This window comes from Watersipora subatra, chromosome 5 (genome assembly GCF_963576615.1).
Source record: "Watersipora subatra chromosome 5, tzWatSuba1.1, whole genome shotgun sequence".
Classification (NCBI taxonomy): Eukaryota; Metazoa; Bryozoa; class Gymnolaemata; order Cheilostomatida; family Watersiporidae; genus Watersipora; species Watersipora subatra.
In genome coordinates, this window is record NC_088712.1 from 5,191,287 (window position 1) to 5,263,375 (window position 72,089).

The following is a 72,089-nucleotide window of genomic DNA, read 5'->3' on the forward strand; positions in this document are numbered from 1 at the left end:
AAGTCTTAGAGAATATGGGTTATGTTGTCAATGAACAATAAAAGTGAGTTACTACGTAATTGCTGGTACCTTCACAAAAAATGAGACTATGATTATTGATCATAGAAAACGCATAAATGTGTCTACGGCAGTGAAAGAGTTAAATCTGAAAAACAGGCATAGACCTTAATACTAGCAATAGTCATACAATGAAAGCTGTACAAACGAAGTGGAAAGAGCCACGCACCATCATAACTGAGTTTGCCCTACACATTTATGCCAACAATTATTTACAATTTAGATAATTGTTAGCAAGTTGCTTAGATATTCATTTTAATTACCAGAATTTAAGGAAATCGTTATAGGTTTGCTTTAATATGAGTGCTTTGGATTCTTTATATGCACTCTACGGGTATACTTTGGGAAAAAACTGAAAGAAAATAATTATTTTAGAACTATTGAAGAATTGGTTGTGTGATAAACATTTCTAAATTTGATACTCATATTTAAACGTTGAGTTATTTGCTACACGCCGTTTTAAGCTATATGTGATATACAAAGTTATTGCTTTGTAAAATAACCATTTATGTAGTCAATAAATAATTTCAGCAAATACAAACCGATTAGACACAGAGACACCACAAAAACATTGCATCTTTCCTAAAAATTTGAGCCATGACTTTTAACCAGGCTTTCAACAGTTCAATTTTATACGATAAAGTATACATTATCATTTAAACTTTTAAAGATTATGCAATTGGAACCCGAATGCCTCAGATGTACTGAATAGTCTACCCTATGCAAGTGTATTATAAAACCCCATAGAGTTAGTGACAGCAAACATTCCTGTAAGTATTCAGATACATACCTGCAATTCATCGGGTGCAAACATCAAGCATTTCCTGCAAACATGAACATTAGATCATTCAATCCTAGCACCAGCTGCTGCATTCGCTTCGGTAGACTTTTCAAAAATGTGCTCAATTTTTTCGATGTTTTTAGGTTATCTTGCAAGCAATATAATAGTCTGTGAATGATAAAATGGATACGGTTTACCCTGTACCCTGCCTAATCGACAAGCTTTCTTATATGCAATGAAAAACTGTGAAAAATGCTTAAAATATACCGGGTGTAATTGGGAATATTTAACTTTCAAAGTTTTAAAATGTTTAAGATTTTTTTGACACAAAATTTGAGACTAAAAGACACTAAAAATATTACATAAAAGTTAGATGTAAAGTAAGTTAGTTTAAAGATGCCGTATTATAATGCAGAGAAATGTTCAAAAACAATACACATGTCGTAGCAGGTTGTAACCTGGTTGAAACAGGTTGTGAAGTTGTGCTCGCTATTCATTTCTACTCAGTTGAAACAATTGTACTTGGCTTCTCAGAAAGATTTATTCTTTTTAGTAAATCTATATTTCTACTCAAAACAAGAATAGCTTCGGGACTGTCAAGCCTTACATTATGTGAACGTAATATGACTTCTTGGTAGTGCCTCTCAAGCAACAGCAATTTATATAATGAGGGGAACTTTGTAGTTTCTCTAGATTTGCACCCAGATTGAATTAAGTGGCTAATAATTTGATGACTTTCTTTAAAACTTCCTTAATTTCAACAAACACTCAAATAGGCATCAGATACCGAATCAATAAATATTGTCTGCTGCATTGGTACTTTTTTAAATAGTTGCAGGCTGATTATGTTTCCATTAGATTATCTTTAACCAAAATCGAGGTATTTAAAAAGCTGTCGACAGTTAAAAAAGAAAAGGTAAACGACTAAATTTATAACTATTTCAAAAAATTATTCTGAAAAGAATGACAACTTCTAATAATAATATATTCTGGGTCTTAGATGCTAGTTATTAGACACATGAATTATGATTCAAATATTTTTTGGACAATGAATGAACTACATACCCTGTAGGTCAGCCCCGCAGCATATCATGATATGTTTAGCATGCAATATACAATTCGCATAATATACAATTTGAAAGTTTGTTGTTGGTTAAAATAAATATTAATTCAAGCCGTAGACCTAAACTACTGTACGTAATTTAACTAACAACAACAATAATGGAATATGTTTATTATATTTCTGAAATGCAATATTAAAAGTTAAACGGCAAGCTGATGTGTAGTATATACATTAGTTTGAAAGTTGGTTGTGTTGTGAATGTAGAATGGTTTTGACAGCAATATGTAACAGAAAGCAAGCGTCGTCATTTACGCGTCTGGAAGTTTTATGCAACCTGGAGTGAAATAAAGAAATATTCTTGTCATAAAAGGGTGTTGTAGTAACGCCCTACCTTGTAGATAAGATGTAAAGAAATGTGGCTGATTTTCTAGATAATTTCAAAAACCTTCAGCAATTGGACAAAAACGTAGGCTGATAAACTGTTTACCACATTTTCGTACCTGTAAAATGGTCTACGCCTCAAACAGCCTCAAACAGTACACAAAACTTCTTGGCAATTAAACAATGCCATAGACTGGTGAAATGAGCACGTTTTTCTTATGCTGAATTGCGCACTGCTAAATAGTTTTACTATCTGTCGCAAGGCTTTATTGTCGTATCGTAGGTCGGTCATTACTATTAATAAACCAAGCTTTTCAAGCATTTTGTGGCGATTTTTGGCAGAATTACTCTGTTTATTTACATGTATGTATAATCCGATCATATGGGTTAGTTTTAGGAGTTTGCGGTAACCTTTCAAAGATTTGGTAACGTATTTAAATAGGTTTATATGCGTTTTGTATAATTATTATACTTAAACGACTTTACAAAAAATTAGTTAAATTTGTTGATAAGATTTCGTAACAAGGGTTTGGTGACGGCCGTTAACAGACAATTTTCGGGAGTTGTGTGCACATGTGCATTTATTATAAACCTCCCCATCAATCGCTTTGCTCTTGTTTGGTCGTGGGATGAGAAAGCACTTAAAGATCATTCAACTAGCTTAGTCTTTGGTAACAATTAACAATGATAAGTGGTGTGAACATCTTCAGTGCTGGTACTTTACTGAAGTAACATAAGTAAATGAGTGCATGACTTTGGGAGTGTTTGAGTTGGCTAGTAGTACATATAGTTAGATTCACCATCAATATTGCTAAAATGTAGAGTGTTTAGGAACACTTGTATAAATGTCATATATAAAAACCATTATGAGTGATGTACACTCCTACTAGCTCAAGAATCCACCTTCGAGCTTGTATATTTGAATATTTACATCATACTTTATAACTTGTGTATGTTTGAACTAATGATATCATAATAGCATATTCTTTGGATTGAAATGTTAGCGTTGAAGACAAAGAGTAGGGCCTACTAAGAAAAATAGTTTGCTTAACACACTAGAAAGTTGTGATGCACAAATTGTATGTGAAATTTTCTCTCTAAAATAAAAGTACAGTGTATATAAAATGAAGTAGATTTTGTTACATTTGCATGAAAACAGAATAAAAGCTACAGCAGGCATAAATTATGTCTAAAGTTGATAAACAAAAAAACTGTATAATTAAACTGCATATGGTATGTTAACCTTTCTAAATATGTGCCTAGCTGTGTGCAAATGAGTGTTTTTTGTGTGTCTGTGCATGCATGTGTGCAACTATACGCATGTGTGCAAAAGTGTGCGTGCACAGAAAATCACACACATGCCCATGTGCATTAGTGTGTGTGTGCGCGCGTGTGTGTGCGTGTGTGCGTGCGTGCGTGTGTGTGCGTTAGCGTGAGCGTGTGTGTTTGTGTGTTCAAGTGTGTGTGTGTGTGTGTGTGCGCACACATGCACATCATAATTACATGTGCGCATGGGAGCAAAAGTGTATGTGAGTGTGCACATGCGTGCGGGTGTGCATTAACAAACAAGGACTAATGTGTGTGCGCGCATAGGGACATGTGCATAGGAATGTGTGTGTGCATGCGCATGCATGCAAATGTGTATGTGTGCATGATTGCATGATCACATGTGTGCTGTATGCGCTAGTGCGTTTGTGCATTTGTGCGTTTGTGCAATGGTGTGTTTGTGTGTGTGCGTGTGTGCGTGTGTGCGCGTGTGCGTGTGTGCGTATGTGTGTGTTTGATTTAACTATTTAGTAGAATTAGAACAAACAACATAAACAATATAGAGCTGCAATATTGAAAAAATGAGAAAAATGATTGAAAGCTTGATTCATTAGTTCTTCTGTGATTAAATCTCTCTCATGACACCATTCATGGTCAATTGTGACATAAGTCAGTGTTTGCCTGATCCTACATATGTCAATATACTAGTCATAAAACCACAGCCTGTGCCCTGAGTAGGAAAAGACATCTGAGAAAAGTTACATTAATTGAAGATACTGCTAGATGAGGGAATATTCTAAATTAAAACCATTTGATTTTTTCAGCAAAGCCAGCCAGTCGTTATCAAAGTGTATTGCGCCCTTTGTTGGTAAAACATGTTATCTTTAATAATTTCACGTTTTATGCCTGCCGCTGCAATATTTTCATTTTATGGATTGGAAATTTTTTGTGTTTATTTTCAAACCGGTAAAATAACCGGTGTAACAATCCCTGATAATCCCAATTTCTTAATCTCTAGTTATCATTTATTCATCTGTTATACCAACACACTGAATGCTAACAATAGTGGTGTAATATGCTGGTAAAGCATGTTATCAGCTGCTAAAAGGTTTTGTCTGCAACTTGACTCAACAATTTTGATGGTCCATTGCGCATAATGCATATTTCTACTACTCTATGTTAGATTACCAATTTTAAAGTAAAACCCAATAATAGCGTAGCAGCAAACCTGTTTATATAGTTTATTACAGAAACGGAACAAAGCGATAAGTTGAAAGAACATCAAACGTTCTAAAATAAGAAACACCAAAGTGTGACAGGTAGGCAACTGAAACTATATTTGTTAATTTTGTTCTGATGCTGGTTACAAATTTTTCATTTTCTCTCATACAGCCCTTATTTCCATATTTTTTAACTTAAGGTCATGGTACATTTTTTGATTAAAAGTTCATTGAGTAGGTAGACTCTTTTAGAAGTTTGCTATCTATGGTAATAAGATATCGTCAGGTTAAAATACATTATATGCTCATCTACATGTATGTTTTGATTAAAGCGCTTTGTGTCATCTTTCTGGTTTCCACACTTGTCTGGCCTATCCATAACACCAATCGTTGTTTTTGCAACTGCTACAACGCTTGAAGTTTCAGCATATCCAAAGGTTATCAAGAAGAACTTTTTGCAGACAACTCTTTTACGTTTTTCGTCGTCCGTCAAGCAATAAATGTAGTGAATCTAAAATAGCCATAACAAATTTTACTCTTGTTATAGCTAAAAAGTAAAAGAGACATAAATTAAAACCGAGGTCCGCCCAAAGATAAATCCCTAATTACTTTTCACCTATTTCAGATAATGTGACTATAACACTAACTTTTGCAGCAAACATAAAATATACCTTTGGATTTAAATAGAACGGCTACAAACTGTCTCAAGAACAACATTTCAAGGTTTCTTAAAGTATTATATGATCACAGCATTAATTTTTGAATACTCACTGTGTTATCATCTCAACGTTGAACCAGACGGTGTACAAATTTTTTCCTCTGCAGAGAACTATCACTTCAGTATTGCAAACAATTTTTGATGCACTGTATTTGATTTATAAATGTAATGCAGTTCTTAGAGAAGCTACAAGGTTCAAACATTGGATGTTCTGTGCGCTCATGAGGAAGCTTTTTGTCTAGTGTGCTTAGTTTTTTGTTGGTTCGCATCTGTGTTGAAGTCTCCTAAGAAATCTGCACATCTATGCCAACTCACTTTGCCATAGTTACCTTCGAATGTAACTTGGTAAGTGTACTACTGAAAGTTTCATATATTTGAGTGCAGCTCATAGGTCCATGGACTTTATGCGAGACGTTAAGTACTAGAGTTATACAGTACACACAATGGACCATTCGTATTGTTGAGCCAAGTTGTTGACAAAACGTATTATCAGCTGATATCCGGTTTTACTAGCAAATTACACTGCTATTGTTAACATTCAACGTGATGGTATAACAGGTTAACAAAGAATTACTAAAGATTGAAAAAATTGGATTCTCAGAGTTTTTCATACCAGTTAGGTTACAGGTTTAAAAATACACATACAAAATTCCAAAGCCATAAAATAAAAATCTTGCATTGGCAAGTATAAAATGTGAAATTATGAGAGATTACACGTTATACCAACAACGGGCATTATAAGTATTTTGATCTATTTTTCTGAAAGTCTTCTATTTAAACTTTCTCTTTGAGTCGATTACATCAAAAGACAAAATTAATACACTGTAAAAACTTGAAACTCACATGCTTCACATCCTAAAAAATTCGGAACTCCAATGGTAATTTTGAGAAAAATGTTGTACCATAATCTTTGTAGTATTCAGAGTTACAGCATTCAAGCATGCATCGGTTTAACCGCATCAATGAATGCACAGAACAAAAATAGACTTATGCTTAGGGTTCAGTTTGTACCTTGTGCAAAAACTAGCAAGACAATGAAACCTGTGACTCAATTTACTTTATCCAGGGTTCAAAAAGAGTCAGAAGGGATTAGAGGTCATAAAAGAGCACAGTGCAGACTATGATTTGTTTCACACAAAAATATATAATGGTGATTTTTGATGTATTTGTACAATTATCGTAAATCATTTGTTTCTAAAATACGTACATCCTATTATGTCTATTAGTTAACAATCATTACACATTTGTTCTCGTCGTATTTTAGTTTATGATGTGATAAATCTTGCCAAAATCGGTTATAAAGCAGTTAAATGCTAAAGTAAAGTTACACGATATTCACAACAAAACTTAAAACAATATTTTACAATAAAGAGGTTTGTTAACATGGAATTACACAGTTTGGGTGTTTAAAACCTGTTAGGACATGTGTAAACTTACTTTTGTGAAATAAATTATAAAGTCATACTTTAGGTCTGATATGACCAACATGGAAGCCATTGCACCACTTGTCATATAATGTGGTTTCTGTTTGAGACAAAGAGTAGCTCTACCCAAGCCTTTTCAACTTACCTGCAACCATGTACATTGCCTTGAATGTCTGACTAGCTCCTATAATAAGAATAACATTCTGATTTGTCCATGGAAAGATTGCAGGTATTTTGTCAGCAAAAAGTGTTTAAACTTTTTAAAGGTAATTTTTTAAGTTAGGATAAATTGAGTTTATGCCGTGAAGATCCACTCAATGCATAATTATTCCTTTTAAAGTCATTTAAAATTCCATCTTTGGCATACATTTGACTTGTTATCTCAATCTACCAAGTTCCTGAAACGTTTTCTAGACATTGGCTGATCACTTGCCTGAATATGTAAAAATTGAATATATCTATATTCAGAGTTTGTTGTCTGTCATCTGTCTTTTGGTATGTATTGCTATAGCTATTAAAATTTTTGAATTCAAATAAAACATTTTGTTAGACTTAAACTCGCAATTATTGCAAACAAAGTTTGATAAACCAGAGAGAACATAGAACTAATTACAAGTGCTAGCTATTAAAACATAACATATACATTATTTTCCATTTTCATACCAAAATGACATATTATTTTAAATTCGATCAACATTTTTAGCTTTATGAAACCCGATAACTTTTCATCCTAACTTTTTAGAGCTAATGGTTTTCAGCGCAACGATATCACTCTTTAATTTTTTCAAAGTTAACATATGGCATTTAAATTTTATTACCACTATGAAATATGATGCGTTTTTGCATTTTAGCAACTTCTAGTTTCGGCTTCTCATTTGGTTCAATTGCTAAATGACGATGAAGGTCAAGACTTTTCATGCAAACATTTTTATTCTCTTCACTAGGAATGGCCTCTACTTTCTCACATCGTTCGGTCAGACAGTGAAATATCCATAGATATATATACCTAGATTGGCCAATAGGGAAAAAGCCTGTCAGACCAAAATAGCACGACGCAACGTCACTGTATTGTACCTCACGCTTGACTGCACTGCTGTTTACAATGAATCTAATGGGAAGAAGGTAACAAAATTACATTTATTTTCACATAAAAACCTTCTTGTATACATAATCCAGTAAACTAAAGGAATTCTGTGATAATATCTGATAACCACCATACATTAAAACTATAAAAGCTATGAATTGTTGCACACAAATCATGAGCCATCATGGCTTTATTTGCAGCCCTCTCTTATCCCCATTCTCTCTTTTCCCCTTCTCCAAAGAATAAGTTAGAAGGGGAAAAGAGAGAAGGGGAATGGAGAGGGGAGGGGAAAAAGCCCACCCACTCAAAAAGCCAGACCTTGGCTAGGTAAATAGACTAATATGCTGAACTAAACATGACTAAATATGATGAGTATGCAAGTATGTCTGAAGTCAAAAATGAGACAGAATGATTATTTTACAGCTGGCTAGGTCACCAAAGCTGAAGTGTAATGATTGTATCACTAGCATCGTGGATGTTACCAACGTTGATGTAAACCAAGCAACGAATTCCCTAATTACAGCTAAGAATCAGGGTGGCTTGACTTTGTCTTCGCCTGTGGTGATTGAGGTTTGCAACCACAGCGAGAAAGCGACAAGAGTGTTGCTTAGTAGTGCTGGATTGGTGAAAAACTTTGCCAGGCTAGCACTAATTGCCACCACTAAGAAGCCAGTCACGAAAGGGCAATACCAAGTTGTTTGTACAGTATGCAAAAGCAGTTATTTGGTATCATAAGATTCACCATGCCTTACTCTGTTGTGTTGTAGGTGTGAAATATATGAGAAGGTGATTACAAGCTCTTAAAAGCTAAAAACTTATACAGTCATACTTCAACTTACGAGCTTAATGCGTTTCGAGACTGAGCTATGTTAATATACTCGCATGTTGGTGCAATTTATTTACATATCAAACAATTAAATATATATTGCTTGGTTTCCATACTCTAAAAATGCAAATAAAACACTCAAAACAAGGTATTGTAACAAAAAGAAGATGTTGGTTATTGTCATAATTTACCACATGCTTTCAAAAAGCAACAATCAAAAAATAATACAAGGAAATGTGATTATTTAAAATGTAAAATAAAATACATACAATAGCAGCTAATGCTAGCATTTGCGAGAGAGGGAGATATAAGTTATCCTTCATTACAACAGTTGTCTTTGATAAATTTGAATTTTATCAATGTCTTAAAAGACAAACTCTAATGTTGGTATGGTATTGGCCTTCAATCTAGCTTTTTTCCCAATACCAGGTGATACTTGGTAGCTTTCACTAGTGAAGTGGTCTGAACAAAGTACAGAAGATTTACTTGGGGTCCACTGTTCTCGTCTCACTGCTTTAATCCAGGCATCCTTGCGATCAGCAGCAGTAGCAAAACTTAACAAGTAATAAAAGATACATACAATTAGTGGTGTTTTTTGCTCATTGAATTATTGACCTTTTGCCTTTGAGAAGTGTAGCATTAACCTTGTCAAATAATGGAAACTTTTAAGCCTGATTATAGCCAAAGATAACCATGCTCCAAGCCATGCTCATGTAGTATGTTCATGAATTCTCCCAACGATTAGCAGGGTGAATGTTTGTTATATTGTCCTACCTGTGGAAGCTTTTCTCTGGGCATTTTCTTGGATAATTGGAACATCCAAAAGCAACGCAGCAATTCTTACTAGTCCTCTCAGATGACTGTGAGCTTGATGAATAATGGTGAGATCGCTGCCAAAATAGCAATGAATATGAATTCCATTCTGACTTAGTGATTTATAGCAAGATGGTATCCAAATTAATGACTCAAGCATCACAAAGTAGCAGTATTACACAAGCAGCTCCTTGGGCAAAGTTAAGGAAACCTTCCAAGAGAGAGTCAATCAGTTAATGAATCAAACAAGTTGAAGTTGATAGTAACTTGACAAACAATGATGTCTGCTGATTTGATTGTCTTCAATAATTTTTTCAAAGTGTCAAATATGGAGAAAATATGTCCACTATTGGTATGAAAACTGTTCTAGTTTTTACTATAAAGCCTTACAGCTGATATTTAGGAGTTCCAAGCCTATCTTTGATATTAAAAGTAGTAAAAAACTCACCTTAGTAGCAGCTGACACACCCTTCTCAGCTTCAGCCATTGTAACATTTACTAATGATGAATCTTGCGGTCAGTCAAGCGTAAGGTACAATATGATTACGTTGCGTCATGGCATTTAAGTCTGACAAGGCCACCAATGGGGCTAGCTATTATTGGCCAATCTAGGTATATATATCTATGGAAATATCTCACTTATTCATTTGTATCAATATCGATAGGTACCAATATTGTCGTATTCAGAATTCAGATAGATGGCTTTCTTGTAGAACAGTAACTTTGCTCTACACAAACTTCAATGCATTAATGGTTTTTATTAATTCATCATGTTCACAAACTTTATTTGGTTTTGTCGTTTTGTATTATATGTATCATTAACGAATAATATTTTATTGCAATCATAGCAAAACAGAGTTAAGTTAGCTAAAAATTGGTTACTTTTGTCAGATATACATTTGAACTTTTTTCTAGTGATTTATTGTTTTTGATATATTTGACCTGTACAAAACATTATGTAATAAAATGAAGTTTAAAAGTTGTCCGACAAAGTTTTTAAATTTTCTCAGCTTTTTTTATTTTCTTACTAAACTTATTTTAATTACTAAAAAAACATTTTTATTATGAGTTGTGGTTTGAAAGTTAGAATGGGAAATGTTGTTATACTTTGTATGTTAAATACAAACGAGTCTTTTATCCAAATACATTTTTATCACCCGGCAAAACTTGGATGTACAGCTAGTACTAAATAATACCCCATACTGGCTGAAATGTTTCCATACTGACTGAAATGTTTAAGCTGTAAAACAAACATGATGCTGGAGTTTGGCAAATACTGTTATGCAGTAATATGACGCTAAATCAGTGGACATTTGTGTTCAAATTATCACCATGCTATATGTTTATACATAAGCAAACCGAGTCGTAGTGTTCTCATTGTACAATGCAGCCGCTGCATTAATAAAATACCAGATTTACAAAGACTTAGGTGCATGTATCATGAAGGAGAATCACATTTAAGTAATTCATGGCATTCCATCACCAATATTACAGACCTGACAGACTGGGACACAATGTTAACTAGCTTTAGAAACCCTAATGCAATCATATTTGTTCATTGATTATGACTCCTGGTTAAATAATAACTTATTGTGCTAGCAATTTTCCTGTCAAAAATATTTTAAAAGTAGAAACATAATCACAAACTTTACTGGTGTAAAGGGAACCAATGATTTTTTGTATGGCTCACAAACATTGAGGAGGTCACAGTGTGTAATATCAATAAAATGTCAAAGTGAAATTAATAAGCAAGAGTCATGAATGATTGTTGACATGTTTAAACTGCACGCACACAGATCAATATGACAAAACTTATAATAACACAATAACAAAATCTAAAAATTCTTTCTGAGCATTAACTAAATATGTAGTCCTTCACTGCTACTCCTCATGTCATGAAGCAACACATTATGAGCAATTGGTTTTGTATTTACATGTACAATAAGCAATAACCTACTGTACATGCACATTGTACATCAATATGTTTGTTTCTGGTTCCAAAGAGTATGCACGAGTCTTAACAATGTAGTTAATAGAGCTGATTCAGTTGTAAGATCAAAAAAATATAATTTCAAAGCTAGCAGTCAAACATGTCACGAATCAATGAAAGGAAATCGAATTTTATGAACTTTAATCAGTACAAACAGCCTACTATTTTGTCCAGAGATTATATATCAGAGGTCGTAATTGAGATTTCTGCAAGCTTGTACCTAATTACCGACCCAATACTGCATTTTACAACAAGGTTGCCATTCATGGTGTAACAATTGGGCTATGATGCGCTCGTCTCGACTTATTACAACACCCAAAACGCTGACAGGAAACAGCAAACTATAAAGCAATTGCAATTCTAAAAAGCTTTTAAAAATGATATCAGTTTAATGACAGAGAGTTCAGGCTAGATGGAAATGCTTTACACCTACCAGTGTAATTAACGAATATGTTTGCACATGACCAACATGCTGATAATATGGACAAAGTTTCACGCTCTATCGGAGCGGAGCAAACTATGTCCAATATTTTAAGTAGTACAAGCTTTAAGTATTAAAAACTGTAATTTCAAGTATATTTCAGTTTTTATTTATACACAAGTGACTGCTGACTATTATAACTTATTTGCACTTCAATTGACAACTCAAAAAAGTTCTTGGCTGATGATTTACTGAGATTCCTGTCTGTCTATGACAGACCACTTTTTAATTCCCAAACCATTAAATATAATGTTCATAATCTCTGCTACTTAGAAGTATGATGATATTTGGAGATGAGGAAGTTTACTACTTAAATGTAATATGTGACAGACAATACTGATAGTTGTATGTTGGGTTCTAATCACGGGCATTTCATTAGAGACGGACAATGACAGTAGTGCACGACAGAGCTTTAGTTTGTTTTATTTTATTGACAGGCACATCTACTAGCTAGTAGTTATCTAGCTAATGATCTTTCAGATCGTATGATTCATAAAAAACTTTAAAGATAAATATTTGAAGTTAAACTAGAAAGCAAAGCACTGAGCAGTTGTTTTGCTTTGCATACCGCTCTCAAGTGTGCAAGACATGCTTAAATATCATTTCAAAATTCAAATGAATGAAACCTTGGAATATCTGCAATAGAACTTGATCAAGCAAAAGTTTAAATGTATTTTGACTATTTTAAGTTAAGTTGCTAGGAAATTCTTACCTGAGATGCAAATGGTTGATGAACTGTTAGCAGATGCAGAATCTAACCCTTTCACTGTCGTATGCGCATTTATGCGAAATCCATGGTCGACTGCTGTATGAGCATTTTTGTGAATTTTCCAGTAATTGCGTCCAAGCCTAGTTTTATTATTCATTGACAACATAACTAATGATCTGTATGATAATTATGGCACTGGAAGTGTTGTCCGAAGATTTCTCTATAAAATTAACCTGAAATAATAAAAAAATTTCTAATCTTTGTTAAAATTTTTCCAACTTGAAAACAAAAATATTTTGTGTAAGTTTTTGTTAGTACCTTCTGAGTTAGAAAAAAAATATTTACTAATGTTCAATACATTATAGGAAATTCAGAATTAGAGTTTCATGATTATACCGATAATTTAAGAAGCAGCACTGATTCTGATGGTAAAGAAATAATAGTATTGTGAGAATAAGATACATTAGAGGATCATTTAGGCTTTGTAGCAATGATAGCTTTGTGTTGTTTTATGAATACGCAAAGTATGGATACGGTGAACTTTTTGAATAGCAGTGTTTTTTAACAATTTGTAAAAATAAAATATTTAACAAAAATATTCTAGATAGAGTTTTTAATTGACAAATAGTGTATACATTTCATTAATCAATATCAGCAATTTTCCATAAAATATATGGTCGTAGGCTGATGGCTAAATTTGTACATGGATGACAGCAAAAAGGTTAAATCGTCATGTTTTATGAAAATGTTCTTAGAAGCTTTTTTGAGTGACAAACTTTAAAACATGATACCAGGTGTTTCAGTTGGGAATCTTTCATAGATGTTGCAGCTACCAGTATTGAGGCTAGAGTGATTTTAGACAGATAAAAAACTAATTTTACCTCATATTATTTTGCCGTTAAATTGAATTCATTATAGTATATACTTTTTAATAGGGTAGCTCAAAGCCTTACTGTTTTAAGTCATATTGTTTGTTTAATGAGCCACTTAATTTTTGGCAAACTTTGGTAGGCTTCTCTTCTGATTTTTTGTAACTCACCCATAGAAAGTCAGCCAGTGAGTTATCGTAGAGCAGTAAGACTAAACACAGAAGTTCTATTTTTACACTTCTTATCATACATTTTTACCACAAGAAATGGGTGCTTTTATTACTTTATAAAATGTCATGTCACTTGGTATCTAACAAATAAAATATATATTTTTGGTTAACGTTGTGCATCACATACATGTATATACTCTACCAAGTTATGTTTGGCAATGTTTAGGTTTTGACATCATTCATTCCATAATAGTTTTTGTAAGAAAACGAGTACTCTTAGCCATAGAGAGTCAGTTCTTTAACTGTGATTGTTATATGCGCAGTGTTTCTGACTCAAACACAATATCTTGCTTAACGCTTAGAGTGGAACCCTTGTTTTAGGCGGGACTCATAAGTGTAAGGTTAGCATACTCTTCCCGCATTACTCTGTTTGCAAAATTTCAGCATAATCTTGGATTAAATCATGGGTTGCCAACATATTAGATATATTTTATTGTGTAGATCATCTTTATTAGTCAATTCCTAAATACTTATTTCAACGTCCACACGGACAGGACCGGCAGGGGTACCAAGCAGTAACAAGTGTATTATAAAAACAGAAAGAAAGCCGTACAATATGAGCAAAAACACAGGTTACATGACTAAATTAACAATAGCTAAATTACCAAGATTTTAAATATTTAAACATATATAGGCCTACTCCATTCACCATTGTTAAACCATAGTTGGATAGTTTTAATTATTAATTGAAACTGGAAGTTTTCATCTTGCTTTGGATAGTTCATAGAGCAATGCGCAGCCGCCAGGTTATTTTACGTCGGTCGCGCTGTGTTACGATACTGGTACCTAATCATCCCAACTCGCGGTTGACGTTTGAATTGACTCAACTGTGGATGGTTGGTCCTTAGCGATAAGAGCGTGCAAGCAGGCTTGGGTCTGGTATAATAGCCAAATTCTTTTTGATAGGGCGGTCTACTGATACTCCCATTTCTTGATAGTACACAGTAAGTGGGCCTATGTAGTAAAATTACTTACTTCAAGTCGAAAGTTTATTAATCACATTTATTAAGTTATTGATCATGTTTTGTTTTATAAGCATAGCATTTATTCAGGACAATACAGTAGTTAGGAAACTGTAATACCTTATAAGAAATGTGCTAATAAAAAATAGGTGGAGCCTAGTGTATATAAGTTGTTGTATTCCATTTTATGAATCAGTATTGCTTACATACTCCCTACAAAAAGAACAGAATAAAAGTTGGAAAAAATTCTCAAACTTGTTAATTATCATACCATTGTACATCAAATAAAGATACAAGGAATATACAAGTGTACATAATACGCTGGCAGTCTTGATTGATACAAACCTGTGTATAGTGCTGAATCTTTTAGTACATCTTAGTGGCAACGGTGAGATATTGTCAGCCAAGATCACAGAGTACAGTACAGATTACAGAGTACAGTACAGATTACTGATTACAGTACAGATTACAGAATTATCATCAACTACAAATACAGAGTGAATTCATTGGCACCGTTAATTATGTACAGACGGCGTACAAGAAGAAATAACCAGGAGAGAATGAGAAAACCTCCATGAAACAATTTTAGCAGCTGGTTCGCCAACAAGACAATATGGTACAGTTAATATAAATAATTTTGTAGATGTGCTACACAGAACACAGCGCACATATCGTAAAGAAATAAAAGCACCTACATTTAATGGTGACGGAAATGTAGAGCTTTTCATTGAACAATTCACATATGTAGATAACTTGAATCAATGGTCAGACCAAAAATCACTACTTCATCTACAGCTCAATCTAACTAGCAAAGCCAGAGATGAAAGTTTATACTGCACCATGGCACATATTTGTAATAATCTAAAATCCAGGTTTGGGTTGACTACAAAGCAAGCTAGAGATAAACTAGAGAATCTCAGGAAATCTGCAAACATGAACACTCATGAACTAGGTTCTGAATTAGCTATTCTGAATTGTAGTTCTGAATTATAGTTTTACCAGAAAGCCTGATGTATCCAGACGTGGTTGCTTTTAGTGCAATGGACAGCACATGAAGAAAAACTGTCCTAAGTTCAAGAATCAAGAACCACAGAACCAGGGAAACGTGAGCGGTTCAGCTGAGTAACTGGCTCATCTCAGCATGAACCATTATTAAAACACAAAGAGCCTAAGTGCAAGAACGCTTGTCCTAAGTCTGAACCAGAGAATACTGCAGTACGAGACGTAGAATGACAATCTCTTGGTTGCCTATACATACCAGGATGGAAGCACACTTCTTATTTAAGGCACTATAACATTGCCTTGTCATGTCAGAACGATGCAAATTCGTGTCACATTGAAAGTAGCTAACATCACAGATGATGAAATACTTGGTATTCAATTCTTTAAAGAACACAGATGCTTGATAAACCTGAATGAGAAAGGGTTAAATATACAAGATCAATGGCTTCTATGCACCAGTAGAAATGGGCCACTGTACTCTAACTAAGTGTAGGTTACAGAGACCACAACAGTCACCTATGGGTGTGAATCACAGTTAATCAGTAGGCTAACATTAAATCCAGCTCATCCAGTAGAAATAGTAGAGCACTGCTTTGCACTAGATTCAAAGGTGGTTATAGCAGCAACATTCACACAACCTAATACTTCCCTCTGCTGCTAAAACCCCTTATCTCCCTTAACCCTTTCATGGGCGGTGCGACGTTTTTGTCGCTTTGCGATACGGCTGCTAATGGGCAGTGCGACGTTTTTGTCGTTTCGGTAACGTATTTTATTATTGCCGTTTCTGGTTAGCTAAATGCCGTTTTTTGTTTACTTTTTTACCAATAGCAAGCTATGATATAGTAGTTTCAGTTAGTCGCAAAAATTGACTTCAAGGTTAAAAAAAACGATCGTTTTTAGCAGTGATGAATAAATAAACTTTCGAAAAAAATTAGAAAATTGTTCTAAATAATTTATCAACTTTTATTTTTCTTGCTTCGGTTTTAGCTTTTATTTATCGAATTTTTTGAGAGTTTGACTTTAGTTTACCGTCATGGCGACTTCTAAAAAAACCTCCCAAGATTATTCTCATAAAGCAAGTACTAGTACCGAAATTACTAAGAGATTCAGAGATGACAGTGACTTTTTAGATTTAGTAGCAAGAGATGACAGTGAATCAGGTTTGAATTGTGATTGTAATGACTTTACATCTGGAAGTGACAGTGATGAAAAGGCTGGTAGCAGTAATGATGAGGATGTGAGTAGGGGTGATGCCAGTGCCTGGAAAAATATAACCAACATAAACAGAGATAAATCTCCTACAATTCAGCAGTTTATAGCAGTGACAGGCCCAGTATTTACTCCAGTAGATGCTCAACCATTAGAGTATTTTGAAAAGTTTTTTGAGCCTGTCCACCCAGGAAGTACATTTTTGTGGGAGCTTTTTGTTACACGAATAAGTACATGTTGCCAAGACTGTGATGTGGGCCTTTGTAAAAGAGAATGCTTTCGAAAATATCATTCGTAAATAGACCATTATTATGAAAAGCATATATTTTATGTTATACATTTTTATTTGTTTATAATATATATATGCCTATGGACATATACATGTATACATATGCACCTTTAAACATAGAGATATGCACATAATAACACACAGAAAAGTGTATGAACCTTTTGGAAAAAATTGATTTTTTGGAAAATTAATTCGCCCATGGGAGTCTGATTTAGTTTTGAAAATTCGCCCACGAAAGGGTTAAAAATGGGTTTTCGCTGGTAAGTTTTGCTCTGATTAATTAGTTTGAGCCAAATTCTATTACATAAGTCTTTCATCTATTATGTAATTTAAGTTCATCAACAAAGGATTAGTAATTCCTATGTTAATCTGTTATGAGTAGTTTTATCCGCAGTTCCCTTAAACAGATTTTGAGAATTCTGCAGATAAAACAACTTATCAGCTGTTAAGTAGTTTTATGCGCAGTTGAAGGAATATGATTCATGCAATGTCTGCTGCTGAAACTATTTATAAAATTTAATAAAGGCAACAGACAAAATTTCAAAGCTCACTAAACAAATGTTATCTCTTTTACCTGTTTTTAAATTTGGACAGCTCACAAAAAAACAGTGTTTACTTACATATTGACATCTTAAGAACCTGACAACTCCCTAAAAAGCAGCGACACGTTTTAGAAAACAAGGTACAGTATGAAAGATCTAAACATTTGTTGAGACCATGTTTTGATTGCTCAAAGTTATACAGTCAAAAAATAAACAAGTTCAGAAGAGCTTGAGTATATGTAGAGTTTTGGAAAATCAGTTACAATAGTAAAAAAACATTTATCCATCAGAGTGTTGATCAGCAAACAGCGAATAAAATTGCTCTCGCGACAAGAAATAGAAAATTAACTTTGTATAAAGATTTATATACTTTACTTATATTATACTTTACATACCGTCCAAAGCAATCTCAATATGGCAGTTTTCATTTAATATGTAATATAAATCTGCATGAGACATTCTCCATATACCATTTTACACAATAATTCATATGCTACTTTATATAGTACTCTAAATATAAAATTGTGCAGAATAATTCTTTTATTAACATAAATATTCAGCAAAAATGTTTTATTAAGAAAAGAATTATTCTGCACATTTTTATATTTAGAGTACTATATAAAGCAACATGTGAAATATTGTGAAAAATGGTATATGGAGAATAATTAAATAGTATATGAAGAATGTCCCATGCAGATTTATATTACATATTAAATGAAAAATGCCATTTTGAGATTGCTTTGGACAGTAGGTAAAGTATAATACAAGTAGAGTATATAAATCTTTATACAAACTTACTTTTCTATTTCTTGTCGCGAGAGCAATTTTACATGTATTTGCTGCTTGCTGATCAATACTCTGATGGATAAATGTTTTTTCACCATTGTAACTGACTTTCAAAAACTCTAAATATACTCAAACTCTTCTGAACTGGTTTATTTTTTGACTGTATAATTTTGAACAATCAAAATATGGTCTCAACAAATGTTTAAATCTTTCATAGTGTATCTTGTCTTCTAAAACATGTCGCTGCTTTTTAGGGAGTTGTCAGGTTGTTAAGATGTCAATATGTAAGTAAACACAGCTTTTTGTGAGCTGTCCAAATTTAAAAACAGGTAAAAAGAGATGATATTTGTTTAGTGAGCTTTGAAACTTTGCCTGTTGCCTTTATTAAAGTTAATGAATAGTTTCAGCAGCAGACATTGCGGGAATCATATTTCCTCAACTGTGCATAAAACTACTTAACAGCTGATAAGTAGTTTTATCTGCAGAATTCTCCAAATCCATTTAAGGGACCTGCGGAAAGAACTACTCATAGCAGATTAACATAGGAATTAATAATCCTTTGTTGATGAACTTAAATTACATAATAGATAAAAGACTTATGTAATAGAATTTTGCTCAAACTAATTAATCAGAGCAAAATTGACCAGTGACATAGCGAAAAGCCATTTTTAAGGGAGATAAGTGGTTTTAGCAGCAGAGGGTAGAATAGTAGAGGGATAGTCATGGTGAGATGTTTCACTTCAAACTCACTTTCAGTAGAACTACAAGCTGGCACTAATGTCGGACTATACACACCAGTAGGTCATGATCAAGTTTTCACAGATATAAATCAGGACAACTCTGTACAAAACTCACAGCCCAAAAACTTAAACTCACAAGTACTTGAACACATAAGTCCTTTATATGAGCAGGCAGTTCAATACTGGGAATTTTCTGCTCAAGTACAGACACTGGCTAGATTTTTAGTAAATTACACAGATGTGTGCAGTAGAGATGACACAGATATAGGTCTAACCAATCTAGTATCACACAGTATACTAGTAGAACCAGGTTCAAACCTAATCAGGCAGCCAATTGGGCTATTGGGTGCTGATACACACCTGGAAGTCGAAAGACAGGTAGCTGATATGATAAAGAAAGGAATGGTAGAGTTTACCGATATTTCTTAGAGCTCACCTGTAGTGCTAGTCACTAAGAAAGACCACTGTTAGAGGCTCTGTGTGGATTACAGAATATTAAATGCTGTGACACGCAATTATGCGTATCCACTGCCCAGGATCAATGATAGTCTCGATAACTTGGCAGGTATTGTATTGTTTAGTACACTAGATCTCTTTAGTGGTTATTGGCAGGTGCCATTGGATCAGGATGCTCAAGAGAAGGCAGCATTTGTTACCAGAGAGGGGCTCTGTATGTCAAAGGTGCTTCAGTTTGGATTAACGTTGGCACCAGCAAGCTTTGAAAGACTCATTGAAACAGTACTCAAAGGGTTACATTCTAAAGTCTACTTTCATATCTGGATAATATAATTGTGTTCTCTACAGATTTCAACATTTACTTAGAAATACTTGAGGCAGTAAAACACAGATTCAGCACAGCTAACTTGAAACTGAAACCATCGAGGTGTGAACTTCTACAAAAAAGAAGTCAAGTTCCTGGGATATATAGTCAGTTCACCGGAAGCGTCTACATATCAAGAAAATGTTGGAACTGTGAAGGAGTGGGGACACCAAAATGCCAGACATAAGTCAAAACCCTTTTGGGTTTTGTTGGTTATTACAGGAAGTTCTGTCCGGGTTTTGCAACTACAGCTAAATCTCTGGTAAGGTAAAAAAGTTTATCATAGAGGCACCTGTATTCGCTTGCCCTGACTGCACCAAAAAGTACATACTGGATGCAGATGCTAGCCTAGAAGGTGCTGGGGCTGTGTTATCAAATGTACAAAATAGAGAGAAAAGACTTATAGCATATTACAGTAAAACCTTCAAACCAGCGAAGAGGAATAATTACCAGAAGCTGCTTGTTACACGATAATATTGGCAACAAAACAATTTCAACCATGCATATATGGGAGGAAATTCCATCCGCTCACAGATCATGCATCATAAATCTAGCTTTACAGAAGAAGATACCCTTTTCATCAAGTGGTCAGATGGCTGGAGTTACTAGCAGAGTTTCAATTCACACTTAGCCATCATACTTGAGCAAAGCATGGAAGTGCTGATGGGATAAGAAGAGTTTGCTGTGAATGTAGACAATGTAGTAACATAGAACGCAGAGATGGCGGACCAAGCCGGAAATATATCAATATAACAAATCATGTACAAGTAGCAGGTGGTAAAATCTTGGAAGGAAGCGAGGCAGGACCAGACAGCTATGTACTGGAAGGGAGAGAAGGCACAACAATGTATGGCATATCTAAAGAACTTTAGCTAAAAGAGGACATAATCCCTTTGCAGAAGCGTACCGGAAGTGTAACAGAGATTATGATACAACTCATACAAAATGGAAAGGAACCGTCACAAGAAATAATTGATCATGGAAGTGCAGAGATCAAGAAACTATGTGATCTATTCAAAGTCCAGAAGATAGATGATCTGTTTAAAGTTGCATTAAGTGTGAACAATCGGTACAGCTCGGTGATTGTGTGACCCACAGAGCTCAGCCCATCTGTAATAAGACAAGACCACAGTCAACATCATGCTAGGGTCAACAACACAACAAGAAGATCAGGCTCAATTGATATTGGCCAGGCATGCTATCACAGATAAGATGCAGTATCACAGTCAGTATCACAGATGCAGTATCACAGATGATATCACAGTCAAGATGTGTGAAGTTTGTCAAGCAGCCAAATATAGTAATACAAACAAAAGATCAAGTGAACAAAGATTGTTCTGTGGTTGCCCATGGAAAGTGCTCTATGTAGATTTAGTAGGCCCATTCACAAAGACACCAAAAACAGCACCATGATTTTTGTATTAGCTGATCATTTCATGTGGTGGCGTGACACTGTAGCCATACGTGATCGTACCACTAAAAGCATAGCAGAGGCTTTAGAGACCCAAGTCCTTGGTTATTTTGGAATTCCAGAGAGGATTCGTTTGGACAAGAGCGCTGCATTTGAGTCCAAATTAAAGCAAGAGATATGTAAAATCTGGGGCGCAGATAAAAATAGAACCACACCTTACCATCCACATGGAAATGGTGTTGTCGAAAGAAGTAATGAAGACTTGGGAAATACACCACGGTCCTTTCTATTAGGCCGTGACAAGACAGATTGGGACTTGTAATTACTCCAGTTTACCAGATCTATGAGAGGCACACCACACAGTTTCAATGGTGAAACTTCTAACTTCATGATGTTTGGACGGGAAATTACTATGTCAGATAGCCTCATTTCAGAACCACGCCTAGAGAAGCAATCCAGAGAAAACTGTGCAGCCGAGCTGGAGCACAGATTGACATTAGCATATGAATTTACAAGAAATGAGCAAGCAGAAATCAGAGCAAATCGCCAAAGACAATCTTTGTTGTTTCAAAATGGTTACTATGTGTGGCTGAAAGCCAAGAGATACAGAAAGTGATACACACCAAAACTTCTAACAAAAAGTCAAGAGGCCATAGAAAGTCAAAGAATCGTTCAAAAATCATACTTACTTAATTGATTTACACGGTAAAACATCGATGGAGCACGCATCGATGTTGAAACTATACACTCAAGCTGATAGCAAGTGGGAGAGAGCCCGAGTTATACAAGACCCAAATTGCCAAGCTGCACGATTTAATAAGCTACAATTTAATAATTCGCGGAATTGACTGCTGGCGAAATCGCGAATTTTTATATCCATCGAATATTTTCATCCTGTAAGGTATATATAAGCTGTTGTATCCCATTTTATGTATCAGTATTGCTTACATACTCAATAGAGAAAGGAACAGAATGAAAGTGGGGAAAAATTCTCAAAATTGTTAATTACCATAACATTGTACAAAAAATAAAGATACAAGTAGTATACAAAGTGAACAGAATACGCTGGCAGTCTTGATTGATACAAACTCATATAAAGTACAGAAACATTTGGTACAATTGACACTGTCTACGCCCTCCGATGCTCAGAGAGGTCAGACTTCCTATGAATGATTTTTGTCCTTTGTCTCTCTTTGGTGCCTGGTGACTGGATGTGAGAGCCTGCTGCTGACTGTATCTGAACAAAACATCCACGCTTATCATGGCAGTTGCTAACATCAAAAGAGTGACAAACTCTTGATGTGCTAACAACAACCGGTATTCTGGTTTCCTGTATATTTTCATTTTCCTTGAATTTGATAATAAATTTAATCACGTAAAACTCGCTTTTTTGAATATTTATTCAATTAAAAGCAATAATATCAACTGCCTTAGGAGTTGAGAATTAGTGTATAAATGATTAGACCCTTGCTCAAGCAAGTTATTATATTAGAAGTCTGTGTTATAGTAAAGTGGGGGTCAATTCATTAATAATCCTCACCCCTCTATTATTTCAAGTAATTGACAACCAACATTCCTATAAAACACTATAGCGATTCAATTCAAGGGAAATTTGTTTGCGACAATCACGGTCCTGTGCACACAGGCTCCAAACCAGAGATGTCGCAATTCTAATTTCACCAGCCAATTCAGATACCGATTCGATACACCGATTCTTATGGAAAAATACTCCGATTCAGATATTTTGTGTTGCATAGATAATTGTCAATTTTATTATGTAAATATAATGCAAAAAAAATATAGCTATTGATGTATTTATTTGTTTGTATTTAAGGAAAAAATATATACATATATATTCACATACTGCCATACCGTGCATCTAGTTACAAAACATTTCATGTTTCTTAAAATTGGTCACCTATTTATAATTGTAATTATTGTTAGTGGTAAAACTTTCTCTGTGGTAATGAAGTCTCTCTTTTACTGCTGAACGAACTGCTGCGCCTGTACAAGTGTGGTTCAAATAAATGTTTCTTTCAGTCACTGTTAGTGATTCAATTACCTCAGTGAGATGCTTTTATCTTCTATCACTATCGGTGTAGCCAGGTGCACCGAAGAAGGTCTCACTAACCACAGATGATGGAAGACAGGCTAAATACCGATAAGCGACTGAGATTATTTTATCTGATACAATTGATACATCATATCTTCAGGATCAAGAGAGAGATGAACAACTTTATGTATTGACTACTCAAATTACTTTCGTAACACTAGTAAATAGAAACATTACACCGCATTCTTGTTGCTCATCGTTGTTCTCTTGTTTGTGTTTGGCTGCAATAAATCATATAGCTGTAATTGGGAAAGACCGCACTTTGTGATTACGTCCTGACTAGAGCCAAAATATTCCTCAGCTGTGTGGATGTTTAGTAGGCTATAGACGTAAAATAGATTGTGTGACAGGCCCGGAATTCATTGTGAGAAAGTAAGGAACTTGCAGCTGATAACTTTTTTATTGGTGTAGCGGGCTAAAATACGGTTTTCTGCTAAATAGTAGATCTGTAAAAAGTATCTGAACTATTCGATTTTTTAAGAAAAGATCGGCCGATACCGATTTGGATACTTAACACCCACATCGGCACCGATACCGATTCCGATATTAAAATCCGAGCAACTCTACTCTAAGCCACTTCTGCTTTCTGCTAATTAACTTGGAGCGCTGAGAAGCCCAAATAGACGTTGCTAGGTTAAAAATTAGTCTCAAGTGTCAGTGCTGAGCCAAGGAAGGGAAAATCTTCTACTCAGCATCTCCAAATGAGGTTTACTGACAAAAACCTATGATTTACAGGCTTTTTCCAGCTACTTTTTAGAAAAATGCCTTGGATATGTTTTAATTAAACATTGTATTACTCCTGGAAAGAAATTAGAGTTTGAGCTGAACTTCAAATTTCTTTTAGTAAACTTGGCACGCTGCCAAAATCAAACCTGAACATGACAACGTCAGGAGCTATGCTTTGTAAAGTAGTCCATTTGTTTGAATCCTACTCGCTTTGTCAGGACCTCAGGTTTTGTCAATTTTAATCTTGAAATATTTTAGCCGTCAACCTACCTCTAATATAAAAAAATGACTTCAAGTGGAAGAAAAATGCTGATACTTTCTAGATATTGTTTAAATCTGTTTATTGAGTTTATCCATGAAAAAGTGAAACTATTTCTATACCAAACCCTCAGTGCTAACATTGTTAGGAAACCAGCACTACATCTGAATAAATAAATAAATACGGTTGACTTCAAAATCATAAATACAAATGATTGCCAAATGGCTGATACATCAAATATGTAAAAATAAATTATTGACCGCTTTAACCTTTTGAATCCCGTTCCCGTAATCTGACGGGCTGAGAGCGCAGTCTCAGCGTACCAAACCCGTAATTGCCCGTCAGATCTGAGTCTTCGATACGTATTTTTTAAATTCATTTATCTATTTTAAAAACGGCACTAAAATTTTAAATTAATATTTTTAAGAGTTTTAAAAGATATCACACTACTATTTTGAGGCAATAATTAGTCCCTTCTACGCATGTGCAAAAAGAACACGTTGTTAGAAGTTGAACGTTCTTTATGGAAAGCTGATCATCATGAACGGACTCGATATTTGAGGTGCTGCTAAAAAGATTCGTTTACAGGAAGATACCGACTGGTTTGAAAGTGAAGAAGAGGATTTTATACCAGAAAAATGTGAGGAAGACGATGAAAGTAAAAAAGAAAATCAACAGAATGAATTAGATTGCGAAAGTGAGACTGAAACGGCCGGCATTGAAACGGCGAATAATGGCGGATATCAAAGAGGAGCTGATTTAAAACCAAAAGAATTACATTTTGCTGACAGCCTGGGAGGAGTATAAGTTTGAATTCTTAAACAGGTAAGTGTTTTTATTATTCAAAGCTTTTTAAACATCGGCCATGATAAATGTTTTATTTAACGAAACGAATAAATATGGCCTTCAAAAACATTGCGATGCTTCGAAGCCTGTTGATGATAAATATTTGGCGAGTTGCTTGTTTAGTTTTGCATATAGGTATTTTCAAAAAGCCTACTCTATTGCCTTACTGGTCCACATTCCTTTATTATCTATGCTAATTTTTAATCAGTTTATAAATTGAAAGAAAATTAGAAGCAAGTTTACACTTTATTGACAATTTTGAAGACCCTGCTGGCAATAAATTGTTCAAATTAAAAAATGTTTTTGCCATGACATGCGACTGGTTCTATCCTGTTTTTCAACCTGATAAATTTATATTTGTAGATAAAAGCTTGCTGGCATGGAAAGGCTGGCTCAACTTCAGACAGCATATTCCATCTAAAATATCTAATTTTGGAATTATGTTATTTGCTTTCCGTTGCTGTCTCTGGCTATGTGCACCAATTGTCTGTATACATTGTCGATAAGCAAGCTGAATGCACTGGCAGCGGAGTCAATTTTGGAATATCTTTGTGCGAGTCATGTTTTGATCCTTACCATGCTAGCTAAATTTATTTACAAATGGTATTTTATTTAGTTTCTGCAAATGCTTCACTGCTTTGTATTGCTAGCTTTTGTACATACATTTGCTAATCTATTGTATTAGTTGTGCATCGATGTGCTGTATTTGTTGCACACTGCCATCTTCAGAGCAGCAGTCTAATCAAATAGTTCAGTTCTCATATTGTTCTGCAATCTAGCAGTCCATGATTTGCTGTTTCTGCTCATAAATGTTGCTTCCTGTCTTTTGCTGCTTCACCAAATGTGTGATTATAGGCTCACGACTCAATTCTTCTTGCACACATCCAGTTAATCTTTGCTGCAGCACACATGAATCTGTGCAATGACTTTATATGCAAATTTTTTACATAAATCTAGTCTCAAGAAATGCATAAAAATTCAGAGCAAAAAATTGTAACTGCGCATATATAGATGTCTAGCTGCAAAGTTTTTGCAAGCTGTGTGGAGGAAAAAATCTCATTCTGCAGGAAAATGTCTCAGCTTCTAGATGCATATTCATTTGCAGTTTTGTGCCAATTTGCACGAGAGTTGGAGCAACCTTGTCGGATGACTCTTGCGCGGCTTATGGACATGGCGTTTCGAGCTTTTCCAATGGCGCTCCCGCTATACATCGGAGCTCATAACTCCGCTTTCAATGCTCTTGGACGACTAATTTTTTTTGCAAATTGTTGTGAACATATGAATCCATGCAAGAATTACTTATACAACATTGCCAATTGCTTTTAGTGAATGTAAAATACAATTGAAAATGACGTATTAACATAAAAAAACTCGTAGCTTCAACGAATTGAGACTCTTGCAGGTAAGCAAATGCAAGCTAACTACATCAAAAAAGTATCAGCTTGTAGAGAAATTTCTCAGGATTGTGATGCATGTTAATTTATGTAACTACCTCAATTTTGAAGAAAACTGTTGCAGATTTTACGCAGTGGTGTCGAAGGCTCAAATCGCCATAGTAAATGCACTGGTACGCTGGGGAATTTCCAGCCGTAAGCCCGCGGTCGCTAAAGGGTTAATTTTTTCCATTGGCTGTAATAACATATTCAACTATTGAACCGGTAATATGAAAATGAATTTATTATATGCAACAATAATATATTTGTGTTTTGAACGCGTTAGATGATAAATTGCAGGAAGTTCTAAAACCAAAAAAGCCTATAAGCGTATAATAAGAAGTTATTGTTGATGAAGCTAGTACAATGTCAACTTGACATATAATATAATTTAATGTACTCGTGTACTAATATAAAAAAGTATATTAGCTTAGATCAAGGTAGCCAAACTATATTCACATATTTAGTTCTTCAAGAGGAAGTATTGCCCTGTGAAGTTACTACTGTTAATATTATATGATTGTTCTGGGCTATGAACAATGTGGAGCAATGTTCATAGCAATGTGGAGCAATGTGGAGCAATGTGGAGCATGAAGAACTTCGTGATGAGGATTAACAAACTGTCAAAAAAAAATTGTTATAAAGTGGTTTGCCGGGAAATTAGATAATGAGCCGAAAAATCTTATAAAATGAAAATTTTCTTTTTGAACTAACCAATCAGAATGAGCAAATTGAAGGCAAAGGAAGACAACTCTTGATGAAAAACATTAAACTTTGTTGTGTAAAGCAAATCAGTGATTCTCCTGAGCAACAGATAGCTATATATAAACTATTCTCACAGCGTGGGTACATCTCTATTTATAGAGTAGCTTATAGTTTATAATAAGAAAGAGAAGGCAGCAACTCAGACTGATGAAGCAGCAGTTATGGTTGTAGCTGGAAGACTGCTATGTTCTTGCTACTGTGGTTAGCTACAATTAGTATGTCTCCAGAGATGTCCATGTCAAGTACCCGATCACTCTCAATAGCGCTGTCTGTGAGCTCTGAGACTACCTCACCTACAATATAATAAGTATAATCAATAGTCTCAGCATACTTCTGATTTCAATACTCGTTAATATAATTTAATATAGTTTATTTGAAGGTTTATTCTGCATTCTTCAGTCACTTACAAGCAAAGCTAGTAGATGAGTTATCCTTCCTCAACAAAAAATATCAGTCACTGCGCTGCCATAGAACTGCACCAATGCTCCTCACAGCTAATTGGTTGGGGTGTTTTGAAAGACCCATTGTTTAAATTAAATTTTTTAACAAATTCTAAGACCAAAATGTACAACCGCACTTTTTGTTGCAGAATAAAACCTCCAAAAAGTTTTAATCGTTATTTCATTACTTTTTGTTAGAAGAAATAGTTAATTTTATTCATGATGAGCTTCATACTTCAACATAATCATTTCCTCAGCCATGCCCTACCTTATTGAGTTATGTTTACAATAAGCTGAGAGTACAGCCCTAGTCTATTTATTGGAGAGCATGCCTCAGCTGTAGTGGTTGCCCTTTTAAAGGCCCATCTTACACAATAAAAATAGACTGAGTACCACCTGACTAGATTACGAACTTGGTGTCAATAACTAGTTCATCATACTAAGCTATTTCTTACAGTCATAGGAAGATTGGCATCATGCCAAATACAGATATGAGGCGAGCCCATGGCAGAGTGTAAAAAGCTTGATAGAAACTACATATATTTGTTACCTGCAGTTCAAGACCAGCTCAAGTTATGGGTAATATGGGTACTAGCTGGTTACTAGGTACTAGTTACTGGCTGATATGGGTAAGCAAGCAAATATTCAAGCTTCAATGACAAAATAAAGTGAACTAGTATAAACAAATATTTGTATTTTAAATATAAGATTATACTTAATATACATTACTTAAAAAAGCTGCCAGACAAAGTGTGCTTGTCTAAAATTGAGTTCAAACTTGACAGCGCATTTAAAGTTTACCGAGCGACCAAACAGAACTTATTATAGTTTTATTTAAACTGTCTATAGTAGCATTAATATAACCACTGCCCCTTTTTACCATAGCATCATAAGCAATAATAGAGTAAAAACCAGTTTTTTTCATTAAAAACTTAAATTCATAAATATCTTTGTTTTGCCTGATTGAAAGTATGTCCCTCCACAACTTTGTAACGCAGTGTATATGCCTTAGTCTCCCATCTAGTAGCAGGACTGTCCATAGTTTTATGTACAACTTTGAGACCTGATGATATCACCGGATATCATACCAATAAGTCATATAATATTCAGTTGATAAGCGATAGTATACCAAGTGTGTAGACAAATCTAAAATAAATGGCTAACTAATGAGAAATGTTGAAAATTAAACAGCTACTCTGAATCCTGAGCTGGTGCTAAGTCTATAGCAAGTAGACTATCAGAGCTCTCTATTAATATACATAGTGTTTAATTTCACTATGATAAGTAGTCAGAGTAGGATTACATGTGTTTACATCAACACTATGTATCTACTAGTATATCTATCAATTACTAGATTGTACAGCATATTTGCCAGCACAACTGCTCACATATATTCTGTATATTATTTATAAGTAAACTAACCAGTTGAGCTATCCAGGATTCTCACAGTGCTGCTGCTGTCTGCTGCCACCAGGACGTATCTCTCACCATAGCAGGCTACACCTAGTGGATGAGGAACATCTTTACAAGTCCAAAGCAGCTGACCTTGAGATATGTCTATCAAGCAGACTTGAGATGAAGGATATTGAGACATAACAACCTTGTCTGATCCTGAAACACAGAGTGAGACACGATGTTGGCTAAGCTGAGGACAAGAAATATCTTTGAGTTTATTCCCTGTCAGTGAGTAGATGATGAGAAGCTTGTTCTTCCTGTCTGGAGCAACTACTTTATCACAAGTGATGGCTAGTCCTGTGGTGTAGTACAGGCCAGTATAGTCATTGTGAGTCCAGGAAGTGACTTGATTTCCCTGCTGATCATGTACATAAATGGTCCAAGGATTGCCATACACTGCTGTATATAGTCTGTCCTTGTAGACCTCCATTGCTCCAGGGTAGTTGTTGAATGTGATGAATGAGCCTTTTACTTGGTAGGTGTGGTCAATAGTAGCTACTGCTTTATTATACATTCCAGTTGATATTTGAGAGTTCCAGACTTTTGTTGAATAAGGATATGATGGTAAAGAAACTGTGTGAAGAAGTTTGAGAATTTTTGGAAGAGGTTTAGAAGGTCGAAGCTTGAGTTGCTCATCAATTAGAAAGCCGTCAGTGGATACAACTTCTAGCATTATCTCACAGCTTTCACCTGGGAATAAATATGGAAATGGAAAAATAAGATATTTATTATGTTATTGTATAATACTTGCATAAGAATACTACTTGATTATTAAGATTAATATCTGATATAAAGATGTTGGTCTAGTTGATACTCATGCTGTCTGACACAAAATATTTCATAAAAAGTTATTATGTGATATTTTCAAACTTTAACTTTATACATACGTACAACACGTATATCGGTCTCAATAGGTTTGTTTGAAAATGCTGTTTTTGAGTAACAATGTAAACTAATCAAATTATTTTGTGTACATTTATTAATTGCATCCATTTTAACCATTGTCAAATAATATTATCTACTTCCTTCAAGATAACAAGTATTTCAATGGAACAATGTCACACAAAACTTGATATGACTCGCTTGTTGGTAGGTAAAAGACAATTGTGACACAAATGAGGAATTATATTATTATATTATTTGGCAGATTAGTTTGAGTAATTAAACAATGATGAACCAATGGTCCATCATCAGGGTATATGAAGCTTCTGCAAAGATTTTTTAATTTTACAATTTTACCATTTCGTATGGTTTTGGACCCAAAAAACTGCCATCTTATTATTTTTGTATTTAGTGACATTTTCTGAGTGATGCTAGACTTATAAATCAGGCTTCTAATAAAAATCATTGTATTGTGAGCTTATTTAGACATATTTAACATGTTCCACCATTTTGTATCATTGAACAAATGGCCCAGGGATACTGACACATATTGAAAAGAATGACAACTGCTCAAAGGGTTACATGCCCTCAGTGCAATTGTGAGTAATGCAAGAATGATAATTATTTAGCATCTGCTTGCAAAATTCAATAATCCAAAAGCCTCTTTTGCTTTTTACTGTCCAAAAGAAGCTTAAGGGAGTTATCTTTTCATTGAGCTACATAAGTAACTCAGGATGATTGATAATAAAAACTGTCTAGGCTAAGTTTTTTGCCTCTCTGAGCTGCTCTGATACGTGAATAACTTTAACATTAGGTACAAAGCTGAATAGAATCCATGCATAGCCATCTTTAACCTGCTGCTTTGAAACCTATGCACTAGGATCGTTCATCTGTCGCGTTCAGTTATTACTTGCGGACTTATATATAAGTCTGTAATTGTATGATATGGCAATAGTATTTTTTTATGTATCATGGAAACTTCTTTATCAAGCTTTTTTATAATTTCTGCAAGTGTTTAAAATAGTTGATATGTTAAATATGTTAAACACTTCTATTAAACTATTAACATTAATTTTATATATCACACACTATTAACAATAATATTTCTTTTATTATATAATACTAGCTGCATTACCTGTGTTCGGGAAAAGATTTACGTAAAGCAATAGTTTTATTGAGAGTTGTCTTTCATACCGTAAAACAACTCCAAATATGCAATCTACTGAAATTTTTGTGCTGATCTGACTGCATACACATATGCAGTTACGCATATGCAGTTGTACATGTCAATAATGTTGGAGAGCCCATTGGAGATATGCAATGTGTTTTACAGCAAGTCTACAATGCATCAGTCTCGAACTACTCAAATCGGCATTGTCCTAATTTTGTACACAGAACTGATAATGAAATTGACATTGCTAGGCAAACTGACGCTCTTCAAACTGGCAGTATGAAATTTTTTTACATATTTTAAGAAATTCTAGAAAATATTTTGCTGTTGCACTGCTTAGCTATCGCCAACTTTTATTGAATTGAGACTTCTGCATGCTTGAAACACTAATCATGACTCACCAATTCTTCGTCTATAGCCTGTGTTTTGACATGGTATATACAAACTGTGCAGCAGTAATGCGGTTGTTGATAAAATTTATTATCACTAAAATCTACTATATCAACTACATATATGGCCTCTCGCCTTTTCAACGTAAGGCGTTACATCTGGAGCATTTTTGGACATTCGTCCCATAAAAAAAATTCAACCCTATACTGTGTTGCATGACTGTAGTCCAGCGCGAAGTTTTCTGTCCATACACGGCGCCTGGTAGCAGCTGCTGTAATTCGTGCATCTCGCTGTTGTCGCCGTTTCATCCGCTCCGAAAATTCAGCTCGGTGAGCAGCTGTTGTAGCTAGTGCATCATGTTCTTGTCGCCGCTGCATCTGCTTGGAGGTTTCTGCAAGTCTGGCCGATGTAGCGGCTGCTCTGAGCCATTTAAATTACTGCTGGGGTCGGTTTAGTAGTCTCTGCACTTCTAGTGGCTGCAGCATTTATTCTGGCATGCTCTCGATGTACCCGTGTTTGTTCGACGGTTTCTGCTCTTCTAGAAGCTGCAGCAGCAGTTCCGTTTCGTTGTGGGCATAGCAGCGTTTGCACTGCAGTTTCTGCTCGTCTTGCTGCTGCTTCGCAAATTCGATCTCTCTCTAAGGGAATCAATCTGTTTTTGTGTTTGGGCAGTAGGCTTTTTGGAAGGCATTGTACTGCTTCAAGCATTTCTAACATTGAATGAGATGCTTTTTGTAATATACACTGCTCGCTTTCTTCTCACCGCTGCCTATCACCAGGCTCGGAGTGCCCGTGCAAGTTCTGTAGTTTCTGTAGTTCTAGTAGCTGGAAAAAGAAGTAAAAGTAACTCAGCTGCGGAAGGAAATGAACATGTTTATTATCACAAACAGTGGCAAATCCAACGTTTTCAACCCTTTTACTGAAGTAGACTCCCTCATGCGTTTTCTATGGTCGACTGCCATAGACACATTTTTGCGACTTTCCCAGCAATTGCTAGTAACTGAATTTTATTATTCGTTGATAACATAACCAACGGTCTTTAAGACTTTTATAGTAGTGACAGTGTTGTCCAAAGATTTCTCTATAAAATTAGCCTAAAATTTAATTTTAAATCTTCGTTTGAGAATATCTAACTTGAAAACGAAGATTTTTTGTGCGAGTTCATTAAGTGTGTCCGAGTTAAAAAAAAAAAAAAACTACTTATGTTGATGACACATGACAGATAATAAAAATGCACAAAATATAGATACAACGATTTTTTGTATACCAGTGCTTGTTAACATGTTGGCAAAATGAAATATATAACCAAAACAAACAGTATAGATGGAGTTTGAAATTGAAAAAATATCGTATACGTATTAAGCAATATCGGCAAAATGGCTGGCAGTATGCCGATAGCTAAAATTGTACACAGACACAAGTGAAAGGTTTATGTAGTGAAAGTGTGGCACTTCATAGACAATACAACATTGATTAAGAAATACCTACCTTTTTTATGTAGAAATGTGGTAGGTGAGAACTGCGTTTTCCCGTGACCGCAAGAAATCAACCTTCGTGTGACCTTCTCGGTACACGTTGGCAGTAAATACTAATCGGATGTAAATTACTATTCATTAATTTATTTTATTTAATGATTAGTACATTTGTATAGCTGTATATGCTGCCGAACTCAGAACGGTGCTTTTTCACACGGCCGCAATTTTACTGTTCTGAACGCACCAATGTCGTTGGGCGCCGTAAAGAGGCTCGCTAACCAGATATGACGTGCTCTGTGTAAAACTATGAGTAGGTTATGTATAGAGGCGTGTAGTAACCGAAGACTCCCAGTAATGCGCCCTAGATACCTAGTAGCGGGTAATAGTCCGAAAAGTACGGTACTCTATAAAGCGGACAGACAGATAGACAGATAGATAGATAGACAGACAAGGATTGCCGTTTATATAGTAGATAGTTTGTAACCTTGAAGTTCGGTTCACTTCTCTCAATTGAGTCTTTGGAACTTGAGTCATTTTAGGTGAATACACTATATTTTACACATTGCATACAGACTATTGTATGTTAGAAAGCATTGCTAGCTATAAAATAAATTGGTCTAACATTCTACTAAAATAAGAGCTGGTTCCTGTTATTCATTCACATGACCTTGCTTCTATAGTTATTTACTAAAGCAATTGATGACTACAGCCTTTTGTACCACAGCATCTTGAGCATTACAGCAGCCAACTGTGATTAATTTCCTCATACTTTTTTTAACCCTTTCAGCCCTAATTATTTTCCAGTTGAGCGCCCATCTGGCCTAATTAATTTTTCACACTCGTTGTTTAATAAAGTGAGATGTGTTAGATTGAGCATAAATAAAGCTGCATTCAAGATAATTGAAAATAGTTCTTTGTAACTTGTTGGTAACATTCTTAGCTACATTTTGATACTAATATATACACATTAGGTTAATCTATATAGGATGTTATTGATCAGATTCAAATCGATACTTTTTTGGAAATCGAAAAGCCTAAGTTTGGTTGCTACTACCAGTCAGTGTTTTGGTTGATAACATTTCAGTAACATATTAGGATGACAGAAAAATGTGTTATCATCAAGTTGCAAAAAGATTTTTGGAGTTTTAATCAATAGAACTGAAGTTATGAGCCTATACGCAATATTATAGCATAATATAGCTTCCGTTCCATAGTTCAATCAATTGGTATATAAGGTCTATATATCATATTTACATTCTATAAGGACAACAATTATTGCAGTTATGATAATAAACACGAGATGCAAACAACTGGAGTATAAAACTGATACAATTTATCGTTTTTATCTACTAAACTGGTAAAAAGATTTGTCAACTAAATTTTTTTTTTCGAATTAATTAAAAATTATAACAATTTAGTAATTCTGACGTAGTGCAATTGAAACTTATCTTATGCTGCTAATAAATGGTCATGTTGATGTTGTAGATCGCTGTCACTGCTAAATTCTTCACCTGAACTAATTATTACGTTGGATTGACTCAAACATTTAGCCATCGTTTTTCGGCAAACGCATTCAATATGGCGACCTCCAGAGTTGAAAAAGTTGAAATCTATCACGGGATTTGCCAAGTAAAATGTTTTTATCCAACCACATTTCTGGTATCAAAACAATCATCAGACTGTTATCTTTCAAAATAAAGCTATAAAAAAACGATAGAAATAAAAGGAGTATCAATAAAGTCACTCAGAAAGTGTCCCGAAACTGTTGGCTTCAGGCCCAAGTGAGAACAACTTCTCCCGAAATAGTTGGCATCAGGGGTGAAAGGGTTAATTTGTGCAAAAAATTGTTGTCTCATATTTAAACTGGTATCAAATAGTAACAATATTTGCTGCAATTGTCAAGCAACTCTACCAACCATCATTGTTATAGTTTTGTTCATAATAATGAAAGACTAAGCAGTTTATTAGCGGAAAACTTTCTTAGGAAACCATACATCCCTGTTATAATTGTGGTGTGGGTAGTTTTTGTTAGGAGACTGAGGCTATCTTAAGCTAAGCTATCTAAAATATGAGCTAAATATACCAACAAAGCTATTGATCATTCAATCAGCTTCAGCCAGCCAACTGGATAATCTTTAACCCTTTCGCGGGCAGAGCGACGTTTTTGTCGCTTTGCGATGCGGCTGATAATGGGCAGTGCGACGTTTTTGTCGTTTCGGTAACATATTTTATTATTGCAGTTTCTGGTTAGCTAAATGCCGTTTTTTGTTTACCTTTTTTACCAATAGCAAGCTACGATATAGTAGTTTTGGTTAGCCTCAAAAATTTACTTTAAGGTTGAAAAAAACGATCGTTTTTAGCAGTGATGAATAAATAAACTTTCGAAAAAAATTAGAAATTTGTTCTAAATAATTTATCAACTTTTATTTTTCTTTCTTCAGTTTTAGCTTTTATTTACCGAATTTTTTGAGACTTTGGGTTTAGTTTACCATCGTGGCAATTTCTAAAAGAACCTCCCAAGATTATTCTAATAAAGCAAGTACTTGTACCGAAATTACTAGAAGATTCAGAGCTGACAGTGACTTTTTAGATTTAGTAGCAAGAGATGACAGTGAATCAGGTTCGGATTTCGATTGGAATGACTTTACATCTGGAAGTGACAGTGAATAAAAGGCTGGTAGCAGTAATAATGAGGATGTGCGTAGGAGTGATGCCAGTGCCTGGAAGAATATAACCAACATAAACAGAGATAAATCTCCTACAATTTAGCTGTTTATAGCAGTGACAGGCTCAGTATTTACTCCAGTAGATGCTCAACCAGTAGAGTATTTTGAAAAGTTTTTTGAGCCTGTCAATCCAGGAAGTACATTTTTGTGGGAGCTCTTTGTTACATGAATAAGTACATGGTGCAAAGACTGTGATGTGGGCCTTTGTAAAGGAGAACGCTTTCGAAAATATCATTCGTAAATAGACAATTATTATGAAAAGCATATATTTTATGTTATACATTTTTATTTGTTTATAATATATATATATGCCTATCGACATATACATGTATACATATGCACCTTTAATTTGATTTAGTTTTAAAAATTTGCCCGCGAAAGGGTTAATTTGTTCTGATAGTAACAACTTGTTTGTTGAACATAATAGAACAAAGATTCACGTATAGTATGGTTTGTTAGATTGTTTTTGGCTCTCTGAGCTGTTCTGATACATGAATAACTTTTATATTAGACACAATACTGAATATCATCCATGCATTGCCATCTTTAAGCTGCTGGTTGGAAACCTGTGCATTGAGATCGTTTATCCGCGGCGTTCAGTTTTTGCTACCATAATTATATATAAAAGTTATTTATTGTATGATATGGTAATGGTACCTTTTTATGTATCAGGAAAGCTTTTTTATCGAGCTTTTATCAAATCCGAAGTGTTTAAAGTATAGCTGTCCAATGATCGGGTTAATTAAATGATTAACGCGATCGATATGAATACACAATTAACTGAGTTGAGCCAATTAATCTTCAAATAAAATGCAAATGAGATGATGATCATAATGTGATTCCTTTATATTGTTTAATATATTGTAAAGGAATTTGCCGGATTTTTCTCAGGCCTTATCTAGATTGCCATAATATTGCATATATTGTAAAAGAAGTGAGTATGGTTTTTTATTCGTTTAATTCCGAAGCAATTTCCAATAGTTGTGGAACTGTGAGTACTCTGCTCTCTTTGCGAGAGCGCTCGTTATATTGACATATATTTTGCCCTAAACTGTATAATGGAATCGAGTAGGAAACTGTATAAGAATAAATGATTGATGGACTCGCTAGCATGATGGCTTAGTTACGGTCAAACTAACAAAGTATTAGCGATAAGACACACAATAAAGACAACTAATGTATGCAAAATATATATAAAAGTATTTCTATGCATGTATATAAAATATAGGAAATAAATTTACGGCCCAGCTTCCGCTACAATATAATATTACCATAGCAGGTTACTACCATTTAGTTTACTAATAAATAAATATTATGACAAGACAAGCAAAACTTTTTTACTAATTAGATACAACCACAATTGTTTTGCACACAACTATGAAAATACTAACATAAAACTTGTTTATACAAAAACAAACACACCGCGACGAGTTAGTTGAACCGGCCATGTTGTTAGTTGTTTGAACATGTTTTAGGTAATAGCAACAAGAGCGATTTCAGTATTATTTAATACTTCACCGTCTATTTTTGTTTACATCTACAAATTTTCAAGGTAAATAATACATTTATCTTCATTTCTCAAAGAATCACAATCATATTTCAGCTTTAGAATGGTAGTAATACAAGATTGCCCCTTTATTTGAACATGAAAGTAGAAAAATGTCCTTTCTACTAGGTAGCAACTTCTCATGTTTTTGGAAGCATGACAAGAAAGTGAAGTGCAATATATGCCAGAAAGAATTTGCCTACCACCACAGCCCATCATCATTAAGAAATTCAATTGCAGACAATAAGCAGACAATAACTACTACTACTGTACGTAGGAAGAGGGCATCTCTTCATTGGGATGTGAATAAACTGTGCTGCCTAGACTATTGGCTGGCTTAATTATAGACTTTCATAGACTACTTTCTTACATGTTTTATACTATAATAATTATTACATTGTAACTATTGTACATTGTACATAATATGTAATCGTCTTAACCATAATTGTCTCAAGTATAATTAATTTATATAACTGTATTACTTGTTTTATAATATGCAGGTTTTCGCTAGATTAATTTTAAGACTATTCGAAGATAAACTGGTTCAGGCCAATTATTAATCCGATTATTTTGTATAATCACTGTGCAGCTCTAGTTTAAAGTTATTGGTATGTTAATTATGTTAAATTTTTCGAATAAACTATAAAAAATACTTTTATATATAACAAACTATTAGCAATTATATTTATCTTATTATATAATATATTATGTAGCCCTGAGGTCTGTTTTTTTCTGTTAGACTTTGAGTCATTTTAGATCAATGCGCTGTCTTTTACACATTACCTACCGACTATTGTATGTCAGAGAGCATTACTAACTATTAAATAGGCAGGTCTCAAATGAAAATAAAATAAGAGCTGATTCCTTTGATTGACTCACATGATCTTGTTTCCAAATCTACTTACTAAAGCATTTGATGACTACAGCCTTGTCGTACTACAGCATCCTGAGCAATACAGCAGCCACCAGTGATTATTTTGTTCATGACTTTTAAATTTGTAAATATTATGGTTTTGTCTCATAATTAAACTGGTATCAAAGAGTAACGATATTTTCTGCCACTGTCAAGCAACTCTACCAACCATCACCATTATAGTATTGTTCATAATAATGAAAGAGTAAGCAGTTCAATAGTGGCAAACTTTCCTAGGAAACAATACACCCCTGTTATAATAGTGGTGTGGGTAGTTTATGTTAGGAGACTGTAATAAAAAAGTCTTAAGCTAAGCTATCTAAAATATGAGCTAAATATACAGTACCAACATAGTTATTGATCAATCAGCTTTAACCAGCCAACTAGAGAATCTTTAATTTGTTCTGACAATAACAAATTGTTTGTTTAACAAAATCGAACAAAGAATCGCAAGTAGTATGGTTTGTTAGATCGTTATGTTTGAAGTTAAAATATACATAATATGGTATATAATAATGTAAGACATGTAATATAAAATAAACAATAGTACCATTCACATATAGTATGGTTTGTTAGATTGTTAGTTTGTTAAGATAAACAATAGTACCATTAAGTGATGGCTTTATTAGTTTATAAAGGTTAATGATATATTATTATTATAAACAATAATATGTAACAATAAAAAGTATAAATTCCATTAGTTGTTAAAAATATCATGTTTGACTTAGTTTTTCAATATATTTTCATGAGGTACACATCTAGAGAAATGTTTAGGTTCTTTATATTTAGTTGAAATTCAATCTGCAGGTCAGTTTTATATCTTGGTCTAAACATAAAAACAGTACAACAAGAAAGCAGGGAAAACTTAGAAAGCTTGGCTGTGAGCATCACTTATGTTTTCTGAGCATCACATTTTGGCCATGGCAGAGTGTCATGTCCCTCCTACCCAGAGTCATCTCCTATTTTTTTGTCTTACTTAGCAGCTGGTGAGCTGTTGCCTTGGTCAGTGTTGGGTTGGCTAGTGTAAACCGTGGTTCAGTTCCTAATAAAGCTGTCTAGTTGAAATATCACATTTGCTAATAATGCTTCTTGTTAGAGTATGGAACAATCTGTATGGTCAATCCAATAGCAAACTAAGTGTTCCGTACTTTTGAAAGCTAAAGACAAACATTTACCAGCATCGGTAAGTTTGGTTGCACTTTGCAAACCTAAATAAAATGTATTGTTTTGTATAAATTTATTTTTTAGCTGGACAGTATATATTGCAATCCTATGTAATATCACTTTAACCATCTTATCTGTGTAATTATTTTTAAAGATGTGGTTGCGTCTAAAAAGTCGATTTGATGAAATTAAAACCAATAAAAGGCTAAAATATCAGCTACAATTGGATGTCATTTTTGTCTTTGTAGACCAATCCCATTTAGAGATATATGCGTTTAAATAAGGCCATCTTTTATAAATCTCACATTCCAGCGGTTGCTTCATTTGTGATGCAACAAGTGATACTTATGAAAAGAGTCTACGAGCAATAAATGTAAGGTCGCTTCATTAGCCAATCATCAGCACAAATTTTTTATATAGGTCGTAACAAACTTTATCACTCATAAAACGCGTTGTCTTTGATCTCAATTTTAGGGATTTTACTCTATTATTAAATCGCATGGACATCGATGTTTACTAAATTAAATAACATTGTTACTTTAATTAATTATTCAATCAACGTTAGGTGGTTAAAGTGCTATCGAGGAAAATAGGGGAATAGAGGCAAATTTATCTGTTATTTTGAGTCTCTTATAGATATACTGTTGAGTTTACATTCAGATTGCATTTCCCTGTTTGAGGTTATAGTGTAATTTTCTGCGCGTGTGCGATACATATGTACAGTGAGTTCTAGACAGCTTATTTTTAATTCATAGCATCTAGCAATACAATGGCTTAGATTGATGAATATACTAAAGGTAATATTTTTAGTACTCATTAATACATGTACTAATTAATAAAATTTTAATTTTTTGCAATCACGAATCATTGTTTTATAATTTTTATCGTTTCACAAAGTTCCATTGAGCTCAGAGACTTTTTTGGCCATTGTCAAAAATATGGCAGACATGTTTGAGTCAGACAAAGTATCAATATTATTGCATTATTACTTTTCAATATAAAATAATCACTCTCAGTAGCACTATTTGTAATAAAATTCAGACCAAAATTCATAGTTTTAAGATTACTAAACATTCTTAGCTTTATTGTGACCAAATGCAAATGTCCTTTGCTAAGAATCCTGGTAATTGCTAAGTATGAATAACAATAGTAACTAAAGCTGGCGAAAAATAAGAAGTACATCCATGATGAGCTGTAAACAATGATGTAATAAAGGCATATACCGTCGCTCACTATTACCGGTGATCACCGGTATTAGTGGTACCGCTCACTGTACCGGTGATCACTAATCAGAAACAATTAATTCAAAGCTTGCTGAAGAAGCAATACGTGCCTCATGGTAATATACTAATGCTTTGGCGAGCTGTTTTATGTGGCTCATTATAGTGAAAGGTTCTAGCAACTGCTGGTCATTCAAAATTTAGTCGGCCATACAAATGCAGATTTTATAATCCGAATGGCAAAATTTATTGTTTAGTTCTGTCGTTGATTATAGAGAATCAAACAAGCATGAATTAATATGCATTATATATTACAGAAACAAGTTGTTGCTTGATTATGCAAAGTATTTTTTTTGACAGGCTCACACTTGAGCTACTGAATGGTGAAAAGGTTATTGTTGTTATTATTTTACTCACCCACTAAGTTTTTCAGAAAAATCACAAAATAATAGTATGAGCTGCCTATATATATATGTACTCCTAAACCTAACTCAATTTCTGGATATGAATCAGAAGAAGTTTGCCTAGCGGTGAATGTGAGAAACAATAGAGTGGACCATTTTTGGAACCAAATTTTTGCCAAAAACTTTTACCAGCATTGGTCGAAATTCATAACTCATAAACAGTAACAAAGGTAGAAAAATATAACCTTGATAACTAAGTGTACATAAAATTTAGGCTTTCATTGGGCATTTACAAACAATATAAGCATTGCGTAGAATGATCCGTAGAGAAACGCAAGTGTATTAATGTATTTCTTCATGCAAAAAATCCACAGTTTGAGGGGAAATTTTGACTCATGCATTAAAGTAATAGAATAATTTCCCAAATATCTAGTGTAATTAACATAGAGCTCAGCTTCTTACACAGAGCTTTTTTAAAAGTGTGATTATATATATTTTTAAAATGGATTTTAGCAGTTTTTTACAGGTTAAATTAGTTTTAGTAGTTTTGCCAAAGGTATAATATTGAAGGTTAGCTATTGGTGTATGATATTTTAACAAGTGAAAAGTAAATTTTCTAGCGGAAATGCTATATTATGAAATACATGATTTTAATAGTACTTTAATTAGTAGTTCCTATAAAACAGGCAGTAAATAATATTATTTGCCAGTAGACTTACGTTTTTCTCTCAATTTACTGAATGAAGGTACTTGAACTGATGGCATGACTTCATCAATCAATCGCTGTATGTCATTTTTGGTGTCGCTGTAGCTAGAGACTATATCACACTGAAACAATAGTATAAATCAGTTGAAGTCTTCAAACTGAAGAGCCTGTGAAGCAACTAAGCAATGAAAGTTATCGATTCCCTACATTTCAAATTGTTCGCATAATTTATACGCATTTTATAGGCTACAATTGAAGTGACACATTTTTATCTATTTCTGTTGAGTAGCCTAAGATCTAAACTATCATTAATGCTTTACAAGATCAATGGCTATTAAATGTTAACTTGTAAAAATATTTACATTACAGTTATTTTGTATTAAAATGTTCACCACCTTTTACTCTGTTGTGTTGTATGTGCAAAGTATGTGGAAATGGGACTACAAGCTCTTAAAAGCTCCAAATGAACAGTTCCAAAACTGGCCGTAAGTTGGAATCACTTTATTTTTATGACGTGCTTAACTCGACATGATTATTGTCTTGACACGGGATGTTATCATATGAAATGAAACGCCAATAAAAGACTCAATTTAACACTTTCCATAGCCTAAGTTTATGGCAAATACTTTGGGTTCTACCGGAAACCCCTTATAAAATAAAGATGCTCGCTACTTTACAGTTTCGTTTCAGCTTGGTCTAATCATCAAGTCATAATCTGATCGTTTAACCCATATATTTTGCCACATGGCGATAACAACTTCTGTGGCATTTTTCGATCATCACAGGTAACCAACAAGCTTGTCATGTTCATCAAATGATGATATACATACCCTCGAGCTAAGGTTGAAAAAATAAATTAATTGTTAGGCTAGGTTTTGAGATATCAGTACTCTAAGTGAAAGCATTATGATGATGATGAAATGGGTGTGTAAGGACAATATACATGGTTTTATTGAATGTGTGAAGTTTATTTGTGAAAATATTTTAACGAATGATATTGCATGAAAGGGTAAACAAAAGCACATCGTGCTCAACTACGTCACATATGAGCAGTTTTGAGAGCGATCTCAACCTACGGCGTTTTGGTGATTGCTGCGACTGACTGTTCATTTTGGAGCTTTTAGTAGCTTTCAGTCACGTTTCGACATATTTTAACTCACACTGCAGTAATTAGATAGGTTATGCAGTTTTAAATAGCAGTAATTTGAATTTTGTGACAAATCAATCGCATGGTATTATTAAATTACACACATGCTGATTTTTGATTATCCATCAAAGTAACAATAATTTTTGGGTGATTCAACAAGGAAAGTCACTAACGCTATATTAAAATACTATTTAGGCTAAAAAGTAGTTATTTGACCAGTAATCAACTAAATATCTTGGCTATCACTACAAGAAAAGACAATTCTTAAGAACCACCATGCTTTCTGCAGTTGAATGACCAAATACCGTGGCACTGTACCAATTAACCAATTTACCAAGGGTACCAATGTACACCCTATGTACAGTTGCGCATTGGAAGAACAGAGGGCTATGATAATATTTTAATGCTAAAAGGGAGATTTGAACTGAAATACGTTGTAATAAATTCCAAGTGTATAAGTATAAGTGAATGAACAGAATAATTTTCTAGAAATGGATAGAAAGCTTTGATGCAAACTTGAAACTTGAGTGGAAGGTCTGTGTAACTTTGTTGGAAAAACTGGAAGCCTATTTTAGTCTTTAAAGTTCAAGGCCAACAGTTTTAGGAAAAATACATGTTGACAATATGTCGAGATACGAAAGATCTCAACTTTGCTTCCTAAGCAAAGTGAACTTTACTTCATAAGCTAGACCACCTTCAATCAGGTTCACAAAGAGAAAAACGTTGTCAACTTGCGCCATTCTCTAACATGACATTTCCCATTGTACTGTCAAATTCACTATAGAAAAATTCATCCAGTATTAACTGGCAGACTTTCAGACAATAGACGTTAGGTTTACAGCTTGGTTCATCTTCATATGTTGGGTTCAATAAAATATGCTTTGCATAGTATTCATTTGACTACAGTACAGGATGATAAAATACTCGCACAAAACCGGCAGCACAGTGAATCCTAAACCTTTCATTCTAGGGGCATCATAATGCTAGTAACATAGTTAACTTTTCGACTACCACAATAAAATCTTACCGAATGAATATTCTGCCCTAATTAATTATCACAAACTATTTGAAAAACCGATACATCGCTAGTATTTAGGCAATATCTCGAGAATAAAAGTAGATATCACTTTTCTTTAAATTTAATCTCATTCAAAACCAAAGTTCCTACAAGATAAATATAAAGTGAACACCATTCTTGTACAATCTCTAACGTTTGACATGCGTTGAACAACTGCTTTGTTTTTCCTTGCCATGACGAAAACGATGTGGTTTTTCCGTTTTGAAAAATATTTAAAAATGGAATCAATGAACCAAAATCTCTTGTTTTAGGTGGACGGGATTGGCGACAAGGTAATTTTACTTGAGAGAAAAATTTGATTGGTCTAGCTGGTGTGAGGGTTTCATAATGAAAAAAAGTGAAACCCTCTCGATAAGCTGATATATCGTTTCACGGTTGGTACTTTTATCACCGCCAATTGTTGAGATTTTTAGCCAAAAATATTTCTATTAATAGCGAGTGATCGGCAACAAAGTCGTTTCACTAGAGACAAAATGTTATGAGTCTAGCTTATGTGTGGGCTTAGGGATGAAAACAAAAGTGAAACTATTTTGATAAGCCGATACATTGGCTTACGGTCTGTATTTCGGTAACCGCGAAAGCCAATACATCGGCTTACGGTAGCCATAGATTTCATGAACCACCCTTGTACCTGATGAGCATGCTTGGCTCTAGACTCTGTTTTGCGCATTATATTTCTTATTTGGCTCCATTTCTTGAGTATCTCATCTTCAAGAAAGTCTGTGATGAGAGTTTTGGTTTTTAGTCTATCCTCTGCATATTCATCCTCTAGCTGTTTGTACTTAGACTCTAAAGCCTTGATCTTCAACAAGTGAGAGGGTCTGATGACAATTTTAAAGTTGACAACACTAGTAATGTCATATGCAGCAATGCTTTGCTAACTTTAAAAAAGTTTTTAGTAGTTTAAAATCACTGGTAATCACTACTATTAGTTTGTATAACTGGTCTACAAACAAGTCAATTGACCAATATATCAGGTTAAACTCGTAACTCCACAATTGATAGTTTTTCAAAAAATAAGCTTTTTGTGAAGGTTACACAGTTATAGGTTTTAATAACTGAATAAAATGGTAACAAACCAATAGACTTTTAGATCTCGTATTATTATCTGAGTTGACAACCAATCATTTTTGTTTTTGTTTAGCATTATTGCATAACGTTATAGTGATTACTATGACAAGTTATTCAGTTTTGTTTACAACTTTTAACATTTTAACAAGGTTTATCTTGTTACACTAACAATAACGTCCTGAGATAAGAAATGCTTTGTTAAGCAGTTGTCAATGACATTCCAACCTGTTCATCTCTTTTATGCTGAATCTTTTGCACTGTCTCAAATGTTTCTTTGTCATACTCAGCAAGCGTTTGAGAGGTGAACTTGAAGATTTGTTCCAAACTCTCTTCCTTCTCGATCATTCCTTTCTTTAGCTTGTTGATCTTATCATTAAGTTGCTCTACAAGCTGATTTAAAGTCATCATCTGATGAGTCTCTCCTAAAACATACCAAATGTTTTAATAGCCTAACTTAACCTGTTGATAGATTTGTTGAAATATTGAATTCGACATGACGAAAAAAAAAAAAATTCTAAAAAATATAAAGAAAAACTGACATTTAACTTTTTGCTACAATTTTGACAGAGGTCAATATACAATTTTTTTTTCTTTACACTATGGACAATGCTGTTTTCACTGTTACCAATTACCGTCATTACAAAATCTGGCTGAGCAGACGCATTCATTGCATATCATCTTCAAACATTTATCACATCCAAAACTGACTGGCTTGTCAGTATGATCAGCACAGACTCTGCTTTGCTGACTCTTCGGTAGTTCATACTGCTCCATGTTTATGGTTGGATGAACCTTCCCAAACTCTTCATTATATTCCTGATGGATCTATAACATGAATTTTTTAAACAAACTTAACCAAAATGCGATGCAAAATGAGATGATATTTATATTGTCACAAAGTTAATATGAGGGAGAGAAGTAGAATTGCTAGAATGGCGTAACTGAAATTTCCCAAGTTCTTTTTGGTAAACCACTGAAAATTAAGCAACTAAAGTTATTTATGATAGAAGCTACACGCTTTATCGCTGCTTCCACTTAAAAAAAACGGTGAATGTATTTCAAATTAATTTTGGCTAATTGATAGTCTTTAATATTCATTGATAAAATTAGGTGAACCACAAACAAGATAAAGTAATTGTTTACCATGATTTATCACAGATGTTATGCAAATGATTAAGGTCATACAAATCAGAAAACTAATTAACACCCTAATATTATGTGTCATTACTCAAAATAAAACTTGTGAGTTGATCCGAATTTTTGCCCTAATAATTTGTTACAATCTGTTTTAACGATGAACAATTTTTTTGAGACAAAATGTCAATAGTTTATTCAATGGTAAAAATATTATGTTAAACCCTGCAAAACTTAACAATGTAATTTCAGCAACATCTCTCTAAAACCAAGCATTTTATGTTGGTCACGAAGTTGGTAAGTGTTGTACATGGTTTATTATAATAGGTCAAACTATTAATATTGCATGAGCTATTTATCCAAACACTTTGAAGCACCAAAGTATGTAAAAGGCACATTTGAAGTTTTTATTAAAACCTAAAGTAAAATTTCTGACAATAAATAGATGAAACTTTGCATACCTCGTGGTGCTTCAAACAATAAATTGTATCACAAAGTGTGCAATAGAAAAATGCTTGCTGGTCATTCTTTCCTTTTTTTGTACAAACATCACAGAACCTTGGTTTGTCCCTTGAAATGTTGTATGCTGGCAGCTTGTTGAGTGGCATCTCACAGACTTGACTACAAAAAATTAATCATCAAGTATTCATGTTCATGTGTCAAAGTCGAAGATTTTGTGAAATATAATATTTATACCTAACATTTTTATCTAGAATAATCAAAAGTTTAACAAGTCTTACTAAAACTTATTTAATAATTCATAACGCTAATTAATTACTGTATGTACCATTATTCAAAACAAATTTTATAAAAAGTTTGATTGTTTTGCATATTATCAAAGGCTTCAGTTGAGAACAAAAATGTTCCAATGTTTGGCTCTACATGATGGGGTTCAAAAATTTATTTCCAATATATATTCAAAATGGTTATTGTCTTGCCACCTGATGTTCTCATGTAAACTTAAAGGCTAATCAAAGGCTCAATATAAAACTTCTTGTAGCATTAGTTTATGAAAAAACACTTCAGGTTTTACCAAAGACTCTGTATCAAACATAGAAGCTTGCTACTTTACAGTTTTGTTTCGGGTTGATTTAATCCTCCAGTCATAATCTGATCATGTGGCCCATGCTTCCTGCCAAACCGCTCAAATAATTTTGGCAGCAATTTTGGATTATCACAGGTGATCACAAGCTCGTCATGTTTGTCAGACAATAATATGTACTCCTTCGAGCTAATGTTCAAAAAATAAATGACCAGAACACCTAAAAGCCCCTATCTTTTCAGTCATTTGTATGCACACCACTTTTCACTGCATTATATATTTGTTATATAATAAAGAGTATTAAAGGTTGACTTACAACAAAATTTACATTACAGTTATTTGGTATCAAAAAATTCACCATGTCTTACTCTGCTTGGTTGCAGGTGCAAAAGTATGGAAACGTCATTAAAAACTCCTAAAAGCTCAAAAACGAACATTTATTCGCAGTCATCGCGAAATTGCCGTAGATTGGAATCCATTTAAAAAACGGCTCAAAGAGGATGTAGTTGAACACGATTGCTTCTGTTTAACCTTTCATGCAACCTCATTCGTCAGAACATATTTACAAATATACTTCATGCATTCAATAAAGCCATGCCTATTGTCCTTACGCGCCTGTTTCATCATCATTGTAATGCTGTCAATTTGAGACCTGACATCTCAAAACCTACCTTAAAATAGGTTTTAATTTGTTAACCTTAGCTAGAAAGAGTGCATATCATCATTTGCTAAAGATGGCAACTCTGTTGGTCATCTTTGATAGTCGACAAATGCTACATAAGTTGTTCGCGCCATTTGACAGGAAGTATGGGTCACCTGATCCGATTACGACTAGATGGTTAGACCAGGCTAAAACAAAACTGTATAGTAGTGTGCATCGATATTTAATACGTGCTGTTCGGTAGAGTCCGAAGTGTTTGTCATAAACCAGTGCTACGAGACGTTTCACTCTGAGCCGTTTATTGGCCTTTAACTTCAAGCGATAACATCACATGTCAAAACAATTACCACATTGTTTGAGTTGTCATCGAAATAAAGAGATTCTAAACTATGGCTTCTTTGGTGATGGCTGCGATTAACTGTTCATTATTGAGCTTTTAAAAGCTTTTAATCACATTGTCCTATATCTTCCACCAAAAAAACATCATAGTAAAACATGGTGAATCTTTTGATACCAAATAGCTGTTATACGAACTTTGTTGCAAGTCAATCTTTAAGAATTTTTGTGAAGCCAGGAGTCCTGATTACTGCACAAGGCTTTTAGCAGGGTGTTTACTGTGTATACTGCTTCTTCAAAAGGGAAAATATTTGTATTTATCATTCAGTATTTGTAATAATGGCTGGTTTTAAACCTTTTATGAACATTCAGCAGATATAGCAAAACCATTCATTTGAAGTACAATAAATAATTTATTGCTGTTTGCTAATTTTCTCACAAAACATTGTATTTGTGCCGAATAAGTTGCTAGTTTTTGTTTGAATGAAATAACATGCTTATGTGTTTAACCAAAAGTATCAATTTAATTACAGCTTTAATTATCAGCTTCAAAGGTGTTTGCTGTCCAATTAAATTATGTTCCTTATTTTCCTATTTTTGTGTATTTTTTCCTATTTTACCACAACCAATCACAAATGAAGGAAAAACTTATGATAATATCAGAAAGAAATCTACTAAGATATTGTGCAAGCTCACGTTTTAGAATAGAAGTGGAGAACACGTTTAATTATTAACAATTGTGGGAAATATGTAAAACAAAAATGTTGATGAGTTGCTTTCTTACTAGTTTGACTTCAACTAATTATGTTCTGAACTCATTATAGATCACATTATCTGACAATCATTGACCAACTATCATTGTTGCCCTCTAGATGGTTATTTTAACTTCTGAAATTACTTGTATGTTGGTACACAAAATCATATGTACAACTGCTAAACTTGAAGTGATCTATTTAAAGGTTGACTTGCAACAAAATTCACATTACAGTTATTTGGTATCAAAAGATTCGCCATGTTTTACTCTGTTGTGTGGTAGGTGCCAAATATGTGGAAATGTGATTAAAAGCTCTTAAAAGCTCAAAAACAAAAAGCCGTCGTAGATTGGAATCTCTTGATTTCGATGACGTATCCGCGCTGTATGGTTATTGTCTTGTCACGTGATGTTCTCGCGTGAATTGAAAGGCCAATAAAAAGCTCAATATCAAACTTATCGTAGCAATAGTTTATGATAATCACTTCGGGTTTTACCTAAGACCCCGTATCAAATATAGATGCTCGCTACTTTACAGTTTCGGCTTGGCCATTCCGTTCGACTATTCATGTCTGAGTTGCGATCATAAAAAATGTCAAATTCTGAAGAGTTAAGACCCTGGCGTTTCGAGCCTGACGCTCTATCTGAAGAAGATCCTCAACAGAATCAAACCTCCCAGCAAGTAAGCACTGCCACTAGCCAGCTCTTATGTGCCAAGCTAGCTAGTAGTAATAGTTTTAGCTTGAGAGTGATAGAACGAATATTATTATATATGATTTTAATGATGATAATTATCGCTTCAATATTGCGAAAAAATAATTACAGATTTTTCTCGAATGACAACATTAACAATTTTAATATTTAAATCTAGTGCTGCACTGATATACTGTTGGATAACATCGACCTGATGTATTAGCTATGGTTGCATAGACATATCTGTTCATTTCTTTAGGAGCTAATACCACCGGCTACAGAGTGGTGTGCCTGCGAGCGTTGTCAAGACATGCCATCTCTTCCTGAATGTTTGTGCTGCCATTATGCTGAGTTTGCGCATTGTCTCCTTGACCGAGGGGAGCATGAATGCCTGCGTATGCATCCTGATGTAAACGAATTTGTGGCGTCTGCACCCCTTGAGTTGAGGTGGAATAATTACCTGCGATATCATAGTGAGTTGGATATTCAATTAATGCCAACAACACCAAGGCTATGCTAATGTGTCAAGCATTATCTACAATTCTTGTGTTACACATTTAATGCATCACTTGAACACACATATTCTGAACTCGTGGAACACAAGGAGAACTGGTATATTTGGCTTGTACACTTACTACAGTAGAGAGTGTATTAGTTTTATGATTTTATTATATAAAGATCGAGATTATTTTGATGATCAGCAATTATTGTTTTTCAATAATTGTTTTGGTAGATAATCTATTTTCATTTGGAGAGCCATCGCCAAATGCTCGGAAAAGGTTGTGTGCATACCGCAATCTTGTGTTTTGGTTTATGCCGCAAATCTTGTTTGCAAGTCTGCAAACTCTTCTTCATCATCCGTTGGTGGGAAAAGAGCCCGAATCTTAGACACCAAGCATGCAGGTAGAGGCCGTCGCTCATGGCGACAAATTTGCGGCATAAGCCAAAACACAAGCTTGCAGTATGCACACAACCTTTGTAACAACATCCGTTGTAATGGACCTCACTCTCAGGCCGTGGGAAATTAGATTGGACTGGCATCGCTTGAAGCCTTTCAGCTCCATGGTGTTAGAGCTGGTGGTCTCTGTTGACTGCAAAGTAAAGAAAGTTACGACCAACAATTACTTGCACATTATTTGAATGAACTATTTAGCTAGATGAGCAACTTCATGTTTATGTATTGATAACTACTAAAAAATTGGGTTTTTGTCAGGCTGTGAAGTAAAAACTGTCAAAGTTTTACCTTGACAAGATGGCTGCTGACTATTAAACCGCAGCTCTGATCCATCATAGTGTAGGCTCTGTATAGTGCGCAATGCCCCGGACTATCGCATCTACCGTCACCTGCCAAATCAAGCTCCCAATCGATTGCTGCCATCAATTCCTCGTTATGCAGGGTGTACTGCTCAGCAATACACTGTAATATATTGTAAAACTTCATTATACAAGATTAATTTGTATCATTATCATTAGTCTAAGAATGTAGAATCCTCTTCCCTCTTTTTGTGCTATATTATGATGAAGAATCAGAATTTTGAATTATAATATATTTTGCTTGAAGGATGACATATTTTCATTTCAAAAAAAAAATTGTTTCTAAATGTTGTTATTCAATTAGTGTGCCAAGCTTTTACTCACATTTTCCAAGTTTATGAGTAAATATTAACACTCACACCATGTAAGTATTCTCTTTGTTGGTAGAGGCAAACGCTGTGGCTTGGTATTGCGATGTTCAGGAGCGACAGAAAACGGAGGTTCTGCGTAAGGCATCCGCCAGAAAAGAGTGATGCAGCTGCCAGCAGGGGGTTGATGACGTGAGCTCTGTTCATCCTGGCAGTTGTTTCCCAAGTGTACGATCGGTGACAGGAGGCACATGTAACCTTGCACTCTACCCATCCACCTTCTCGCACCATCGTGAATGAGCAGGGGAGGGCGCAGGTGTGACAGTGAAATAGTTGCTGGAGTGCTATCACGCTTACTATTATTTTCTCCTCTTTGAAGGAGGATTCGGTTCTGAAATCACAACACAATAGTTGACTTGCAATAAGATTTGTACAATATCATTTCCTGTTATTATATCATATTTGCTTGATCAGAAAAAGAATAAATATATAGCCATGCAATCATGACACAGATTTTACAAAACCCTATCAGAATCCATGATATTGTAAACATAAAATGTGAGTAATAACTCTATGGATATTTTTTATATTTTGTCAAGTTTGGTTTAGTTCAGCTCTATCTTACATGTAATTGGAGAGCGTTTGATGCTGGCCAACATAGCGCTCAAACTCTTCCCAGTCTTCAGTGGTTGGCACAAACTCTTCATCTAATACTAATAATAATAATAATCAACTAACAATATTAATATGCTATTAACGATGATACCAGAAAATGACAATAACTATTTTATATAACATATCTATAAGTGAGTGGGGTTAAGAAATTTGGCGAAATTAATCGTGAAACAACATTATTTTATCAATTACATATTAATATATTACGTTTTACAGATAGATATGCAGTATGAATTAGTTTTGTTATTATAATAAGAATAATACACGTAATTAAAAAGATAAAATACTAATAATATAATATTACAATTAAATGACATTAATATTGTTATATTAAATATAGATTAATACAGTACTATTAGGAGAATACTAGATAATAACCCGAGTTACAACTACTAATACAAGTAGTTCATAAAATAAATTACTCACGTGCTTTGGTGATATGTGGAGTATGCAAACAGGTTAGAAAACATGTCGTCTTTGAACTGGCGAAAACAAAGGTAAGAGTAAGCAGGCGAATAAATAAAGTTTGTCACATCCAGCTTCACCCAGTTGCTCCACGCCCGGTGAAGGTCTGGTCTTTTCTCAGCTCTTGGACAAAAAAAGGTGCTTCTCAGCTTGGCAGCTGCACAAACACTATGTGGCGCGTTAGACATTATGACGAATTGAAATAAACAAGTTTAATATGAGATAGCGTGTTTGCTATTTGCGATAGATCAAACTTGAACTGAAACTAACATTATCTGATCATGTGACTTATAATTCCCGCTATATGGCGCGAAAAATTTCTACAGCATTTTTCAACCATCATAGCGGACCAAAAGGCTCATCATTTTTATCAGAGAATGATATGCAATCGTTCAAGCTAAGCTTAAAAAATTAAACATATTTTTATGCTATGTTTTGAGATATCAGTGCTCAAAGTTGCAGCATTACGATGCCGATAAAATAGACGCGTAAGAACAATAGACATGGTTTTTATCGCAAGCGTGAAGTATATTTGTGAAAATAGTTCGACGAATAAGGATGCATGAAAGTGTAAACATAAACTATCTCGCACACATTTTAGCCGTTTTAGCACACATACGTCATATTTTAGCCGTTTTGGAAAACGAATCCAAACTAGGGCGGTCTCGTGTGGCTGCGATTTTCTGTTCGTTTTTTAGCTTTTACGAGCTTTTAATCACATTCGCACATATTTGGCACTTACAACACAATAGAGTAAGACATGGCGAATCTTTTGATACCAAATAACTGTAATGTGAATTTTGTTGCAAGTCAACCTTTAAGGTAATAATCTTAAGGTCATTTAGGTCATGTCCTTGTATTTGCATTTTTACATTATCAGGCATTAGGTCTGTTTCTATAACCAGACATCCTGATCAATAAACTGATAAGTTTAAAGCTTTAAGCTCATGCACACTATAACTCAAACCACTGTTTTGATGTCATCATCAACAATAAGGTGTACACTTTATGAGCGATTTACTGTTGGCAAATGCTAACCCACCAACTATAGTAAATTTGAAGCAGCATTCCCGATATGGTGGGTGCTTTGGTTTTTTTTTTATAATCTGATTTTGAAATTCATTGTGAGTGTAGTCGATTGCCATTCCTTTCAAATGACATCGACATCGATCGTAATAACTGTTGAAATTGGATCCAATGCCACCCACAAACAGCCAATCAAGATGCTGATAGTAGTGATCATTTGTGTCAAAGTTCAACAAGGAAAAAGTCTATCATAGCATTGCTAGCAACAATTAAGTTGGCCGGTCATCGCAAATTCAATTTATTTTTCTGTTCAAAGTCATAAAGTAAAGAAATTCAATATTTTTATTTTGGTTTTTTTCATGGACTAGATACTGGCTGTAGCAAAAGTTATGCAGGTTTCACAACAAGAAACATTTTCTATAATCTCGCTAGTGTGAGTCAATTTTTACACATGCACTACTAGACCCATTTTAACAATGAGTTTACTATAAATCCTGTGTTTACCCACAAAAAGCCATGCCAATGCTTTTCAACACGTAATATCAAATTCATCTTCAAAATATAAAATATTCTAAATAGGGAATGGTTTTGAAGAGACTATTGTCTGTTTGACAAAGTTTTGTAGCCCATTTTCTCTTTTCTCATTTATTTAAATATAGAGGTAAAATTTATCCATATTTTATAAAGTTGAAAAAATACACTAGCCATTTTGACTACTTACACATCACTTTTAACTTGTCAGGATACTCAAGTGTTTAGAAGCCTTTTAAAAACACAGACTTGGTTACTTCTGCTTCAATGATACTTGTAAATACACCCATATTATTAGCACTTTCTCTACATCACTAAAGGCTTGTACACTATCGCTCAAATCAAGGTTTAGCTGTACGATGGACTACAATGATTAGCTAGTTTAACACCATCCCCAACGATTAGGTGTACACAATATGATCCATTAACCGTAGGTGATCAACAACCATTTAGAAATTACAAAATCGCGTTGTTAATATCGTGGTCCTTTTGTTATCATTTAGTTATCTGATTTTGTAATTCATCATGAGCTGAGCGTAGTTCTTCGCTGTGCTTGCAAATATGAATTGACACCAGACAAATGTTTTAAAGAGGAAATTGTTTGGAAGAGACTATTGTCTGTTTTGTATTGTCAAGTTCTGTAGCTAACATTTCCATTTCTCATTTATTTACAAATGGCGGTAAAACTTATCCATATTTCAAAAGTTGAAAAAATACACTAGCCATTTTTGATTACATACACATCACTTTTAACTTGTCAGGATACTCAAGTGCTTGTAAGCCTTTTAAAAACACAGACTTGATTTCTTCTGCTTCAATCATACCTGTACTTATGCCACTATTGTCAAAACTTTCTCTACACCACCAAAGGCCTGTACACTATCGCTCAAATCAAGGTTTAGCTGTACGATGGAGTAACACAATTAGCTATTTTAATGTCATCACCAAAGATAAGGCGTACACACTATGAACGATTAACTGTAGGTGATCAACAACCATTTAGAAATTACAAAATTGCATTGGGGATATCGTGGTCCTTTTGTTATCATTTAGTTATCTGATTATGCAATTAATCACAACCTGAGCGTAGTTCTTAGCCATGCTTGCAAATATGAATTGACACTAATCTTCACAACTGTTGAAAATGGGATCCGATGCAATCAACAAACAGCAAATCAATATGTTAACAGTTTGGATCATGCGTGTCAAAATTCAACATGTTAAAAGTCCATAACATCTTAACTAGCAGCAATTACGTGGGCCATTCATCAAAAAATTATGTCGTAGCGGTCTACTATTGCGGTCAATTGCACAGCTAGTCATTGAACTGAGTGATAGTCTGTACGGTCCTTTAGGCAACGCTGCTGTGTCTGACTGTATGCATGAGCTGGCATGTAGCCTGCTGCCTGAGCCAGATGTCCTAATCATTGAACCGCAAAAATTTGTGCAATGGCTCTTAGCACTTTTTTACACACATTTCACTTTTCACTTGTCACTGCAAACCTTGAAATTTTAGTACTTGTTAATTTCTAAAACATTGACAATTGGCTTCTTTTCCTCAGTGAGACTTGTGATTATGCCCCTATTATTTGTGCATGGTCTAAGTGGCTAAGGCCGTGTCACTGTATTTGATTGTTTACACTACCAGGCAATAGGCCTGCTTCTAATAATAGCCAGGAGTCCTAATCATTAAACTGATAAGTTTGTACAAGGACCTGAGCAGTGTGTTTACTTTATAGCTTGCATTTTTCAGTAAATATTTGAAGTCCTTGTATTTAGCCTATGTATGCCAGCTAGCTCCTAGCGAATCAAATTTGGGCAGATTAATTTTCTGAAACTATAGTTCAAGAAAATGCCCATAGTCTGAGTTATTGTTAACAACCTAATATAGACAAACTTGGCATGCCTTACAACCTGAAACAAATGTTAAAAAGCCGTCACTCAGCAACCTACCTGCAGTCTTCCCATGGACAAATCAGAATGTTATTCTCATCATAGAAGCCAGTCAGACATTCAAGGCAGTGCACATGGTTGCAGGTAAGTTGCCGAGGATTTGGCAGAGCTACTCCTTGTCTCAAACAGAAACCACATTCCACGGCAGGTGGCACAATCTCTTCCATGTTAGCCATAGCAAGAACTACAAATATGATTCAATAATTTATATTACGAACTACACTTACATGATCTAACAGTTGATAAACACTCGGGTGGAGTGAGTTCATTATTTAAACATCAACTGATTACACCATAGGGCTAAGCCAGCCAATAACCAATTTTTGTGTTATAAAAAAACATTTCAAAAAAGTTAATCAGAACACCGTTTGACTTTGACAGCAACCAGTTGGCTGTGCTAACAGAATCAAATAATGTTTTACAATATTCCACCAATCCAGCAAGACTTTCAATTAATGTAATGTTTGTAAGATTTCCTTTTATACTGAAGCTTTGACTTTAGTTTTAATTTTTGTGCTGTAGGTTTAGTTTTTAGTTAGTATACTGACATATGATACTTAGGTCACTGACTTGAACCTCAAGAGGGCCTTTGTTGGTCTTACAAACTAATTTTAATTGCAATTAACATGATGAGAAATCTCATATTCAATTAGTTACAATAAACATTATAGCTATAGCAAATATCAATTGTAGGGTTGGCTCCTAATGAGATAAGCTGCATGAAAAAGAATGTCAAGCGTAACTATTACGGGACAAAATAGACAAGTTGTTATTACCTATTACAGTGTGCAGTCATCTCTTGACTGCTCCTTACCATAAGCACTAGCTACTAGACTGCTGATAACATATTATTAGTAAGATAATTTTGGTACCTAATACAAATAATTCAAAAACTTGTCATGTCGCCAGGTGTTATATGAACAATATGTTAAATTTAATAATAGCTAATAAGGCTTATGATGTCAAACTTCAGCAAAAACTTGTTTAGACAAATAAATAAGTTCAAAATTGTTAACCACAGACATGATCAATGATTTGCTCACTAAAATTTATGTTATTAAATGTAACCAATAAAAAATACCATTCTAATGATGTTTATTATCATAGTCATGCCTAGATTGTGCAGGGCAAAGTAAACAAGCCTTAATTATGGATTACAATGTGTGCACAACTCTAACGGTTCATTATTAGTGAGTGTTTTTTAACTCGAAGGCTCATAACATCATGTTGCTAAGAAGATCTGTGAGGTAGATTGCTCAAGTTGTGTAACCATTAGGAACCAAGCAGCAAGTAACAAGGCTAGGCATATCAAATATACTAATAATTTACTACTTTTAGAAATGCCAAGTAGTAACTTTCACACAAAAAATTAAATGACTTTAACAGATAGTATAAAACTACTTATATTTTCCTGTCTTCTATCAACACACTGTTGGGTTAACTAATAAGTAATCAAACTAATACTTCATATGATCTGCAATTATAATAAAGATTTGATTCGAAATTAAAAATCTCTCCATTTTGAGACTTTCAAAGAATTCCAAACCCTAACAAGTTTAAGAGAGAGCAAAGACAGTATTTCAAATAGAAAACATTGCAAAAATAAAATACTAAACAAAACAGATCTTGCTTTCTACATCCTCCACAATTTCTGAAACGTGTATTTCAGATATTAAAATGGTCTTCCAATAGACTTCCAAAAAATTTCAGCAACTAATAGCTTTGAAGAAAACATTAAAAGCCACATGTTATTTCTAAATTGGTTGAGACATACTAATTTAAGTTCGATTAAATATACCAAAAATCTTAACTTATAAGTCAAAATATTGAAGTTTCTGTCGCTCAGTGCCTCGACTAGTTGCAGTGCCTTTTACAGGTGTGAACCATTTCATACCTTAATCCTGAGAGATTAAGTATCAAAGGAGAAGTTTCAAAGTATGGTGTAAACATCATAATCACCAAAATCCTATGTGTATGTTTGAGCTAATAGGAGTATACGTTGCACATGAGAATCATTATATGACATCCATACAAGTGATCTTAATCAAGCATCATTACAGCAATATTAGTAGTGAATACAAACTACTACTAGCCAACTCAACTACTCCCAAAATCATGCACTCTTTTATTCAAGCTATTTCAATAAAGTACTAGCAGTGGAAACGTTGACACAACTTATCATTGTTAATTGTTACCAAACACTAAGTTAGTTGAATGATCTTTAAGTAATTCCTCATATTTAATAATAATTATTTTCAGACTTAAGGTATGGCTATATGATACATGTAGAAGTAGGAAATCTTCTCACCCACCAGTCAGTGTAGGCTACTACGTTAGCTTCTTCCTTGGGCGTGACGGAACATACGTATTAAATGAAACTGCACACACAATGCATTCCTAGCCTACAATACTTAGCCTTAGAGACCTTAGATGATTAGCATAATCAATGATGTTAGCGGACATGGAGCAAACTGTGCATACTGTCATGTATGGCATTGTGCTAGGCAGTAGAATAATAAAGCTTTGTGTGTAAAGTGGCCTAAGTCTACCATTAGTTCATTAAACTTTATTTGTTTTAGTATGGTTGTTTAACTTGAATAACCTAGTAATACAGTCAATGTAGTTACTATCAGGTCTATACTAGTATAGTTACTGAAACTCACTAGTGAACAGATTACTAGTTGTTATACTGACTACCACAAGGACCATGAGCTAGCAATTGATAATTCACTAAGCTTTTCATTGAGATGGGAAGGAGTAAAAGGTCAAGCAGGATACTACAACAACGTCTTTATATTTTTAAATTCACAAATTATGTATTTTATTCTTATAATAGAGGTAGATCATATCTGTATGATACTCTAACTATTATTATCTATGAAAATATTTTAATGGAAGTGGGTGGCAACTTTGTCATAACTTGTGTCTGTGTAGCTAGTTATTGCAAAATAACATAAAATTAAAAGATTTAAAATGATATTTGTATCATTTTGCCTCATATTGTTTCACATCAAATTGGCAATCATAATAAACTTTTAATAAAGTTCATTGTATTTTTATGTAATCATGCTCACCATACTTTATGTTAATAAAGGTAACCAATAACAAATACCATTCTAATGATGTTTATTATTATAGTCACGCCTAAATTGTGCAGGGCAAAGTAAACAAGCCTTTAGTATGGATTACAATGTGTGCACAACTCTAACGGTTCACTATTAGTCACTGTTTTGTCACTCGAAGGCTCATAGCATCATGTTGCTAAGAAAATTTGTGAGGTAGATTGCGTAAACCGCAGCTCAAGTTGTTTAACTATTAGAAACCAAGCAGCAAGTAGCAAGGCTAGACATATCACATATACTAATAATTTACTACTTTTAGAAATGCCAAATAGTAACTTTCACACAAAAAAGTTAAATGACCTTAAAAGATAATATAAAACAACTTGTATTTTTCTGACTTCTATCAACACGCTGATGGATTATCTAATAAGTAATCAAACTAATAAGTCATATGATGTGCAATAATAATATAGATTTGGTTCAAATTTAAAAGTCTTTCTATTTTGAGACTTTTAAAGAATTCCAAACCTTTACAATTTTGAAAAAGAACAAAGATAGTATTTCAAATAGAAAACATTGCAAAAATAAAATACTAAACAAAACAGAGCTTGCTTTCTTTTTTCCTCCACAAATTCTTAAACATGCATTTCAGATATTAAAACGGTCTTCCAATAGATTTGCAAAAAAGTTCAGCAACTAATTGCTTTAAAGAAAACATTAAAAGCCACTTGTTATTTCTAAATTGGTCAAGACCTACTAATCTAATTTCGATGAAATATATCAAAAATGTTAACTTGTAAGTCAAAATATTGAAGCTTCTGTCGCCCAGCGCCTCGACTTGATGCAGTGCTTTTGCAGGTGTGAACCGTTTCATATCATAATCCTGAGGAATTAAGTTTCAAAGGAGAAGTGTCAAAGTATGGTGTAAATATCACAATCACCAAGATCCTAAGTGTACGTTTGAGCTAATAGGAGTCTTTGCTGTGCATGAGAATCTTTATATGACATTCATACAAGTGATCTTAAACATGCTACATGGCAGCAATATTAGTAGTGAATGCAAACTACTACTAGCCAGCTCAAACACTCTCAAAGTCATGCACTCATTTACTTAAGTTACTTCAATACAGTACTAGCACTGAAAAGGTTCACACACAGCTTATCATTGTTAATAGTTGCTGAACACTAGGTTAGCCAAATGATCTTTAAATGCTTCCTTATAATTATTTACTAATGGTTATTTTCAGACTAAAGATATGGTGAATAAGGTAAAAGTAAGAAATCTTCTCACTCACCAGTCGAAGTGGACTAGTATTAGCTTCCTCCTTGGGCACGATGGAACATACGTATGAAATGAAACTGCTCAGACAATGCATTCCTAGCCTACAATGCTTAGCCTAAGAGACCGGAGATGATAAGCATAATCAATGATGTTAGCGAATGTGATGCAAATTGTGCATACCGTCCCGTATGGAATTGCGCTAGGCAGTAAAATAATAAAGCTTTGTGTGTAGTGGTTTGCGTCTACCATAAGTTCATCAAACTCTTTTTGTTTTAGTATGGTTGTCAGGCTTGAATGGCCTAGTAATACAGTCAATGTAGTTACTATCAGGTCTATACTAGTATAGCTACTGAAACTCACTAGTGAATAGATTACTAGTTGTTATACTGACTACCACAATGACCATGAGTTAGCAATTGATAATTCACTAAGCCTTTCATTGAGATGGGAAGGAGTAAAAGGTCAAGCAGGATACTACAACAACTTCTTTATATTTTTAAATTCACAAGTTATGTCTTTTATTCCTATAATAGAGGTAGATCATATCTGTATGATTCCCTAACTATTATTATCTATGAAACTACTTTACTGGAAGTGGGTGGTAACTTTGTCATAACTCGTGTCTATGTAGCTAGTTATTGAAAAATAACATAAAATTAAAAGATTTAAAATGATATTTGTATCATTTTGCCTCATATTGATTCATATCAAATTGGCAATCATTATAAACTTTGGTAAAGTTCATTGTATTTTCATGTAATCATGCTCTCATATGACAAAGCTATTTTTTACAACTTGAGCAAAAATTTTAATTTATAGTTATTCTCTAGAATTATGATATGACTTTTACCTTAATATATATTAAAATTAGGCCTAATAAGTAAGTAAGTATTTTATCACATTAATACTAAAATAATTATGAGCTGCAGTAGAAGAAAATAACTCCCAGTTATTGCTCAGCCTCATCACTGATTAGACTTGACAATTACAAACTAAGAAAGATAACAACCCTTAATCAATTTAGAATATTTACAAACTGATAAGTACCTAACATCAGTGCTTTTAATATTTTTAATCTTCTGGTCTTGAAAATACAGATTGGATTTGCTCCATTCAAGTAGCCTATGAGACCATGCCCCTATTATTTGTATGTTGTTTATCAGTTGCCTAGTTACTAGTAGCCTGCAGTTCTTAATAAACATGTTATGTGCTTGTATTTAGTTGTAGCAGGTGACAGTTTTTACTCAAGTTGTAGAAAGTATTCAATAAATTGAAAATATTTACTTGCTAGTCTTATGAAAATGTTGACAACAATAATATAATTTTTGACCAAATAAGATATTTTATATTCAGTTTCAAGGCAACATTCATACACACAAATTACAAATCGAAAATTCTCAGAGTTTTCAATTTAGTTCTAAGTTTTTCTTGATTTAGTAGTCTTAAAGAAATTCATAACATACGTATTTCAAAAAATCATGGCAACCAAAGCAAAGATAAACGGCAGATTAGGTACATTGACTGTGCTGATATAATCCAAGAGTGTTTTACAGCATTCCTTCTAAGGAGCAGCAAGCTTAAATCTTGACACTTCAGCGAGATTTACTTTTAATAGCCAAGACTTAGCTGATGCTCAGTGGTTAGTACACTGACTTACGTGCTATCTTTGATGACAAACATGTGTAACTAATAGTCAGGACATTATAAGAAGTTAAAATAAGGAATTTTTTGTTTGCAGAACTTGGTTCAGGTAAAAATACTTGTGTAATTTGATCATATAAGGTCATATATGATAACAAGTAGGCGAAGGTGCTAAACCGCATAATTTAATACTTCAGTAATCTTGGTCAAGTTTATATAAGGTAGCTAATGGGTTTACTACTTTATTTCAAGTTTTCAACCTTTGCAAATCATTAATAATAGACATCAGATACATAAGTAGTTAACCTTTTGAGTGCTTTTTCGCACTTCTACGCACAAACTTACTTGACCCAAAGGCCATTTTCACGTTCCTTCAATTCCACAATGGCTCAGGACCTACGGAACAGAACAACTGTCAAATGAGTCTGCTATTTTTACAAATGATTGACAAACCTCACATATTCACAGTAAAATATGTTTAAATTGCCTATGAAGAGGTTTTTAACCGTTAAAATGACTATTTAATTCCTAGCAATAATAAAAATAGATCGCTGTGAAATATTATGAATGATCATGATATTTCAAACCATGTTTAAATATTTATAAAAGCTTTCAAAACCTTGTAATAACTACTTTAATCTAAGATTCAGCTACAAACCTCTGCAAAACGATAAAAATGTAAAACAAAACTTTATATTTCTTGATGTTTTCTTATCTAAGCAATATAACCAACAATGTCTTGGGAGTGTCATAAAACCAATTTTTTTTCGTAAAAAATGTGCGCATTTTTGTAAGGTGTTGATTTGTCTACAGTGCATGGTCATAATGTCTGCTTGTTGTATTTCAAAACCTGTTTAGTTGAAGCACTCAGTCATTTTTGGAAGCTTCCGCCATTGATTTATTCTGTGATATTTTTGATGTTACAAATTAATTTGTTAGTTGATCTCGTTTGTTATTATTATCGCTGATTGACTTTGAGAAAACAATTTTTGGTTTTTACATTCATATTGTATTATTTAACTCTGCATGAATTTATTTCAGTTATACTAAACCGATTTTATGTTACCTTAAAACTTTTAAAGACAAAATAGAATAGGTAGTATTTATGCTATATAAACATAAGCTATATGTTAAAGATCACATGTGTTGAGTACCATTGGGCATATTTTTTGTTGTTGGAAGTGTTTAAAAATGTGTGGCAAGTTTGTGCTAGCTATAACAACTAATAACAAAGCAAGAGCTAACACAAAAAACAACATATATGAGTCAGGAAATGCTTTGCTGAGCTACTTAACACAACAAATAATTCAGCTGTCAAAAAGCTAATATATTATGTTACAATGACTGATTTTCAAAAAAAACTGCCAACTGATTTTTTATTTCAATTGCCACCTGACACCTAACAAAATTGAATTGATAAAAACAAGGAGACCGGAGCAACTCAATTGTTTGCATTTTGATACACACCGATTATAAAGGTAAAGTAGACAACTCCTAATAACATACTTTATAGAAGCAGGATAGTACAGAATGACTTCCTAAGATAGCTGTGGAAATCTATCGAATGATTGTGTAGCTGTGTTTTCTGAGTACTCTGGACATATATGTCAAAGTAGCAGAGAAGCTAATGATCTTTTTAATTATATATTATTTCAGTAATTTTAGTTAAAAAAAAATACAATCTGAATACGTGAATATATCTATAATATATATGCCTATATATATATATCTATATATTAAGATTCTCTTTCTTTTAAAAATGATAATTATATACACTAGGTGAATAACTGGCATTGGTCAGGAAACCAAAGATTTTTGTACAACATAAATACAACATTTAGTAACTTAACTTTTATATGAAGCTGTTTATTTATAAATTTGAATACTGGTGGACTTAATCATTTCCACAGTTCCCAACAGGTAGACAAATGATGCATTATGCTTCTTTTGAAAGAGCGCGTTCTCCAGTAGGCATATAAACCACCAAAATGCATGAAACATCAATATCTCAAGAACTTGATTGCTGTACATGAAGTTTATTACATGACAATGAAAATGAAAATCATTTAAAGCATTTCTGGAGAAGAGCAGTTTGCGTAGATCAAAAAAATTTACAGAAAAATTAAAACACTAGTAAAAATGTTTAAACGTGAAATAGTTACTAAGCAACAGTTAAATAAAGTCCGTTCTCCTGCTGATTGCAAAAAGATCATGAATTGATCGAAATATGTTATACAAAGCAGAAAAAAACCAAAATATCACGAAAATATCAAATGAATAATAACAATGACAGGTTATTGTTGCTGTGGAAAATACCTGTCAAAATTTGCTGGGCTTGGTGCAATTATATCCCTGAAGCACACAAGGTTAAATGATGTTATTTACTAAATGGCGGGAGAATTTAAAGGCAACTTTAATGTTTACTTGGGATTGTGTAACATACAACTGTTCATGCAAAATATACGTGTTAGGAAGTGAGCTCTGATAGTTTTTAATGTTTGATCTTAGGATTGGTTGATAGTCGATGCAAAAGAAAGTTGAACTACAAATTGCATTCGTTTAAATTAAAACAGCACATTTGTGGGAATTAGTGGTATTCTAAGAACAAAAAAGTTTTCACTTATTGCAGCTCCGATAAGCACTGTAGCACAAATAATATTTGGAGATAAATTATTGTGATCATTCTTGTTTCATTACAAAGTTTAGGTAAATCCAAATTTAGAAGAAATATGACTTTGGCACTAACGTGTAGTTGAAGATTATGAGGAGGCATACTGGCAGGCTGTAAACAGTTCAACAATTATGTCGGCTAATTGACAGAGTCATTCTCTTCAACAACACAATCTGTACTAAGGAATGAAGTCGTAGTCCTAGGAATTTTTTTCAAGAAGTAGTTGATTGATGTGGTCAACAGTGTCATGTTTAGGTGCCGGAATTACCTTTTTTCTCAGCCATTGGTGCTGAAGGTAGTTTTCCTGAATATTGGGGTACACTTTTTGTAGTAAATTATCTTCTGCATCTTCAATAAATCTGCAATTTTCAGGAAGAGAGATTAGCCCATTGTTAACCGGCAGCTTTTTATTACTAACGTTTAAAAGCTGTGCAGAAAACTCCCTGAAGTGTCATCCCCTCCCATATGCACTATCATATTTGTCGTTAGTTTACACACTTCTACACAGTGCCATATATAAGAATCATTTAAGCAAGCTTTGAGTTCATCAGCTGGAGTTACTCATGGTATGACTGGTAGGGTTTGACAAAAATTGCCAGCAAGCTGTACACATATACCACCCACAAGTTTGTCACTATTTTAGAAGTCTTCAAGTGTGTGATACGTAGCTTCCAATGTAGCTTTATGCACCATTGTGTATTCATCCCAGACTTTCTAGTTACCCAGGCTGTTGTAATTGTGGCAATCTTGTACCAATATGAATGATGCAAACAGGACCTTATAGGCGACCTACATGCAATTTTAGTTTAAACATGGAATAAGGCATTCCTACACCTTTCTGCGTTATAGCGGTTATACCTGAATACGCAACTGCCAGTGCAATTTGTCAGTCAGATCTGATTTTAGCAGGCAAAATATTGAGCAAGAATTTTTTACCAATTTTACTGGGAGCATTCAAGAGAAAGTTTACTTCACTCTCACCTTTTACAGCTTCTAAAACAATTTCATAAACTAATGTCTGAACAAATGTAAGGTTTGGTTCTGTGCTCCTAACAAATATATCAGTATTTGCTGTGTCATAGTTGGTTTATCCTAGCAATTGTGCCTGTTAGTAGAAGCAGGTCTTAATATTTGCATGGCAATGGGAATTTGAGTTGCTCTAGTCTCTTACCGGAAATGTTAATGACTTTGTCTTCTAACAAAACCAAAGCTTTGTTGAAAATTTGGTCTGTAAAATCTAAACAGTTATGCTGTTGAAGTTGATTGTATTTTTTGACGTATACCTTGATTCATGCTTTCTCTATAATCTTGCCATAACTGTTTAGGATCAGGTAGATTGCAGATTAATAGGAATAGCATCAAAAAGATTATGCTACCGAGAAGGTGAATCTGAAACTTCTGTTATTTTCTAGTCATCACTCTCTGTCATCTTCTAGTAATCCTTGTTTAAGACATGTCTTCTTAAATGTTGAGCAAACGATTCCGTTGACAGTTCAAAACTGATGAAATGAAGTAGGTCCATAGATCGTTGTATTAAAATACACAACGGAGAACACTCAAAGTTTGGTGGATGAATGGTATATGCTCCTCACAGTGCATCTGGTGCACATACATGAGGCAAGTTTTCAACAACTTTCCCTTGTTTTGTAGATTGCCACTTTTTCTGTGTTGTCCACAAATAGTAAGTAGGCATTTGATGATGTAGTAGAGTTTGAGTAAACTCATCGTTTTTGCATTCTGTAAAAAAATGTGGTAAAGTAGTCATTGGTTGTTCCTGTGCATGTTGTTCAATGTTGCCTGATTGAAGTATACTCTATTTTCTATTTTCCAGCTGTACGCTAAGGTGTTACTGCTAGATGTCTCCGATGAACTGGCAAACAAGTCTCTAATCAGCCTCATTGCTGAAAATATATCTACCAGTTTAGAAGGTAGTCACATCATCCTTGTCCTTTTCTGTTGCTATTAAAGCTGCTTGATCACTACCCTTGTGAATGTATTTGAAAAGGCACTTTATTGATATAACCAAATGACAATATTCCATACTCAGATGGGTGTTGAAAGTTCTTGATAGAAGAGGGCAAAATTGCACAATACATCAGTTTTCAATTTCTGTTTCCATGCTACAGAGTGGTATTCTTGCAAAATGTCTTCCCATCCCTGGCATTCATGTTATGTAATGGAAATATTGATCATCAGCAGTCAGAGTCTCATAAAGAAGTTTTGTGGGTAGTTTGGCAGATTTTCCATCTTTTAAACCGGGAAAATGGTGATATAGATGTCACATGGTCCATGTATCATTTACTTGGTAACAATGCTGTACAGCAATGAGTCTTTCACTTTATCTAGATTTTCTGTGGATATTATTGAGTCAACCTGAAATGAGCCTATTTTTACTACCAGCCAGAGAAAAAAATGGTAATAAGGCAGATCTCGTTTTTGCCATTCAATTGAATAGAGAAAACATTGAGCATCTTTATTTGCTTTCTGTTAGCAGGTTGAGCAACAATTTTACTTTTAGCCTAAACACTCTAGCTGGAATGTCAGGTCTGTTTTGAGCTGCTTTTTCATTAATGAGAGCTTCTTCTATATCCAGCAATTTTGGATTGCAAGTTATTGTTATAAAGAGATCTGGCTTTCCATGTTGTCTGACATAGGTGATGGCATCCTGGACATACTCATGCTTGTAATGAAAGCTACCGGTGAAGAAAAATGACCGATTGGCCAATGCTCTGTGCATCAATTTTTGCATAGCGTCTCTTAGGTAAATTTAACTGTCAGCTCTAAGTCTACTTTGGTTCTGACAATATAAGACAATCATTCACTTTAAAATTTTTTGTACATGTCTGTCAGCAATTAATGGAGCAGCTGCCTGTATCTGTGTGAGTTGTTTGATCCTTTGTTTTATATCATTATGCTGTAAGCATAAAAATCCATGTCAGATACTGTCTTCCTTTGTACTTCATCACCTGTGTTTGGGTCTACCTGCCTAATTATAGGATGATATCCATCTTGTCCTTGCCAGTATGTTGTTGAGTACTGTAGCGCACTGTAAGATATAGGTGTTTCAAAACTTATGCAAGTGTTGCCTGTCACTTGAGTAACACGATATCTCTCTTATCAAAGTCCTGTTCTACAATGAAAATTTGCTGGTTCACTTAATTTGGGTGCATTATATTTCCGTTCATGTTCTCCAGCTAGTCGACCATCTGCATGAATTACAATTTTTAAACTGTCATCTGTTAGACTTTCCATTGATACTTTAAATTCCTGAATGTACATGTAGTTGTTGTAGCGGTGAAAAAAGTTTTGTAAATCTTGAACAATGCTTTGCGTTACTTCTGAAAAAATTTGACATTTTTGATTCATTCCATCATCAGAATTGCCCCTGAAGTAAATTTTTGTAAACCTGTTGCTTTAGTTTTCAGCTGGCAAAAGTGATCCATACAATTGATAAATCTGTCTTTGTACTTTAATAGTGGGCATAAAACCTTGCGGTTGAATTTATATCCAAGCTCCTAAAGATATCATCTGAAAATAATTGTTATATTTGCAAATACTAGAAAGAAAGTGGTTAGCAGATGAAACAAGTTTGTCATCTGTCATCTTTGTGGTCTGTTTGGATAACTCTCGGTCTGTCTGTCTGACTATGGCTATTAAACTCTTGGAATTAAAATTTCGCATTCTGTGTGACTCAAACTCACGTAAATTGCAACCAAAAGTTTTAAATCCATGTTCTCTACTACTGAGCTATACAAGGGACATTAATCAAAGACACCGCAATGTACCGTTTACCGTCGCAAACACTAAATGCTTATTTGAGCTTTGCACCATTGCGGTACAATACCCGTAATTATAAAATATTTGTTGCCAACATCTAAAAATCATGATGCTTTTTAATTATTTTATCGATAGGGCAATTTTTTTTGCTACATGTTAACACCAATAACCCCTGTCGAATTAAAAATTTGGTAATTTGTGTACAGATTATATAAGTTTTAACCTTTTCAGTCCTAATTATTTCCATTTGACTACCTGCCAGGCCCGATTAATTTTCCCACTTGTTATTTAATACAATGAGTTGAATTATATTCAGCATAAATAAAGTTGTGTTCAAAATAATTTTAAATAGTTTTTTGCAATCTTTTGGTAACATTCTTAGTTAAAATTTGATACCAATTAATGCACATAAAATTAAATCATATGATGAGATTTAAATCGATTTACTTTTTAGAAATTGGAAAAGCCTATGTTTGGTTGCTACTACCATTCAATTTTTATGGCTGATAACACTTCAATGACATATTAGAATGACAGGAAAATATGTTAGGAGCAAGTTGCCAAAATATTTAGAGTTTTAACCAATAGAACTGAAGTTATCAGCCTATATGCAATGTCATGGCATAATGAAGTTTCCGATCCACAGTTAAATCAATTGGTGTATTATGTATATATGTCATAGTTACATTCTATATTAAAACCATTTACATTCTAATGACTGCAAACAACAATTTTTACAATTATGATAATAAGACACAACAGATGCAAATAACTTGAGTACAAAACTGATATCAACTAGTAATGCATAAAAATAAGTAAAAATAATGTGTATCAAAGTAAGTAAAAAAATGTTGTTTATCAAAAGTAGTATAAAATAAATGTTCATAAACTATAACTATCTGTTGCTGGCAATCACTGACAGGTGTAGACGCTCTGGGCATACCATCATTGCCGCTTGTAAAGTAATCATCACTTACATTTCCACTCTTACCTACCATAACAATAATAAAAATTATTATACAATAACAGCACAATTTTTTTGAATTAATTTAAATAGGCAACCTCCAGAGTTAAAAAAGCTAGACTCTATTACATAATTTGCCTGGTAAAATTTCTTTATCCAACCATATTTCTGGTATCAAAATGAAAATCAGACTGTTGTCTTTCAAAATAGAGAATTTCAAAAACTATATACATAAAAGGATTATCAATAAAATTACTCAGCTTGTGTCCCAAAGTAGTCAGGCTTAGGCCCAACTCAACACAACTTCTCTTAAAATAGTTGGGATCAGAAGGTGGTGAAAGGATTGAGAGATATATGCCACTTGTCATAGCGAATGCAGCGCAGTCCGCTACGGAAACAACGAATTCGCAAAAAGGTAAATGATAAGATTTTAGTTAAAGGTTTGAAGTTTACTAAAATATATACTTGAACTTCTTTCAAGTATCTGCTGGGTGAACTATGTTTATTTATGTTAGGTTCAGCGTTTATGGTACACATCTGTCTGGAAGGTAAAAACTCTTTACGCGGTACATTGTAATGTTATCTTATCTTGCAAATCATAACCACAAAATGCACTAAAGTCATTGTAGGTACCTGTAGCTGCTAGGGTTAATACATTATTTTTATTACTATTTTTAACGGTGACGATATTTACCAGGAGGTTATTGCTTTAAATATTTATTATCGGTTTCTGTACCACTATATGTACGTATATAACCTACAATACTTTTACATGCCAACACTTGCATGGGAAAATTGGCATGCCATTTATCCCATACCAATTCTGGAATGAAATGAAAGCGTGTAATTGTAAACCAAATAGTTTTTCACTGTAGTCATAAAAAACAGATTATATTTAGCCATTACTTGCTGATGATTTTACATTTACATTTAAACATATTAAGATTTGTCTTTTCTCCTAATTTGTTTAAACAAAAAGCTTCTTTCAAGTTAAAAAAATTAAAACTAGCAGTTGTTTAGAAAAGTTTGAAAACCTTTACAGTTGTTTGATTTTTTTAATTCATTTTAACTGCACAAAAATACTTTTGTTTTGATATGAAGTGTAAAGTAAGTATGGTAAATGTTGTGTATGTTGAATATAAATAAATTTTCTGTTCAAATACTTTTTTATTACCGGAGCAACGCCAGGCATTCAACTAGTAAGATAATATATTTGGATGAGTATATTGTTGAACGCAGAGCATGCAATAGCAAAAAAGCTGTTCAGCTTTAAAGTGTTCTTTATTCCAATATTCTTGAACCCATTTTCTCCCATTTATATCATATGTCCCAGCAACTTTTTTTTAGGAGCCCAATGATTGGTTCAGTGCCAGGTGGTGTCTGGCCAGACATTCTTCGGGCTATTCTTCCCTCCTCGCAGTCTAATGGTGCCACGAGGATAAAGAGCAGGAGTAAAGTGTGGGAGTGGCATGTCGTGGTGTTAAGGGTGATGGTGTGCTGATGATGTGATTAGAGGATGAGTAAAAGCATGGGTTGTCGGCCCACACTCTCACTTGTCACTATAGCGCTAGCCTGTGCTTTTGCCGATTACTACTTGACAACATTTTGCTTCCCTTCATTGCTATTGTATAAGCCCTGCACCACAAATTCCACGCTTTTCTACATATATATATGTTTAGTAAATAAAAACATATATTTTGTTTTTTATTCATTATTTTGCTTTTGGTTCAAACAATCTTGTTATGTGGCTAAAAATTTCTGTTGTTTGTAAACATATGGCATGGTTTGCTGTGACTAATGCATCACTTGTTCAAATGTGCTCTATACTTGACCACTGCATTACTCTTTTTCTTCTATAATTGATGTGAGGTTCACATTTTCATTCACAAATTTGCAGAAGTTGCATTTTTTATTTAAGCAGACAGTGTTCTGTGGAAGAATCAATTCTAATTTAATAGTACTTTACCTAATAAAGCAGCTTGATCTATTCCTGAGCAATATACGCGAATAAATTTAGTAATAATCTAATATTCTAATTCTGCTCCATCTTATCATTTATAGTACTAGCCAGTGCCATAAACTATCTGTAAAATGCGAGCCTGTATTCTCACCAATCTCCAGAATGTTATTTTAAGCTTTTACCCATCTTGAGAAAGTGCCTGAGCTCTTCCTTATCATTGTATGCTCAATTCATTATCAT

The 72,089-nt window shown here is 34.0% G+C and overlaps 1 protein-coding gene across 1 annotated transcript; it reads right to left on the bottom strand.

The window, feature by feature from the left end:
• Positions 1-32,638: 32,638 nt before the first annotated feature.
• LOC137397070 (uncharacterized) lies at positions 32,639-46,377 on the bottom strand. Its single transcript, XM_068083356.1, has 4 exons — positions 46,236-46,377; positions 45,829-46,025; positions 45,164-45,334; positions 32,639-32,791 (listed from the first exon to the last, which is right to left on the bottom strand). Exons 1-4 carry the CDS (start codon positions 46,375-46,377, stop codon positions 32,639-32,641), a joined length of 663 nt encoding a protein of 220 aa, XP_067939457.1.
• Between the last annotated feature and the right edge of the window lie 25,712 nt (positions 46,378-72,089).

Bases quoted from the DNA above. Each gene is read 5' to 3' on its own strand.
- LOC137397070 (XM_068083356.1), bottom strand. From the start codon at position 46,377: ATGGAGCAGTATGAACTACCGAAGAGTCAGCAAAGCAGAGTCTGTGCT. The intron at 46,026-46,235 runs GTAATTGGTAAC...GGTATGTTTTAG, and splicing joins AGCCAGATTTTGTAATGACG to GAGAGACTCATCAGATGATG. The intron at 45,335-45,828 runs GTTGGAATGTCA...CACTTGTTGAAG, and splicing joins AGCATAAAAGAGATGAACAG to ATCAAGGCTTTAGAGTCTAA.